This window comes from Oncorhynchus clarkii, chromosome 3, assembly GCF_045791955.1.
Source record: "Oncorhynchus clarkii lewisi isolate Uvic-CL-2024 chromosome 3, UVic_Ocla_1.0, whole genome shotgun sequence".
NCBI classification, from domain to species: Eukaryota; Metazoa; Chordata; class Actinopteri; order Salmoniformes; family Salmonidae; genus Oncorhynchus; species Oncorhynchus clarkii.
In genome coordinates this window covers 67,545,078-67,617,166 of record NC_092149.1, presented here as the reverse complement: position 1 = coordinate 67,617,166, position 72,089 = coordinate 67,545,078, and the positions used below count along the sequence as shown (strand labels likewise).

At 42.3% G+C, this 72,089-nt stretch overlaps 2 protein-coding genes and 1 pseudogene across 14 annotated transcripts in view; 1 reads left to right on the top strand and 2 right to left on the bottom strand.

Annotated features, from left to right (window-relative positions):
* The window catches only part of LOC139402040 (leucine-rich repeat and calponin homology domain-containing protein 1-like), a 119,721-nt gene extending 112,382 nt beyond the window's left edge, over positions 1–7,339 (top strand). For 4 of the 13 annotated variants that reach the window (XM_071146161.1, XM_071146184.1, XM_071146169.1 and 1 more), the window contains one exon: positions 4,157–7,339. In XM_071146161.1, the coding sequence (XP_071002262.1) occupies positions 4,157–4,270 (114 nt within the window). In that variant the 3' untranslated portion in view covers positions 4,271–7,339. Of the gene's footprint in view, positions 1–82; positions 385–1,632; positions 2,147–4,156 lie in introns of those variants that run through there. The other 9 variants (XM_071146143.1, XM_071146105.1, XM_071146113.1 and 6 more) reach the window with 4 other exon arrangements.
* A 247-nt stretch (positions 7,340–7,586) lies between these two features.
* Positions 7,587–13,614, bottom strand: LOC139385894 (S-formylglutathione hydrolase-like; annotated as a pseudogene).
* A 12,805-nt stretch (positions 13,615–26,419) lies between these two features.
* On the bottom strand, positions 26,420–65,807 carry LOC139406086 (5-hydroxytryptamine receptor 2A-like). The gene is made up of 3 exons (XM_071148552.1): positions 64,296–65,807; positions 43,985–44,185; positions 26,420–29,059 (listed from the first exon to the last, which is right to left on the bottom strand). Exons 1-3 carry the CDS (start codon positions 64,777–64,779, stop codon positions 28,236–28,238), a joined length of 1,509 nt encoding a protein of 502 aa, XP_071004653.1. The 5' UTR covers positions 64,780–65,807; the 3' UTR covers positions 26,420–28,235.
* Between the last annotated feature and the right edge of the window lie 6,282 nt (positions 65,808–72,089).

Below are 72,089 nucleotides of genomic sequence, written 5' to 3'. Positions count from 1 at the left end.
GGCTGGTTGCTAGTGCTGGGATGAGACTAGACCATTTGATAAGTCTACAACAAATGTATTTTATACCGTATTACCGTTCTAGGATATGTATTTGATATCGGGACCAAACGACTTTATAATCATCGCCTCAAAACAATCTGCCCAGTCAGAGCACAGAGTTTGATCCCAGAACTGGCACATCTAGCCAATCACCTTCCCATCCTCCTCAACTCCTCCTCCTCTGAGATGCATTGATGACACAAGCATTAAAGCTGCATTAAAGCTTCATCATCATCATCATCGCCGCACTGGACTATGCTGTCATCATCGCTACTCGTAGTGAGTTTGGGCATCCTCTATACTTTAGAACTTTGACCTGGCTCTTGCTTGGTTCTGACCCCAGCTAGTGCCAAAGCCTGCAGAAAAACATGGCAGAAATGTTATAGAATTTACTTGACTGAAAGATGTCCTGTGTGCATGGGATGGTGTGTGTGTGTGTGTGTGTGTGTGTGTGTGTAATATGTGTGTGTGTGTGTGTGTGTGTAATATGTGTGTGTGTGTGTGTAATATGTGTGTGTGTGTGTAATATGTGTGTGTGTGTGTGTGTGTGTGTGTAATATGTGTGTGTGTGCGTGTGTGTGAGAATCAAATTGACCCTGCTGACTCATTACTGTGTTGATTTCTCCTTTAGTAAATAGTCAGTAATTATAACTACTGTCTCTGTCACCCAGTGGTTATACATACAGTGGTAGTGGGACTCTTACCATGATGTAGTAAGCCCTGCTGTGTCAAAACCTCACACTACAAAAACTGCCTTTTGTTCACTGTTTGAGTAGCCTGCTGGGACTGTACAGCAGAATGCACAGCAGTACCAATACCAACAGTGAGACTGTTGGCTGCTTCCTTAGACCTCCTGCTTGCTTGCTGTGGCTAGTCTGGTTCTCCTTGTATAACCTGGCCCTAGCCAGCTTGTGATCCTGCTGCTGATTCTACTGCTGCTTGCTGGCTGAAATGTCGCTGCCTCACTGAAACAGGTACTTTGCGCTGGATTGAAAGCTAATGCTAGCGAATGCAAGCGAAGGTGTAGCTGGCTAACACCACCCGCATCCTCATTGCTCCTAACGCTCCACACCCCAGCATGGCCTGCTTTCTGAAAGAGACAGAGTTCAGTTTTATAAATGTAAGTCACACACTCACCCACACGCTCGCTCTCTCTCTCAAAAAGCAGCCCTACACGTCGCCCTGGTAACCCACGCCTGCGCAGCCCTGCACATAAATACACCTTGACCTCTGTTCCCACCGGTTAACATCCTGCCTTGTTTCTCTCTGTTCTATTTTCCTGCCGGACCACCCTCCCTCTTTCTTCTCTTCCTCTACTCTGCATCTCTACCCCTTATTTGTCTTTTCCTGGCATTCCCTTCCCATTTTCTTCCTTCTTCCTGTGGTATTTTCTGTTTTTCTTCCCTGTCTCATTGTTCTCCTCCACTTCTATCTGACTGGATTTCTCTTCTTCGTGTGCAATATCCGTTGATGTTCCTCTGTGACCCCTTTTCTTTTATCCATCTGTATCATTCTTTCCCCTGTTTGTCATTCTTCTCCTTTCATTCCTTCTTCTCCTTGTATGTTTCCTCCTCTTCCTCCTTGGGCCCTCAGTCTTCCCTCTGCTCAGCTTATGACATCATCCAGTGTCACCTGCGGCCGATCCGGGTCACCGTGTGCGCCCTGGTCGCCATGGAGACCCCCACAGAGGGGCGGGACTCAGACAGACAGGGAGAGGTCCCAAACTCAACCCCTGCCCCCGAGGCTTCTACACAGGTGGCCCAGGCTCCGCCTCCAGCATGGCAGCCGTGGGACCTGATTTGCTCGAGCTTGTTACACATGTTCTGTCTTCTCCTGCTGTTTGTGGCCTATAGCTGGAGTGAGCTGACGTAACACTACCTGTCAATCTCCTGTCAAAGCCCGCCCTCCTCTCAGCCCTGCCCTCCGCATGTGCCAACACTTCTCCTCCCCAATCCTCCTCTTTTTCTTCAACCTCTTGTTTCTGTGCTCTTCTCCTCTGTCTGATTCACACACAAAAGTGTCTCTCATACACAGTTGCATTCATGCACAGATTGCAGATGCGCACCATTAAACTCCAATAAATACCGACTCACAACCTCACACACATGCATTCGTATACTGTCCCCACCAATAACACACATTCCAACTGTGGAAAAGAATCCTGGAGCTTGTACACAAAAGTTACCTGAAGTCTCTCTACAACTCTTTGGCCAATGCGTCAAGTCAAGCCTGTCATGTCAGACTGTTCGTTTTATTAATGCCCTCCGGGGTCACAGACACGTGGTATGGGGTCATACACACTGATTCCCCATGTGGTCATACGGTCTCTTGTTTCCATGCAGCTTGTCTAGTTTGGGTCCAGTCTAGGTAAGCACAGAGCACTAGTAGAGCTCCTCCATCATGCTGGGTCTTGGAGCTTTTTTGTTGCATTTGTCAGTCTCTTCAAGACTCCTCAGATACATTATATCAACTGTATTTACACCTGTATGTCTGTTTGAAGGAAATGGCAACGCTCAGTAGTAATGCCATCCATGAGACAAAGACACAACAAACAGTGTATAGGTTTGGACCTAATAAACACAACACTTATGACGACTGTAAAATGTCACACGGCACACTGTCACTAAATAAAGTTCAATAATCACATCACTACTGCACCTCTCTACCACTCTACCTTACTCTCGTTCTAATATAGTGTATTTACCCTGGGGTAGTTACATGACTACGGTTCAGTATGTATACTCTTGTACTATTCTGTCTATTCTGTCAGGCCATATATTACGTTTCTTATTTTAAAACCCCAAGAGGGTAAATTGGATGGAAGTTTTATTTTACCCAACTTTCTTACTCCCAAGCACCTGGACTGAATACAAGGTGTGGAAAGATCCATCATTTGTAAACATACAAACCATTTGCACATGCAATATTACAGAACGGACTAATCTGGAGGTTTTATGTTGAAGGGCTAGTGAATATGATATGTGTTCAGTAATATGTGAACTGTACAAGAAGCTCATTCCTTTAAATGAGAACTTTGATACTTTGAGGCCAGCAGTGCTGCTACTGTCCATTGATTGATGTATGTCTGTAGTTGAATTTAAAGCAATGAGGGTTAGCTTTCTTTTCTGACTTAATTTAAAAGCCATGGATGTAGTGTCCACAATTTCCCCCAAACTGTCCATCCGTTTCTATCCATATTTTCCTTTTAACTCTGTTAGCTTATTCACTGTTGTCATGTCAACCTTGCCAGCGACTATGTTGGAGTGCAATTGGTTTGCCATTACTGTATACTATTAGTTGGTTGTGTTTTAACTCAGTCAGTGCTGATTTTGATGGACCTTGAGGCTTTTTCTGACTTGTATATCTGATGGTGTAAATGGAACTGGTAATAAATGTACAGTTTGGGGTTATTCTATTCGGTCTCTGTGTTGCTGTTCTCTGAAGGGGGATGATGAATTAAGTGCTGTTTCTTCATATAGGTTATTCAGTATACTTCCACATACACCTGTACTGTCTGTATGTTCACTCATCACCATAGTTGCATTGAGGTGTCTTTTTGATTGACTTGTTTTGTTCTGCCTCGTCGTCTCTCTCTTTCTGTCCCACTCACTATCTCCGCTCCCTCCTCCCCCGACTCTCGCTCCCTCCTCCCCCGACTCTCGCTCCCTCCTCCCCCCACTCTCGCTCCCTCCTCCCCCGACTCTCGCTCCCTCCTCCCCCGACTCTCGCTCCCTCCTCCCCCCACTCTCGCTCCCTCCTCCCCCCACTCTCGCTCCCTCCTCCCCCCACTCTCGCTCCCTCCTCCCCCGACTCTCGCTCCCTCCTCCCCCGACTCTCGCTCCCTCCTCCCCCGACTCTCGCTCCCTCCTCCCCCCACTCTCGCTCCCTCCTCCCCCGACTCTCGCTCCCTCCTCCCCCGACTCTCGCTCCCTCCTCCCCCGACTCTCGCTCCCTCCTCCCCCGACTCTCGCTCCCTCCTCCCCCCACTCTCGCTCCCTCCTCCCCCCACTCTCGCTCCCTCCTCCCCCCACTCTCGCTCCCTCCTCCCCTCACTCTCGCTCCCTCCTCCCCCCACTCTCGCACTCTCTTGCTCTTTCTGTGTGTGGAACCTCGACAGGATAAGCTGTGTTTGCCTCATCACATACTAGAGGAGAAGGGTATGATCAAGGTGAGCGTGACGGTCCAGGCGCTGGTGGATGAGACCTCAACCAAGCAGGCTCTCTTCACGTGAGAGGGAAGGAGACCAACATATAGACAGACACACACCACTTAGTCTGGGGTTCATTTTGTCAAAGTGACGAACATCGTTGCCATTGTACCTCCTGAAATAGCCTTTTCCAAGGGACTGTAGCCTATATCGCAGTCTTCCTTTCGTGATTCTTACAACCATGGTTTGAAGTTATAATGTGATGCATGGGGTGCCCTAAAACTCAGTAGTGGGCTGTACTAATGTGGATATTCGAAGCTGACAGAGGTGTCCACATTGATGGTTTTTAATTCTTACAGGAGTGCCCTGGTTTGTTATGGGAGCCTCCAGTACCCTTGGACACTCCTGTAGCTTGAACCCTGCCTACAACAACTTCTAGCATGCTGCACTTTGTATGATTGACTATGCATTTCATGGGCTGTCAGTTTCTACCCCTCTATTTCTAAGGCCAGGTATTATCACCCTCACTAATTTCAGACTAGACACCTAACACTCCAACATAGCGGTCTCTCTGCTACAGCTTCCCTATTTAAAGATATTTATAATAAATATGGCCACGTGGTTGAGAGTTGTATCCATTGAAAATAATCCCCCAAATATTTTTCTCTAATAGCTAATATATTTTAGGTATAGTTCTGTATACTGTATGTTTTACTTTGAATTTGTCTCTCACCTCGTCTGTAGAGGTTGAAATGTTGTCCTAAGATTGTGGGAACCTGGTGTTTATGAATTGGAATCTGTGGGTATGTAACTCAGGGGAGGCTTACTACACTGTTATGATCCATTCCCTAGACTGCTTATTTGTCAATGGTATTACTTGCGTGTGGTGTGTGTGTGTGTGTGTGTGTGTGACTGCATGCGTGAGAGACAGAAGAAAAGAGTTAGATGGAATGAAAAAGAGTGAATGAATGGGTTTGTATGTCCTAGTACATTCTTTACTGCTAAATAGCCTTGAAGTGTCTGGTGATGCTGACCATGTCAGGTGGTCATGTAGGACCAGCAAAGTAACTGAAATGCATTCACTGATTTAGAGACACTGTTGGCAGCATCTGAAGAGTAGTGCTTGAGTGCCCAATATCCTACTACTACACAAACAGCAGAACACTCCAATATAAGCATACTAGGTGTGTGTGTGAGTGAGCAGTGTTTTTTTTTTTATTGTACAGATATAATGCATTTTCTACAGCTTGGTATCCAAAGCTTAAGCTTAGCAGTAAAATCGAACACAATGTTTCACTGGATAGATTTGACAGTTGCCAAAACAACTAAACAGTTTTTTTTCAGAGCCACTTATGATCTAATGTCTTTAGTATGGTAATATCTTTTTTTATGAGAAGTGGTGATGTGAAGCTGTAATGTGATGATGGTTTGTGCAAGTGGGTTTTGTATTTAGAAAGTATTTATAACTTTATTAATAGTATTTCTTAAATATTTTAGTTAAACTAACAGTCCGTGCAATACATAATCAGCCACACTTCTCAGGCAAAGTGAACAATCTCTTAGAATCAGGATCTGGAGTGATCTTGTTAACATAGCTATAATGCAAAGTAATCATATTTACAACAGTACGACAATTCATGTACAGCTAACTGCCAAAACCGCTTCAATACACTTCATGCGCCTTGGCTGGAACTCTTGGAGGGATGCAATGCCATTCTTCCACAATTTGGTGTTTTGTTGATGGTGGTGGAAAACGTTGTCTCAGTCGCCTCTCCAGGATCTCCCATAAGTGTTCAATTGAGTTGAGATCTGGTGACTGACGCACACACACACACACACACTTAAAATGATGGGCAACTGGGAATTTTTCTACATACATGACCCTAAGCAGGATGAGATGTCTTTAATTGCTTAATTAACTCAGGAATCACACCTGTGTCGAAGCACCTGCTTTCAATATACTTTGTATCCCTCATTTACTCACGTGTTTCATTTATTTGGTCAATTACCTGTATATAATGTCGCTTATATTTAAAATAATTCACAATGCATAAACAAATATTTAAAAAATATGCACATTAATCCTACTTTAATACTCAAAGTAATTGCCTTTCCACTTAGCTAAATATAACTACTAATGGGTAAAAATACCAGTATCCCCTTTTCCCAGTTCTAACGTTTCCTTCAATATTTTTATGATTGACCAGAGCGATGTGGAGACTGAAGGGAAATGTGACAGGGATATTTGTTAAGAGAACGTTGCTGTGTAGTTTGTTTCACTTTTAGTCATTATGGAGGTTTGGGCCATGCGCTGCAAACCTTTTTAGAAACTTAACGAGGGGACTTTACATGAAAAGAGATCATTACTTTACTATTCATTGATTAGTCATTCAATTCTTTTGACCTTTTGGGAGGTTGATGTTTATTGTCATGAATCTTGCCCTGGAGACAGAATTAAGAATTTATGCTAGATGGGCCAGCTGCAAAGTCAAAGTTGGCTATATTGAAAAAAAATAATAGGTTTTTAAATGTATGGTTGGGCATTAGGGTTAGCAGTGTGGTTATGGTTCAAATCTGATATGACTTTGTGGTTGTGCCAGCTAGTGACCACTCTGCAGAGCTGCCTGCAGGGCAAGATTCATTACAATAAATGCCAACCTGCCTTTGGGAGTGGCTGTGTGGCTGCCTACAGGCCTGAAATGATCTGCACTTTAAAAATAAGTATTTATAGTTGTTTGTTTTGGCAACTAACAAATCTGAGCTCCATTTTGATTTAGAAATGTGTGTATGGCATAATATGAAATGAATTTGAACTATATCATTGTGAGAAATGTTATAACCACAGTGTAACTGTTGACTGAGTGTTGAGCAGTTGTTTTCTACCTTTCTCTGTACATAGTCCTGAAAGCTTGTACTCAGTTTTGTACTTATGATTGGGAGGACATTTATTTTAAAGTGATGTTTTTTTTTGTATGTTTGTTTTGCATTTTGATGTACCACATACAATTTTGTACCTTTTGTCAAATTGGTGTATTTGTTGTACAGCAATTTGGATTTGATTGCATGAAACACCCCTTTAACGTCACCGTAACTTCTGTGAATACTGTATATATTTCTCATCACTTTGAGTAAAGACCTTATCTGAAAAAAACAGTCTTATGTTTGGTCTTTAGTCCATGTGTTTTGTATTGGTCTCAGATGTCAGTGTGTGAGCCTAAGGTCATAAGATGGAAACAAATGTAATCAAAAGGAGTAACATTTGTTTTTGTTTTTATCCAGTTGGAGTGACCATGTGGGTGGCAAGCAAGCTCCTCTTAACAAACATCCTGCTCTCACTATTGTCTTTTTCTCAGCTTGACTGAACACAGCAGGTGTGTTCATTTCAGCTCACCAGGCGTATCAGGTTAATGTCAGTTCACCAGGCACCTACGTCTCTCTGTATGGGATAGGTGCATAGTAGCAGGTGCACAGTTGAGAGGAGAAGGCATAGAGGAGAACGCCTGGTTGGGTTCTGGTCCAGCAGTCATGGTCTTAAGCGTTGAGGAACTTGGCATGGTGCTTAATGTGGTCGTTGATGAAGAAGTAGCTATGGTCGTAGCCCTGAAGGCGACACGGACATTACAATAACACTTAATCTGGTACAATACACAATAATTCCAATTCCAAACTAAAGTACAGCATATTAAATTGTTAAATATCAAACAGTTGCTGTAGTTGGCCACTGGGTGGAAGCACTGACCGGCTGCAGCCTGAACACCACAGGGATCTTCTCTGAGCAGGAGGCGATCAGGTTGTCAGGAAGCAAATGACTGGCCGACAGGAACTAGTCATCACTGCCCTGGTCGATCAGGATGTCCAGCTGAGGGCCGGAGTAGGACACTGCAAGCACCGTGACATCATACGCCTGGAGAGCGGGATGATTCCATTTATTGGTCTGGAATTCTATTCCGCCAGCAGGGATCTCTAGTTGGTGTTTAGTGTGAATTGATCCCTTTGATTTCTTCAACCCCCCCCACCCCCATACTATACCTCCCAGGCTTTCTTGTCTTTTCCCAGGTACCCATTGAAGGCCTTCTGGCTGGGGTTGCAGATGGAACACCACAGAAAGAGAGGGAACAAGTGAGGGTGGGAGTGATAAGTGTGTGTGCGATTGGTCGTAAGTGGGCTGGTGTCTGGAGCAACGATGATGATTCCATGCTCAGAAGCTGCCTGCTGACTGCCAGCATTGGTGATGAAGTTCTGCTCCATGCAAGTCAATCCCGGTTAGTACAGACACATTAACATTCTCAGAGTCAAATCCATACAGATACTGTGTGTTTATCTGCAGATGGTAGTTCATCATACATTTATGTTAGTTTGTAGAACTCACCTGAGAACCAGTACAAGACAGGACACTTCCCATTCTCAGTCTTGGGAGGCAGGTAGATCAAAATTAATTTGACACTTGAGCTCAGTGCTGGACAAAGACATGCATTATGTTACATTTATGACTAGTTTTCCACCAAAGGTGGATTCGAAATCAATGGTATATAATATATAAAACGAAATTAATTCAAAAACTGCAGTGTGCTGCATTAATGTATTACAAATGTGGCTATAGTCACGTGAGATTTACCTTCTGGTAGCCACTTGAGTGAGGGTCATAGTTCAGTTACCTTTGACAAGCCCATGTAAGAAAGTGTTACATAATTATTGGAAATCTTTAAAAAATCTTGCTGCAAAAGTTTTGATTAAAATATAACATTGCATTTTTTTTAAACTACTACTAGAATGTTATGCATGCTAAAAATGAAAGTCGCGGCTCATAGTCCACAACTGCATGCAAAATTAGAATAGAAAATTGTTCGAATGTCATTGGACAGCCAGGGCAGAGAACTCGACAATGAAGGGTCCAACCAAGAAGAGGGTCCCAAAAATACACGAGCTAGATACCAGCCACATGAAAACTTCCGGTTTTCGGACTTTGCTTTCAAAATAAAGGTTTGTGATAAAACGAAATAATGATACGAAATAAATATTTTTTTAAGCTTTGCAATCAATGCATGTTAAAATTCTGTAAACACGTTTTTTTTAAATGAACAAATTATAAATACAATGGGTAAAATCTAAACTAAACTACTAAATATAAACTACTTTAAGATAAATAAGGTAAAGCCTATATGGTGGAGCACATTGAGAAATGGTTGGAGCTTAAGTAAATGAATGTCAAGAACATAATATACAATTAATTATTTTGATTATATGAGTCTTGCTTATTTATTGGTGATATTGTTCAAGGATTCAATTTTGAAATGTAATGTTTAAGAAAAGTATTACTGTATTTTTGTTGTATTGCACAAACGAATTGCACTGTACAGGAAAAAATATATGATTGTGTCTATAAAACCAGGGTCCAGTCTACTCACTAGGGTCCCTAGAATACAGATCAGATGTGTTTGAACAAAAAGCTAAATAATAGGAAGTGTTGCAGGACTTTTACTGTGGTCAAACAGCTTAAAATTGGGTGCCTGGACTCTATGTACAAATATAACACTGTATAGGAAAAACGATCATTTGTGCCGATGTAAAAGTGGGGTGGGAAGTACTCAGAATCTATGTATGGTGTTAATTTGAGTGTTGCTGGCCTTTCACTCCGCCCATTACATGGGCCACAATGCAAATCACTCCATATGCATTACATATGGGCTTATATAGAGAGAAATATGATTTGTGCCAATGTAAAAGTGGGTAGGGGAGTACGCAGTAGGCTCAGTACAATCTATATATGGTCTCATTTCACAAGGTTCTGATAAATGGAGTGTTTCTGGACTTTTACTGTGGCTAAACAGCTTAAAATGGGGTGCGTGGACAATACGGTACAAATATAGCACTGTACAGGAGAAACTATTATTTGTGCCGATGTTTCTTTCTCAAGTTTTTCTTTCAGTAATTGCAGTGAATTGATTTAATCAGAATCCAAAAAGTTATTTATTTGTGCGTTGTTCAGATTTTATGTTTCTGAACACTGATGTATCTAGTCCAATGTCACTTCTGTTCTGAGCGTCCAAACATCGGAGGTCGGCGTTGACTATTAATTCCCTGTGCACCTTATATGCGGCAGTATTATGTAATGGCAATGCAAGTTGGTCCATCTCTGGAGCTCGAGATGTCTTTATATACCATCTTCCTCTGAATGTGTGATATCGCCTGAATATGAGACATGGAAATCTAGTGCATTCGCAGTGTCCAGAATAACTATTTTTATCTTGCATGAAGAATGGCTACAGTATCCATTTATTTTAAGATGCGTCTTTTTATATCCGTTTCTGAGCCACTGAAAATTGATATTGAAAATGCACTACCCAGTAAGGATTGGACTCTTTAATCTTTCCTGCAAATAGTATTTTCCACCCCAGTTTATTTGCAATTATTAAAATATTACATCACATGAATATGCTTTTGGGTCACATATTTGCCATGTATTTGGAGATAGGCTGACAGTGACAACTCTAAAAGTGTAGCTGTCCATGGTGCAAATGTCAACATAACATTTCCTATGACCTGTTTTGTATTGTAGGGATTCTAGTGAGTAGACTGGACACACAATTATGGACACACAATCTATTGTTTTCCCTGTACAGTGCTATATTTGTAACATATAGTGTCCAGACAACCCACTTTAAGCTGTTTGACCACAGTAAAAGTCCAGAAACCCATGACATGACACAATATATACATTCTACAGACCCTACAATATTTTTACTGTGGCACTAATAGTTTTTGCTCTATATGTCAATATGATTCCATATTCAGTGATTTGCATTGTGGCTATTTATTTGACCTTGGAACATGTTTTAAAACCCAAATTGACTCAACGTTAATGTGTAGACAATTATAAATGCACGTTTTTGACACGTTTCCACTGATACGTGGGGGACTTTTATTTTGAATGTTTCTGAAATTCCTTGACCCGGAAGTACTTTTTCTTTTTGCGTTGCTGACGATACGCTGATCAATACAGTCAACGCTCTAGGTAGCCAACTTGAACAATAACATCTGCAAAAAGCACCAACTTGAATGCATGCAGCCTCTGGAAAGCGCTAGGTAAACTCACGGGGCAAAAAGTCTTAAAAGGATGCATTCCATTCTATGCAGCTACTGTACATTACAGACAGAACGACAGCCTTTGCTGTCTCTGCCTGGCCGGTTCCCCTCTTTCCACTGGGATTCTCTGCCTCTAACCCTATTACAGGGGCTGAGTCACTGGCTTACTGGGGCTCTCTCATGCTGTCCCTGGAGGGGGTGCGTCACCTGAGTGGGTTGATTCACTGATGTGGTCATCCTGTCTGGGTTGGCGCCCCCCCCCCCCCTTGGGTTGTGCCATGGCGGAGGTCTTTGTGGGCTATACTCAGCCTTGTCTCAGGATGGTAAGTTGGTGGTTGAAGATATCCCTCTAGTGGTGTGGGGGCTGTGCTTTGGCAAAGTGGGTGGGGTTATATCCTTCCTGTTTGGCCCTGTCCGGGGGTGTCCTCGGATGGGGCCACAGTGTCTCCTGACCCCTCCTGTCTCAGCCTCCAGTATTTATGCTGCAGTAGTTTATGTGTCGGGGGGCTAGGGTCAGTTTGTTATATCTGGAGTACTTCTCCTGTCCTATTCGGTGTCCTGTGTGAATTTAAGTGTGCGTTCTCTAATTCTCTCTTTCTCTCTCTCGGAGGACCTGAGCCCTAGGACCATGCCCCAGGACTACCTGACATGATGACTCCTTGCTGTCACCAGTCCACCTGGCCGTGCTGCTGCTCCAGTTTCTTTCAACTGTTCTGCCTTATTATTATTCGACCATGCTGGTCATTTATGAACATTTGAACATCTTGGCCATGTTCTGTTATAATCTCCACCCGGCACAGCCAGAAGAGGACTGGCCATCCCACATATGCTCTCTCTAATTCTCTCTTTCTTTCTCTCTCTCGGAGGACCTGAGCCCTAGGACCATGCCCCAGGAATACCTGACATGATAACTCCTTGCTGTCCCCAGTCCACCTGACTGTGCTGCTGCTCCAGTTTCAACTGTTCTGCCTTATTATTATTCGACCATGCTGGTCATTTATGAACATTTGAACATCTTGACCATGTTCTGTTATAATCTCCACCCGGCACAGCCAGAAGAGGACTGGCCACCCCACATAGCCTGGTTCCTCTCTAGGTTTCTTCCTAGGTTTTGGCCTTTCTAGGGAGTTTTTCCTAGCCACCGTGCTTCTACACCTGCATTGCTTGCTGTTTGGGGTTTTAGGCTGGGTTTCTGTACAGCACTTTGAGATATCAGCTGATGTACGAAGGGCTATATAAATAAATTTGATTTGATTTGATTTGAGAATGTGCAACATCGTATAGGTTTATGTATAGCTGTCGGGCTTATTCTAGCCATTCCTATCCTACAAGCAAGCTGCAATTTTGCATGTTCCCGTAACTTGTACTTTGTGATTATAGCTAGATACATTGCAAATAATGATATATGATGTACACTGACATGCATTGTTTAAATTACGACTGAAGGGAATAACTTCACTTTGGCTACTTCCCCACTGTTTGGGTTCCAGAGTCCAGCGTGTGGTTAACGTAAGACGTCATGAGGACGCATCCCCTTCCATCTCCATTCTACAAGTATATGACGACAAGCCACCGAAGGGTGGCGCTGTAGTCAAAGAAATGTTGAGAGGCCCCTGAGTAAACTGTAAAACTATTGCTGTCTCCCTATTGGAAAAACATAATTTAAAAATGTATGACTTAAAAAAGGAAACAAATAGTAGCATGATCTATTCTCTGTTCATCAGTCTGTCTGTCTGCCTTACTAATTATTATGTATTATTCTTAAAAATATGTCAAATGTGTTTTACTTGTCTGATTCACTTCCTGTAATTAAACCATTCAACTAAAATCATGTACTACCAGATAGCAATTGCTTCCTGGAATAAACAATGCTTACATATCTGCATGTAAAAAATGACATGGTGACATTTTGTGTTAATTTCAAGTTAAATTCACGTTAGTTGACAACTCAATCAAATGTAAATCAAAAGTAGATGTGGAACTGACATCTGTGCCCAGTGGGTCATCTCCCCGAATGCAATCAGGGCTGGCGGTAATACGTTATATTGGTACCTGTATTAACACGCCTCATCCAAAAACAAATTGGAACCTTGGAATAACAAGAAGCTCGCTGGAGCGAGATGACGTTAATCAGCAGAATAATTAGCTCTCTCCAATATAATGATGTGTCTTACAGACCTGAGGTCATTTAAGTTGCTGCAGCATAATCAAAGTGGAAATGCTCATCAGCTCAAAATAAACCTTGCTCGGCTACAGTCTAGTTTGAAGAAGCCCTCAGCCATCTCGCTGTTGTGGATGGTTGAATGATCCTCATTCGCCAGCACTTTTGTTGGTGACACATGCATTCTGTGTAAAAGTGTCAAGTAGCCATTTGGATTGAGGGCCCTTCTCTTGTCAAATAAGGTTCTTTATGATTATGCAGCTGGGCATGTGCTTGTATATGAATCCTTTACAGTGACTTCAGAAAGTATTCACACCCCTTGACTTTTTCCACATTTTGTTGTTACAGCCTGAATTTAAAATGGATAAAATTTAAGATTTTTTGGTTAAAGGGAAATTATTATATTTTCGAAAATTTTACAAATCAATTAAAAATGAAAAGTGGAAATGTCTTTAGTCAATAAGTATTCAAGCCATTTGTTATGGCAAGCATAAATAAGTTCACGAGTAAACATTTGCTTAACACATCACATAAGTTGCAATAATAATGTTTAACAGTGAATTTCAAACACAGATTCAAAGACAAAGTCCAAGGAGGTTTTGCAGTGCTTCGCACAGAAGGGCACTTATTGGTAGATGGGCCAAAAAATAAACAGACATTGAATATCCCTTTGAGCATAGTGAAGTTATTAATTACCCTATGGATGGTGTATCAATACACCCAGTCCTAACTCAGTTGCCGGAGAGGAAGGCCAATGGTGACTTTAAAACAATTACAGATTTGAATGGCTTTAACAGGAGAAAAGTAAGGTTGGATCAACAACATTGTAGTTACTCCACAATACAAACCTAACTGACTGAGTGAAAAGAATCATACGTCCTGTTTTTAACAATGCACTAATGTAATACTGTAAAAAAAAAAATATGGCAAAGCAATACATTTTTTGTCCTGAATACAAAGTGTTGTTATGTTCAGGGCAAATCTAATACAACACATTACTGAGTCCCACTCTCCATATTTTCAAGCAATAGTGGTGGCTGCTCATGTTATGGGTATACTTGTAATTGTTAAGTACTGGAGAGTTTTTTCAGGATAAAAAAGTAAACAGAATGGAGCTAAGCACAGGTAAAATCCCAGAGGAAAACATGGTTCAGTCTGCTTCCCACCAGACACTGGAGAAGAATTCACCTTTCAGCAGGACAATAACCTACTATAAAACCCAAGGCCAAATCTACACTGGAGTTGCTTACCAAGAAGGCAGTGAATGTTCCTGAGTGGCCGAGTTACAGTTTTGACTTAAATCTACTTGAGAATCTATGGCAAAACCTGAAAATGGTTGTCTAGCAATGATCAACAACCAATTTGACAGAGCTTGAAGAATTTTGAAAAGAATAATGGGCAAATGTTGCACAATCCAGGTGTTGGAAAGCTCTTAGAGACTTAGCCAGAAAGACTCACAGCTGTAATTGCTGCAAAAGGTGCTTCTAAAAAGTATTGACTCAGGGGTATGAATACTTAAGTTAATGAGAAATTATTAATATAATTATAAAACATTTATATATATATATATATAGTTAGTTAGTTAGTTAGTTGGGCAAGTGTTGGTCCCATGTTTCATGAGCTGAATAAAAGATCCCAGAATTTTTCCATATGCACAAAAAGCTTATTTCTCTCAAATTTGGTGCAGGAATTTGTTTACATCTCTATTAGTGAACATGTATCCTTTGCCAAGATAATCCATCCACCTGACAGGTGTGGCATATCAAGAAGCTGATTAAACTGCATGATAGTTACACAGGTGCACCTTGTGCTGGGGACAATACAACACCACTCCAAAATGTGCAGTTTTGTCACACAACACAATGCCACAGATGTCTCATGTTTTGAGGGAGCGTGCAATTGGCACGTTTATGTAGTGTAGTCTTACATAATGTATGGAGTCAATATGAGACAAAAAATATGTAAAGATCCATCTCAATATCACGCCTTGTGGATAATACTTAAGATATGAATACATTAACATGTGTGACATGGAATGTCAATGGAATTGTGCAGCCAGAGAAAATAATTAAGGTATGGTCTTATTTTAAAAAGAAAACATCTGTTTTTTACAAGAAACTCATCTATCAGCATTAGAAAGTGAAAGGTTTGGGTGAGCTTGAGATGGATTGGCGTTCTCTTCCACTGACTCCTCAAGATTCAAAGGAGTATCAATTCTCATTAATAAAAAAAGTCCCATTTAAATCTACATAAATTACAACTGACCCAAATGGACGTTTTATAATGATAAAAGGAAACCTGTCACAAGAAAAAGTCACTTTATTGACTTGCTATTGCCGAAATGAAGACATCAACTAAACTATAAGTCATCAACTAAACTATATACTCTTTTCCTAACATGACCTGTGTTGCTCAGCTCGTAGTGCATGGCATTTAGAATGCCAGGGATGGGTGTTCCCCAGTTTCTGTGTTGTTGTGGGTTTGTATGTGTGTGTATTTCAGGAAATGGCTTCCTGGATTCTAAGAAGCTGATTGGTCGGCCCCATTGCAGGGGATACAGCTGTGTCTGCAATTACCAACTCCTTCTCCAGCTTGATAAGAGCCCGTGTTCTTTCCCCATGGAAGAGAGCTTATTTTTATGTCCTGCGTTGATTGTTGTGGTGGTCAGTAAAGGTTTTGTGGATATTATTTTGTAGCCGCTCCTTCTGAGGTATGTGTATGCCAATAGGACTCTGTTTTTTTGGTTATTGAAATTGTTCACTTAAAGTATTAGTAATTATTCTGTTTCATTTGTTCCCAGGGGAGGAAGGGGAACGCACCTTGGTAGTGTTTAAGCAAGAGTCCTGCGGGCATACATAACCCGTAGTACAGTGGTTCTTAACCTGGGTTCGATCGAACCCCAGGGGTTCGGTGAGTCAGTCTCAGGGGTTCGGCGGAGGTCAAGACACACATCCGATTCATATGATTCGTGATGACACGCTCCGCTTGGCCATCATTGGCTGCATGTGATCACGCTACATCGCTTGGCCTATCTGTGCTGCAGGGAATTTGGTGGGCTCAGTAGTCGACTTGTGATGGTACGTCTTGTGATTTCTTTCTTAATATTTTAATCCCTTCATACTTACTATGTCGAGCAAAAAAAGAAAGTGGTCGGACGAATATGTACAATATGGATTCACATGTATAACGGAACGTGATGGGAGTCAGCGTCCTAACTGCATGATTTGCAATGCCAAGTTGAGCAATTCTAGAATAGCACCGGCAAAACTAAGAGAACACTTCCTTAAGCTGCGTGGAGATGGAAAATACAAGAACACAACACTCGCTGAATTCAAGGTGAAGAGAGCCAAATTCGATGAAAAGGCTACTCTGCCTGTTCTCGGCTTTGTACCCATCAACAAACCAATCCTCACAGCATCGTATGAAGTTGCTTACCTGATCGCAAAGCAGGGCAAACCACACACCATTCGTGAAACACTCATAAAACCAGCTGTGTTGAAAATGGTGAATATCATGCTGGGAAAAGAGGCTGAAGTTAAGTTATCCCAAATTCCTCTTTCAAATGACACAATCAGCGACAGAATAGAGGACATGAGCAACGACATCTTGGCTCAAGTAGTTGCAGATCTGATTTCAAGCCTGGCAAAATTCAGCCTTCAACTGGACGAGACCACAGACGTTTCCAATCTAAGCCAGCTTGCTGTATTCGTGCGCTATGTGAAAGACGACGTAATAAAGGACAATTTTTTATTTTGTAAGCCTCTTACAACAACAACTAAGGCAGCCGATGTGAAGAAACTTGTGGATGACTTCTTCAAAGACAACAATCTTTCGTGGGATATGGTTTCTGCAGTTTGTTCGGACGGAGCTCCAGTCATGCTGGGAAGAAAGTCTGGTTTTGGTGCGCTAGTGAAAGCCGATGCACCACACATCATTGTTACGCATTGTATTCTGCACAGGCATGCGTTGGCAACAAAAACCTTGCCTCCAAAACTGGCAGAAGTATTAAAAATTGTAGTGGAATGCGTGAACTATGTGCGAACTAGTGCTCTGCGGCATCGCATCTTCAGTGAGCTGTGTAAAGAAATGGGCTCTGAATTCGAGGTACTTCTGTACCATTCTAACGTTCGGTGGTTATCCCGGGGACAGGTGCTGAATCGTGTTTTTGCCGTGCGTGTGGAATTAGCCCTGTTTTTGCAAGAGCACCAACATTGCCATGCAGATTGCTTCAAAAATTCTGAGTTCATTCTCATTTTAGCGTACATGGCCGATATCTTCGCAGCTCTCAATCATCTCAATCAAAAGATGCAGGGCGGTGGAGTCAACATCATCGAAGCGGAGGAAAACCTGAAGGCTTTTCAAAAAAGGCTACCGTTATGGAAACGACGAACAGGGAACAATAACTTCGCAAACTTTCCCCTGCTGGACGACTGTGTAAGTAAGATCGAAGATGTATCTGGAATCGGAGACATTTCTGTACCCGCGGAACTGAAGCAAGCAATTGCCACGCACTTCGATTTTGATGATTTTGTTCTTTGAACACAGTGATGTTGATGCACGGTTCATTTTGTGCACCAGTCAAATATATACCTGTTTTGAATTTGAAAAAATCATTTTATTTTTCCAATTAAGAAGGGTTCGGTGAATGCGCATATGAAACTGGTGGGGTTCAGTACCTCCAACAAGGTTAAGAACCACTGATTTATGCTGTGAACAGCCCGTTCCATCTCATCCCAAAGATTCTCTGTTGGGTTGAGGTCTGGGGACTGTGCAGGACACTCAAGTAAACTGAACTCACTGTCATGTTCCAGACAATGTTTTTCCACTCCTCAATTGTCCAGTGTTGGTGATCGCATGTCCACTGGAGCCGTTTCTTAATGTTTTTAGCTGATAGGAGTGGAACCCAGTTTGGTCGTCTGCTGCAATAGCCCATCCGTGACAAGGATTGAGGCGTTGTGTGCTCTGAGATGCAGTTGTGCACACCACTATTGTACTGTGCCTTTCTTTCTCTGTTTGTGGCCCGCCTGTTAGCTTGCACGATTCTTGACATTCTTCTTCGACCTGGCACTGACAATCATACCAAATTATACCATAAAAGTCACTTAGGTCAATCATTTTGCCCCATCAACTGAATGCCTCGATGCCAGTCTGCCTGCTTTATATAGCAAGCCACGGCCACATGACTCACTGTCAGTAGGATCGATACCTTTTCGTGAACAGGGTGGTGTACCTAATAAACTTGCTGGTGAGTGTAATTGTAGATAATGAAGTATGCCCTACTGTTGTGTGGGAAGCTCTTAAAGCCTATATGAGAGGTTGTATCATCTCTTACTCTTCACATAATAAAATGAAGACCAAAAAAGAGTTTGAAATAATAGAACAGAAAATCCATGACTGTTCTATTATTTCACAGTTGACACCCATCAACAGTTGAACACTTTGAAGCTGGAATATAACATAATAAACACCTGCTCAGCAGAGACTACTGCCCTGGAATCCAAACGACAATATGTTGTGTTGTGCAAGGTGAAAGTGCTGGAAAATGCTGGCTTTGCAAATTTAGAAAGAGGAGGAGGAAAGTACTATCCATAGCATTAAAACCCCCAGATAGTACCATAACAATGGACTTTTCTGAAATTAGCTGTATTTAAAACATTCAATCAAAAACTGTATCAATCTGGAAACAAAAGTTCAAAGAAAGATATAGACAATTTCTTTAATAGTCTACAAAATGGGAAATGTCCTGGTAATGATGGATTCCCAGTGGAATTTTACAGACACTTTCATCCCAAATGACTAAGCCTATGTTACTTATGCTCACAGCAGCTCTAGTGGAAAATGAACTCCCCCAGTCACTGTGTTTGGCTACAATCACCCTACTTAAAAAGAAAGAAAGAACAATTGGACAAATATCTGATCCATTTAAGTTATCAAAAAGGACAAGACAGGGATTCCCTGTGTCCAGTTATTGATTTGCTTTAGCCACAGAACCCCTAGCATCAATAATCAGAACATAAGGCTCAATCCGGGGAATAGAGATTGGCGGAGAACAACATGTAATATCATTCTATCCAGATTACATTTTACCGTATTTATCTGAACCAGAACATTGCCTGTCATTTATTTGGCAACTGTTGGACACATATGGTGCTGTATCAGGATTCAAAGTGAAATCATGCCCGTTTCTAATTGACCTTTCAAGCTTGGGAAGTAGATTTAAGTGGAAATGGACAAAGACATGTTAAATACCTGGGTGTATTGATACAATGCAAATTGGAGGAGGCCTATAAAATCAATGACTTTCCTTTAATGGATAAGATTGAATCTGATGTTCAGAGATGGAGAACTCTCCCTATTCCTATGTTAGGTAGGGTCAAGATAATCCAAATAATGTCATTCATATATTACTAAGTGTGATTCTAAGCCTTACCATTTTCAATCCCATCCAACTTCTTTTAAGAAAATAAATGGCCTACTCTCCAACTTTATTTGGAATGGATAGACCTTGAGTCAAATTGAATGTTTGACACTTACCCTATAAAGCTGGAGGTCTTGGACTACCTCATTTGAAAATGTATTACTGAGCCTCACAAATGCATAGAAAAAATACTGAAAGAAGCTGCAATGCCAAAGAAGTTGATTGCCAAGTTCCATCAAGGGTTGAATTCATCTCTATAACGAAAATATGGGAAACATATCTTTTTTTAGGGGGTAGATCAGATTTAATATTGCAGATAGATTGTAGTTTCCATCAATGTAATTGTCTGCATTATTTCCAATCCCCCATATAATAAAACAATTATGATAATTATACAGTGCATTCGGTTAAAGTATTCAGACCCCTGGACTTTTTCCACATTTTGTTATGTTATAGCCTTATTCTAAATTATTTTTTTCTCTCATCAATCTACAAACAATACCCCATAATGACAAAGTGAAAACAGGTTTTTAGACCCTTTGCAATGAGACTCGAAATTGAGCTCAGGTCCATCCTGTTTCCATTGATCATCCTTTCTACAACTTGAAGTCCACCTGTGGTGAATTCAATTGCTTAGACATGATTTGTAAAGGCACACACCTTTCTATTTAAGGTCCCACAACTGACAGTGCAATTCAGAGCGAAAACCAAGCCATGAGGTCGAAGGAATTGTCTGAAGAGCTCCGAGACAGGATTGTGTTGAGATCTGTGGAAGTGTACCAAAAAATGTCAGCAGCATTGAAGGTGGCCAAGAACACAGTTGCCCACATAATTCTTAAATGGAAGAAGTTTGGAACCACCGACACTCTTCCTAGAGCTGGCCGCCCAGCCAAACTGAGCAATCAGAGGAGAAGGGCCTTGACCAGGGAGGTGACAAAGAACCCGATGGTCACTCTGACAGAGCTCCAGAGTTCCTCTGTAGGTGGGAGAACCTTCCAAAAAGACAACCATCGCTGGAGCACTCAGACAGGCCTTTATGGTAGAGTTGCCAGACAGAAGCCACTCCTCAGTAAAAGAAACATGACAGCCCACTTGGAGTTTGCCAAAAGGCACCTAAAGGACTGTCATACCATGAGAAACAAGATTCTCTGGTCTGATGAAACCAAGATTGAACTCTTTGGCCTGAATGCCAAGCGTCACATCTGGGGGAAACCTGGCACCAACCATACGGTGAAGCATGGTGGTGGCAGCATCATGCTGTGGGGATGTTTTTCAGCAGCAGGGACCGGGAGACTAGTCAGGATCAAGGGAACGATGAACGGAGCAAAGTACAGAGAGATCCTTGATGAAAACCTGCTCTAGAGCACTCAGGACCTCAGACTGTGGTGAAGGTTCACTTTCCAACAGGACAACGACACTAAGCACACAGCCAAGACAATACAGGGGTGGCTTCGGGACAAGTCTCTGAATGTCCTTGAGTGGCCCAGCCAAATGCTGGACTTGAACCCGATCGAACATCTCTGGAGAGACCTGAAAATAGCTGTGCAGCGATGCTCCCCATCCAACCTGACAGAGCTTGAGAGGATCTGCAAAGAAGAATGGGAGAAGCTCCCCAAATACAGGTGTGCCAAGCTTGAAGAGAAGACTCGAGGCTGTAATCGCTGCTAAAGGTGCTTCAACAAAGTTCAATTGAAGAGGCTTTATTGGCATGGGAAACATATGTTAACATTGCCAAAGCAAGTGAAGTAGATAATATACAAAAGTGAAATAAACAATAAAAATGAACAGCAAGCATTACACTCACCGAAGTTCTGAGTAAAGGATCTGAAAGTATTGAGTAAAGGGTCTGAATACTTATGTAAATGTGGTATTTACATTGTTTTTTTAATACTTTTGCAAACATTTCTAGAAACCTGTTTTCTTTGTCGTTATGGATAGTGTGTAGATTGATGAGGGGGGTAAACAATTTCCTACATTTTAGAAAAAGGCTGTAACATAACAAAAAGTCAAGGGGTCTGACATTTTCCGAATGCAGTACCAGTCAAATGTTTGGACACACCTACTCATTCATGGGTTTTTCTGTATTTTTTACTATTTTCTACATTGTAGAATAATAGTGAAGTCATCAAAACTATTAAATAACACAGATGGAATCATGTAATAACCAAAAAAAGTGTTAAACAAATCAAAATATATTTTATATTTGAGATTCTTCAATGTAGCCACCATTTGCCTTGATGACAGCTTTGCACACACTTTTTAAAAACTTTTCTTTTCACAAATGTGTTTACATCCCTCTTAGTGAGAATTTCTCATTTGCCAAGACAATCCATCCACCTGACAGGTGTGGCATATCAACAACACAATGCCACAGATGTCTCATGTTTTGAGGGAGTGTGCAATTGGCATGCTGACTGCAGGAATGTCCACCAGAGTTGTTGCCTTAGAATTTAATGTTCATTTCTCTACCATAAGCTGCAGATGGCAGACAGAGTGTATGGCGTCGTGTGGGAAAGTGGTGAGCTGATGTTAATGTTGTGACCAGAGAGCCCCATGGTGGCGGTGGGGTTGTGTTATGGGCAGGCATAAGCTACGGACAACGAATACAATTGCATTTTATTGATGACAATTTGAATGCACAGAGATACAGTACATGACGAGATCCTGAGGCCAATTGTTGTGCCATTCATCCGCCGCCATCACCTCATGTTTCAGCATGATAATGCACGGCCCCATGTCACAAGGATCTTTAAACAATTCCTGGAAGCTGAAATTTCCCAGTTCGTCCATGGTCTGCATACTCACCAGACATGTCACCCATTGAGCATATATGAGATGCTCTGGATCAACGTGCACGACAGCATGTTCCAGTTCCCGCCAATATCCAGCAACTTCGCACAGCCATTGAAGAGGAGTGGGACAACATTCCACAGGGCACAATTAACAGCCTGATAAATTCTATGTGAAGGAGATGTCACACTGCATGAGTCAAATGGTGATACTGACTGGTTTTCTGATCCACACCCCTACCTTTTTTTTTGCGACCAGCGTGCATTTCTGTGACCAACAGATGCATTTCTGTTTTCCCAGTCATGTGAAATCCATACATTAGGGCCTAAATGTATTATTTAAATTGACTGATTTCCTTATATGAACCTTAACTTAGCAAAATCTTTGAAATTGTTGCATGTTGCATTTATATTTTTATTCAGTATAGTTTATGTAAATTTGTGCGATTTAAGAACTCTGAAAAAACATCCAAATGAATCACAGATTTCTTGAGTTATCTTCGATTAATACAGACTAATTTGAGGAAGTGTATAGTGGCTTCGGCTTCTCAAGAGGGACAAACAGTACTATTGCCTCTTTATTCTCGTTTTTCAAGCAAAGGTCTTTTTAAGGGAGTATACGAAGCACAGATGTTCACTTTGCCTAGCTGAGTTTTGCTAGGAGAAAACCAAACCTAGCATGCAGGTGACATTAGGACTCGCTACTCAGTGGTTGTGTTGTCTGTTTGGTTCAGTTGGTGTAGCCTTTGATGGACCAATATGGGCCGAGAGTAAATCTTTACTGTTTTCCTTCTCTTTGAACCATGTGTGAACAAAGTGATGCTCCTCTTCTAACTGTTGAGCGTTGAAGACAGAGTGAAACACACTTGCCTGATTAAAGGTTTGTGTTAAATTACCTACCTGACAAAGACGCCAATGACCTCATAAATGGATTGTGGTTTATGTGTGAGTGTGTGCCTGCGTGCGCGCGCGTGTGTGTCCCGAGTTATATGTGTCTGCTAACTCGCACGCACTCCCTTGAAGATGTAACCATACAATCAAACTGCCCACTGCTAACAATGATTTCATTGGTTGTTGCCACATTGAGATGTACCGTGTGCCTCATAATCAAATACCACCACATTCCACCTCATGATGTAGGACTGCCGGTCGATGACTGCCATAGGCCAGAGAGTGAAGTCGGAATTGTTCTTATTATGACAGCCGTGGAACTCAAGATATGTGCAATATGTGAAGTGGATATGGAGAGTACCAAGTGACTGAAATTCCTACCAATACTGCAAATGGCACAACTACGAATTTGGTCTGAATTGTTTTGGTTTTTTAAGCTGTTTCAAATTCCACTCTGTTTTTCAGTTATATCTCATTGCTGAGATCGAACATTGCCCATTGAGGTGTATTAAAATGCATATTGATATTTTTTCATCATAAAATCCATACTGATATTAATACCTACTCCAAGCACTTCAATATGACTTTCTTTTTCATTTGTCTTATGGCGAAAGATTAAAAGGAATCAATTAAACTGCTCTGCTGCTGTGAAAATCCAAGCCAAATACACAACAACAAAAAAGAAGAAAAACAGCTTGAATGAGATGAATTAGAGATTAAAGCCCTTGATAGAAACAGTATCTGTGAGAACATTTTCAAAGGCTTATTGAAGTAAAGGATAAACACCTCAGCCTGGTTACAAACCCATCACCTGTCCACCATTATGATTGACACTAGGGTCACAGTAGCCAGCACTCTGACAGCATCTCTCACTCTCTCTCTCATTCTTCCCTCCATCCCACTGACTGTCTTGTTTTCCCGTTTTCAGTTGCTCTAGGTCTCTTACGCTCCTTTCTCCTCATTCTTAATCAGTACCACTCTAGACTGACACAAGCTCAGTCCCTAAAAGAAACCATGGAGACTGGAATAGGAGCCTACCATACCCTTTCTCCTCTCTCCTTCCCTCTCTCCTCACATTTCTGATTAATCCATCCTTCTCCCCACCCAGCTACTGAAGGAATTCCCAAATAATACTTTAATTAATGAGACTTAAATTAAACCCCTGTACCCCCTTCTTTTACTCCTCTTAACATTACCTTAGGTGGCCGTGTCATGATGTAAGACAGGAAGGACCATCTGGCCCCTGTCTCCAGGCTGGGAATTGCCTTTGTTGTTTTTCATGTTTATGTTATGTAGTTATGTTAGGCTTCAACTTGTTTTAATTGGGCTTTTTTTATTATTTCCCTGTGAGAATATCCTCATGATCCCATGACATTAGCTTTTTTATTCCTGGCTAATTACCCATTTCTATGTCTGTTGATGGATCACCCAAGTATGATTTTAAATGGTGAAGAAGTTATAATGATCAGGGCTGATGGCTTTGTGAATCATTTAGTGGAAGTTGGGTAATTTCAATAAAGAGGGATTGGGGAGCATGACAGCTGGGTTTAGAGATGGGTAATGATGACAGTGAATGGTGTATGTGTGTGTGTGTAAAACAAGTTTTATCCCCTGAGATTTGGGGGATAAAACTCCTAAAAGAGATGTTCATTTTTACGTGACGAAAATGAACATTGCCCACACACTTAGACACTTTGCTTCTCCTTGGTCTGCAGTTTAAAAAAAAAACAGGTCTGCTTTGACCTGTCAGACGTACACACTAAAATGACCCCCACACACTCATAAAGGCTTACATTTCTATTTTACTTTAATCGGAAAAAAACAAATTCTCATTTGGGTCAAGAAAAAAAATAGACTCCATAAAATACACAGATCTCTCTCCGTCGGAGTTTAAGTGGTCACCCAGGCAACATCAACATTGTCTATGTTTCAAAAAGAAGCATCAGTTCAATGCTTGAGTAGGGTTGAGATCAGAGGAACTGGTGGTAGAGTGGCGATGGTGGGTTCCCTATGAAAAAGAGGGAGGGGTTATAACAGATCACATCAACCATAGGTACAACAACTCTTAGTGCAAATGAGTCCCACACCTTTAAAAGGAAGGTCCTTTAGCCCCCTGAACTATGCCTAGGAATCTGTCAACAAATACACTACCATTCAAAAGTTTGGTGTCACTTAAAAATGTCCTTGTTTTTTAAAGAAAAGCTAACTTTTTGTCCATTAAAATGACATCAAATTGATCAGAAATACAGTGCAGACATTGTTAATGTTGTAAATGACTATTGTAGCTGGAAACGGCTGATTTTTTAAATGGAATATCTATATAGGCGTACAGAGGCCCATTATCAGCAACCATCACTCCTGTGTTCCAATGACACATTGTGTTAGCTAATCCAAGTCTATCATTTTAAAAAGCTAATTGATCATTGAAAACCCTTTTGCAATTATATTAGCACATCTGAAAACGATTGTTCTGATTAAAGAAGCAATAAAACTGGCCATCTTTAGACGAGTTGAGTACCTGGAGATCAGCATTTGTGGGTTCGATTACAGGCTTTTAATGGACAAAAAGTTAGCTTTTCTTTCAAAAACAAGGACATTTCCAAGTGACCCCAAACTTTTGAATGGTAGTGTACATCTTCATTAGCCTACATCCCACCTATACACATTTCTGTATCTTTATACTGCATGAAGGAAACACAAGAAAATACAAAAATTAGCTCCGCATCTTCGGGTAACGACAACAAAAATACACACATTTATTTACGGATGGGCACAATGTATTTACACAAATATATATTTGTATATGGTGTATGAAACAGTTCCTTACAAACGTATTCACCCCCTTGACATTTTTCCTATTTTGTTGCATTACAACCTGTAATTTAAATTGATTTTTATTTATTTTATTTATTTGGATTTCATGTAATGGACATACACAAAATAGCCAAATTGGTGTAGTGAAATTTAAAAAACAACAATTTATCAGAAAAGTGGTGCGTATATTTGTATTCACCCCCTTTGCTTTGTAACCCGTAAATAAGATCTGGTGCAACCAATTACCTTCAGAAGTCACATAATTAGTTAGATTGTACACAGGTGGACTTTATTTAAGTGCCACATGATCTGAGTATACTTCCACCTTTTCTGAAAGGCCCCAGAATCTGCAACACCACTAGGCAAAGGGCACCACCAAGCAAGCAGCACCATGAAGACCAAGGAGCTCTCCAAACATGTCAGGGACAAAGTTGTGGAGAAGTACAGATCAGGGTTGGGTTATAAAAAAACATACAAAACTTTGAGCATCTCACAGAGCACCATTAAATCCATTATTAAAAAATGGAAAGAATATGGCACCACAACAAACCTGCCAAGAGAGGGCCGCCCACCAAAACTCATGGACCAGGCAAGGAGGGCATTAATCAAAGAGGCAACAAAGAGACCAAAGATATCCCTGAAGGAACTGGAAAGCTCCACAGCGGAGATTGGAGAATCTGTCCATAGGACCACTTTAAGCCGTACACTCCATAGAGCTGGGCTTTATGGACGTGTGACCAGAAAAAAGCCATTGCTTAAAGAGAAAAATAAGCAGACGCATTTGGTGTTCGCCAAAAGGCATATGGGAGACTCCCCAAACATATGGAAGAAGGTACTCCACTTAGATGAGACTAAAATTGAGCTTTTTGGCCATCAAGGAAAACACTATGTCTGGCACAAACCCAACACCTCTCATCACCCCGAGAATACCATCCCCAAAGTGAAGCATGGTGGTGGCAGCATCATGCTGTAGGTATGTTTTTCATCGGCAGGGACTGGGAAACTGGTCAGAATTGAAGGAATGATGGATGGCGCTAAATACAGGGAAATTATTGAGGGAAAACTGTTTCAGTCTTCAAGAGACAAAAATCCCAGTGGCTAGATGTGCCAAGCTTATAGAGACATACCCCAATAGACTTGCAGCTGTAATTGCTGCAAAAGGTGGCTCTACAAAGTATTGACTTTGGGGGGGGGGGGGGGTTATGCACGCTCAAGTTTTCCGTTTTTCTGTCTTACTACTTGTTTGTTTCACAATAAAAATATTTTGCATCTTCAAAATGGTAGGCATGTTGTGTAAATTAAATGATACAATCCCCCCCAAAATCTATTTAAATTCCAGGTTATAAGGCAACAAAATAGGAAAAATGCCAAGAGGGTGAATACTTTCGCAAGCCACTGTAGCTTAGGTACTAGTCTGTTTAGTTAATAATCCACTCCTTGATGTGTCATTGTGAAACATCTTTGACACACAAGGAGTGGAATGTTAGCTAAACAGTCTGGTATCCAGGCTATGTGTATGAACATTTTGGGGAAATGTATCCCCTCGTGGCCCCTGGCTATTGCTGATAATTTTGCTTTAGCTCAGTTGTTCTCTTCTGGTGTAACTAGTTTAAGTGTTTGTGAGGCAGGTTGTGTCTTTTCCTCTCTCTGTACTCCCTGCTTCCTACAGTTTATCACTGTATTTGCGCGTGGACAGATTTTGACGGGAGTGGACCCTCTCTCTTCACATATTCCTCTCTGGCATGAGTCTCACCACAGAGCTACTGAACACATTCCAGCACAGGAACCTCCGTTCCCAAGGTTTCCTTCCGGAAACAAGGCGAGATCGTGATCAAAACACAGCACATCTCACTAGGATTATGGGAGATTCAGTCCTCACAGGCTCACAACCTCTCACACAGCTGATGCTCTCATCTTGGTCCCTGGGTGCCTTGTCGTTGTCTGAGCTTGATTTGGTCCTCCACCACTGTGGGCCCCATTCCTGAGGGACCCTATTTCCTCCAGGGGCAGGTGGGTGGAGTTGTAGGCCAGTGGAGGGATGGTATTAACCAACATGAGCTGCAGAGGCTTCCTCTCCGGGCTGTACTGGCAGCGTACGTAGCGGGAGAAGGCTGCACGGTACGTTTTGTTGAACAGAGTGTATACCAGAGGGTTGACGGCTGAGGAGAGGTATCCCACCCACACGAACACGTTCAGCAGCCCCCCCATCACCCACGGGTCACAGTTCATGGGGTTGCACACCACTGCCAGCACATTGGTGATGAAGAAGGGACACCACATGACCACGAACAAGAAGAAGACCACACCCAGGACCTTGGTGGCCTTCTGCTCATTGCTGATTGACTGCATGGTACGACGCCCGTACCGCGGGTCCACCCCAGCCCCGCCAACCCCTCCTCCCACCCCTCTCATGTCACGGCTGAGCGAACGCCTGAAGAAGAGCTTCTCTGAGGAGAGCGAGGACTGTGGGAAGAATCCCAGGGTCAGGGTGGCACTCCACTTGGGCCTGGGCACCAACTGGTCCAGGCAGAGTGTAGCCTCATTCTGCAGGGCGCTGATGGTGAGGAAGTAGGTGACCACCATGATGGTGAGGGGGACGAAGAAGGCCACGAAGGAGCCTACCAGGACGAAACTGTCATCTGTCAGCAGGCAGCTGCCATCTTTAAATACCTTTGTGTGGTCCCGCAGGCCTAGGACAGGGATGGGCATGGAGATACCTACAGAGAGACACAGAGAGAAGTTATTTTGGTGTGAGGTTTGTGTGTTTGTGTGTGTTCCATTTCTTGAGATTTCAAAGTAATTTTCTACAGCTCGTCTCTGCCTAAACCAGAGCACTGTGGCGCTTCAATATTTTACCAGTAATATCAAAAAGTAAAGAAAGTCAACAATCATAGTCAACCTGTTGCTCATTCCAACCGTAAATCAAGCCACCAGGGCAGGATCCTCTTGCATTATTAATGTAATAGCCCTCATATCGCCACTGTCTGCCCACCAGGACATATAAACCCTACAATTTCCCCTCACAGATTCAGTCAGCACTATTATCATTAGCGTCCAATAACTGGATTTTGGGAGAGAGAGGGACAGATGCATCTGGAGCCATTCACTATGGCTTTCATCCCCACAGCAACACAGTTTGATGCAGGGACCCTAATGCCCTCAGGGAGGAGGTGCAACTGGCCTGACACTGACTGACATTTTGGGGTTCAGAGCAGGAAATAGACAGGGAATTAAGATCCCATCACTTTAGGCACGGGTAACATATTCAATGATTTATAACCTCCCATTTGCAAGTATACTGAACAAAAATATAAACACAACATGCCCCCGTTTCAAAGATTTTACATGAGTTACAGTTCATATGAGGAAATCAGTCAATTGAAAGTTAATTAACATTCCACTCCTGGACATGTCATTATGAAACTTTTTTGGCCCAGTTAATTCCTTCGCATCCTGATCCGAAAGAAATGAAATAGTCCCTCGTTTTATTACACGTTCATGACTTTAATTGGAAGAAGGATGAGTACTTCCTCTTTCTAGCTTCATTATTGTATATTCTATTCCTCTTATGTTAATATGTATGTATATAAATATTAAAAACTCTGCATCGTTAGGAAGGGCTCGTAAGCAAGCATTTCAGAGTAAAGTCTACCACCGTTGTATTTGGCACATGTGACAAATACAATTTTATTTGATTTTCTGACAAGGCCACAGTCAGCATTTTATTGTCATATTTAGGAGGCCAAAAATCCATCAAAATGCTTGTATACCCAGAATTCAGAAATAATCAAAAGATAAGTTTTGTCTGCGTTTCTCTTCACCCTGATGATCTCCTCCCACTTGGCACACACTGGTTAAATCAATGTTGTTTCCACGTCATTTCAATGAAATTACTTGGAACCAACAAGAATAGATGTTGAATTGACGTCTGTCCAGTGGGCCCCCTCTAAAAATATACAGTGCATTTGGAAATGTATTCAGACCCCTTCCCCTTTTCCACATTTTGTTATGTTAAAGCCTTATTCTAAACTGCATTCAATCGTTTTTTCCCCTCATCAATCTACACACAATACCCCATATTGACAAATCAGAAACAGTTTTTTGCAAATGTGTTAGAAATAACTATTCAGAACTATTCAGACCCTTTACTCAGTACTTTGTTTAAGCACCTTTGGCAGTGATCACTGTCACAACTTCAGCCGAAGTCGGTTCCTCTCCTTGTTCGGGCGGCGCTCGGTGGTCAGCCTTCTAAGTCTTCTAAGCCATCGCTGATCCACTTTTCATTTTCCATTTGTTTTTTCTTTGTTTCTACACACCTGATTTTCATTCCCCTAATTATTGTTCATGTATTTAACCCTCTGTTTCCCCCATGGTGTTGTGCGGGATTGTTTTATGTCATGTTCGGTATGTTGGTGACTGGTTATTTCGACGGGTGCTGTTTCTTGCCCGTGCGTAGAAGTTGATGTTCGTGTGTTTTGTGTTTGGGCAAGTCTATTGTTTTACCTTGCACCATTCATTATTCTGAGTAAAGTTACATTGCTCCCAATTCTCTGCTCTCCTGTGCCTGACTGCATACACCAGCTACACCCACCATTCTGACAATTCCAGCCTAGAGTCTTCTTGGGTATGACGCAAAAAGCTTGGCACACTTCGGGAGTTTCTCCCATTCTTCTCTGCAGATCTTCTCAAGTTCTGACAGGTTGGTTGGGGAGCGTCGCTGCACAGCTATTTTCAGATCTCTCCAGAGATGTTCGATTGGGTTCAAGTTCAGGCTCTGGCTGGCCACTCAAACTCCAAGTGGGCTGTCATGTGCCTTTTACTGAGGAGTGGCTTACGTCTGGCACTCTACCATAAAGGTCTGATTGGTGGAGTGCAGCAGAGATGGTTGTCCTTCTGAAAAACTCTCCCATCTCCACAGAGGAACTCTGGAGAGCTCTGTCAGAGTGACCATCAGGTTCTTGGTCACCTCCCTGACCAAGGCCCTTCTCCCCCGATTGCTCAGTTTGGCCAGATGGCCAGCTCTAGGAAGTGTCTTGGAGGTTCCAAACTTATTCTATCTAAGAATGATGGAGGCCACTGTGTTCTTGGGGACCTTCAATGCTGCGGAAATGTTTTGCTATCCTTTCCCAGATCTGTGCCTCGACACAATCCTGTCTTGGAGCTCTACAGACAATTCCTTCGAGTAATGGCTTGGTTTTTGCTCTGACATGCATTGTCAACTGTGGGACCTTATATAAACAGGTGTGTGAGTTTCCAAATCATGTCTAATCTATTGAATTTACCACAAGTGGACTCCAATGAAGTTGTAGAAATATCTCCAGGATGATACATTTGCGAAAGATTCTAAAAACCTATTTTTGCTTTGTCATTATGGGCTATTATGTGTGTAGATTGATGAGGAAAAAAACATATTTAATCCATTTTAGAATAAAACTGTAACGTAACAAAATGTGGAAAAAGGGAAGGGGTCTGAATACTTTCCGAATGCACTATTCAGAAGGGGATTGAGACTAAAAGGAGAAAGAAAGGTGGAGTTTTTCTTCGAGTTGATCTTTTCTTAACCAGGTTGTAAATCTATCATTTTTGGTCTGGCTTTGTTGAAATCCAGGGCATGTTAAAAAGATGAACCAAGACAAACTTGAAATGCAGAAAAGCAATCGCGTCAAGAGACATCTTCTTGTGTGGGTTGGGATGTGGAAGCAGTTGACATATAGTCAAGACAATCTTCTGCTATCCAGATGGCCATGGAACCCTGAATCAATCATATGACTCAAGTCCAACATTTCATCATGTAATCCATTGTTTATATTCCTTCTCCTCTGTTGCTATCCACCCCCATCATGTGTCTTTACTCCATTCCTCCCTAGTATTACAGGTTGTTTGGACTAGCTTCCCGTTGCCCTGGGTCTTCAGTGGCTTCTGTAGAGCAGTGCAGCAGCACACCCGGCACAGCAGTTGGAGACAGACCAAAACACATACCTGATCCAGACATCTCAACCATCTCTGCCATGTTTCCACACTAACAAGTCCACACCAGAACCACAGACACAAAGAGCTCCGGGTTGGAGACCACACTAGACACAAAACATGAGCTTAACCCCAGGAAGAGGAAATGTTAAACTGACCTTAGGTCAGTATCTCTGCTCTGTAGGAGCAATTTATTACTACTCCAATAAACACAGCTTAGCTAATTATTTCTCCATATTTGCAAAAAATCTTTCAGTGGCAGTTACATTTTCATGGAACTGCTGATGCCAATACGTACATTTTTACGGCGATGGTTATTGCGTGTTTCTTTGTTCGAGGAAACTATAGCTCAGTGTGTCTGAAGGGAGAAAAATAGCCCCGGGGGATGCTTTCAGTCTCTGTCTGTCAGACCAACATTGAGGCACAATACATGACAGAGATACAGGAAGCTGTAGGAACCTCCTTAATGATTCAACAGGAAAGAAAATAACTGCTGGTTTCAAAGACCAAATAGTTCTATTTTTTAATTGAGCTTGGCAGACTTACAAAAGTTATCTTGTTTGATATGAAAAATTAATAAAGTCCTGGTCATGGCAAAGGAACATTCCTTGGTCATGGCAGGGTGAGGTGGGTGTGCGTGTGTACAGGATGAGGTGTGTGTACGTGTATGAGGTGTGTGTTCTGTGTATGTGTGGGGTTTTGTAAGGTCTTCAGGGATGTCTCTCTGTGGTAGCATTTTTGTGCAATAGGCTGGGCAGTAGCAGCACTATTCAGGGTTTGTTTAACAGCATACATCATCTCAGTTCTGTGTAACATCAGCTACACTTCAGCTTCTCTCTCTCTCTGCCATGTGCAGATAAACGAGAGGAGAGGGGGATGAGACCTAACATGTAGATAAGCAGCAGTGACATACAAAATCTTATTTAATTTGCAGGCGGCAGCGTATCATATTCTAGCGCTCCGCTTGGGACCAGGAACCTGTGGAATGGTGAGTCATATCGGTAGTTCATTTCTCCCTACATTGTGTGTTGTCTCTCTCTGCTTCCCTGGTTCTGTGACATTGTCCCTCCCTGCCTCCCTGGGTCTCTACACAGCATGACTGGATCATTAGTGGTGGTATTGAACCATTGGAAAGGAGCCACACAAGTCATTGACTACAGCTCAGCGTTCAACACCATAGTGCCCTCCAAGCGCATCATTAAGCTAAGGACCCTGGGACTGACCACCTCCCTCTGCAACTGGATCCTGGACTTCCTGACTAGACACCCGCATGTGGTGAGGTTAGGCAACAACACATCCCCCACGCTGACCCTCAAAACAGGGGCCCCTCAAGGGTGTGTGCTTAGTCCCCTCCTGTACTCCCTGTTCATCCACAGGGAGGAAGCCAGAAATCTGGCAGTGTGGTGCCAGGACAACAACCTCTCCCTCAGCAAAGGAGCTGATCATGGACAACAGGAAACAGAGTGCCGAGCACTCATATCAACGGGGCTGAAGTTTAGTGTGTGTTCTACATCACTAAGGACCTATCATGTTCCAAACACACCAATAGTCATGAAGAGGGCATGACAATGCCTCTTACCCCTCAGCAGGCTGAAAATATTTGGTATGGGCCCTCAGATCCTCAAAAGCTCTACACCTGCACCCTTGAGAGCATATTGCCTGGCTGCAACACCACTTGGTATGGCAAATGCTTGGCATCTAACCGCAAGGCACTACATAGGCTAGTGACTATGGCCCAGAACATCACTGGGACCGAGCTACCTGCCATCCAAGACCTCTATACCTCTAAAAATGGTCAGACTCTAGCCACCCAAGTCATAGACTGCTCTCTCTGCTACTGCACGGCAAGTGATACCGATGCACCAAGTCTGTAACCAACAGGATGCTGAACATTTTCTACCTCCAAGCCCTAAGACTGCTAAATAGTTAGTTAAATAGTTCATCAAATACAGTGCATTCAGAAAGTATTCCGACCACATTACTTTTTCCACATTTTGTTGTTATACAGCCTGTCACGTGTGCTCCCTCTCCGGCCTCTAGGTCACCAGGCTGCTCGTTAGGGCGCACACCTGTCACCAGCGTTATGCGCATAATGACACTCACCTGGACTCCATCACCTCCTTGATTACCTGCCCTTTATATGTCACTCCCTTTGGTTTCTTCCCCAGTCGTCATTGTTGCTGTTTCATGTCAGTGCCCTGTTTCTGTTTCTTGTTTTTTTTTTATTTCTTAATTAAATGTATTCACTCCCTGAACTTGCTTCCCGACTCTCAGCGCACATCGTTACAGAATGACGACTCAACAAAAGGAAGCATTGGGGAGTGTTTTTTTGTGTTGGGGTGATGTCGGGTCCGGGTGTTGGAGCCAGAGCTACCTGGGAGGCCTCAGCCAGTATGTAGGCTCCATGCCTAAGCTGATTGAACAGGTTCCCGTGCCTCAACCGAGGCAACTGGGGAGGTCTCTGCCAGCTCATCAGGCTCTCATTCCTCAGCCGGTTCATCTGGTTTCTGTGCCTCAGCGGAGGCGACCAGTCCGCTACGGATCCACGGGATCGACCCTGTGGTTGGCGTCCTGCGGCTGGAGCCGAACGCGCCGGGGAGGGAGTACTGTCACGTATGCACTTTCTCCGGCGCTCTAGGTCGTCATGCTCCTGCACCTCAGCCGGATCGACAGGTTCCCGCACCTTAGCAGAGGTGACCGGTCCGCTCCTGATCCCCAGGATCATCATCTTGGTCGGCGTCCTGCAGCTGGAGCTGCACGTCAGGGAGGGGAGGGGGTACTGTCAAGAGGGAGAGGGTACCGTGCTCCCTCCCCGGCCTCTAGGTCACCAGGCTGCACGTTAGTGTTTAACATGATTTTTGAATGACTACCTTATCTCTGTACCCCACACATACAAATATCTGTAAGGTCCCTCAGTCGAGCAGGGAATTCACAGATTCAACCACAAAGACCAGGGAGACTTTCCAATGCCCTGCAATGAAGGGCACCTATTGATAGATATGTTAAAAAAAACAATGAATATCCCTGTTGAGCATGGTGAAGTTATTAATTACATTTTTGGATGGTGTATCAATACATCCAGTCACTACAAAGATACAGTCGTTTTTCCTGACTCAGTTGCCGCTCAGGGATTTCACCATGAGGCCAACGGTGACTTTAAAACCATTACAGAGTTGAATGGCTGTGATAGGAGAAAACTTAGGCTGGATCAACAGCATTGTAGTTATTCTACAATACTAATGCTAATACTAGTGAAAAGAACAAAGCCTGTACATAATAAATTATTCCAAAACATGCATTCTGTTTGAAACAAGGCACTAAAGTAATTCTGAAAAAAATTGTCAAAGCAATTAACTTTTTGCCCTTATTACAAATTGGGGCAAATCCAATACAACATATTACTAAGTACCACTCTTCATATTTTCAAGCATAGTGGTGGCTGCATCATGTTAGGGGTATGCTTGTAATCATGAAGGACTGGGGAGTTTTCAGGATAAAACATTTATGGAATGGAGATTATGCAAGGAGAGAAAAAGTTTTCATGGGCACACACATCTAAAATAATGTATTCGATTACAAATACGAATGCTTCTAGCCGAAAGAGTCACCTTACCTTGATACTTAAAACCTAAATCAATACTGACATTAACATGGTCCTTCAATAATTATGAATAATACTTGTTGGATGTGCATTTGTTGTTGAGCTGTTTAATTACACTGTGGTGCTTCACCACACATTATAATCTGATCCAGGAAGGAATTTTTGGGATTTGATAGTCAAATGACAACTGCTGTTGTGATAGTGCATGTGATGCAACCACACTGGAAAAAACATGTTTTGCGAGGAATGTCCAGAATATTTTGTACCATTCGTTACATGAAACCTGGATCCACATGGATCTAATATCCCAAGCAAATTGAAGTTCATCATCTGTTGTAGTCTGCTTGATTTCAGTAGCGGTGTATGGGTAACAAAAAAAAGCCATTACAACCTACACTGTATGTGTTGCGATAATTGCTTTGTTTGCTGTTAATTCATATGCCTTGTGACCGTGATAGGCCTAAAGGCCGAAACAATAAGAAGACAGTAGTAGAATAAATTCAACCACACCTTTTTTTAAGACAAAACCAGATAGCAACCTCTGTCCGTTAAAGTCTACGACGCATATTGCATTTAACAGACAGTTACATGACCTACAGCATTGTTAAGCAAGTACAGTTGAAGTCGAAGTTTACATACACCTTAGCCAAATACATTTAAACTCAGTTTTTCAAAATTCCTGACATTTTAATCCTAGTAAAAATTCCCTGTCTTAGGTCAGTTAGGATCACCACTTTATTTTATGAAATGTCAGAATAATAGTGGAGAGAATTATTTATTTCAGCTTTTCTTTCTTTCATTACATTCCCAGTGGGTCAGAAGTTAACATACACTCAATTAGTATTTGGTAGCATTACCTTTAAATGGTTTAACTTGGGTCAAACGTTTCGGGTAGCCTTCCACAAGCTTTCCCCAAGAAGTTGGGTGAATTTTGTCCCATTCCTCCTGACAGAGCTGGTGTAATTGAGTCAGGTTTGTAGGCCTCCTTGCTCGCACACTCTTTTACAGTTCTGCCCACAAATGTTCTATAAGATTGAGGTCAGAGCTTTGTGATGGCCACTCCAATACCTTGACTTTGTTGTTCTTAAGCCATTTTGCAACAACTGTGGAAGTATGCTTGGGGTCATTGTCCATTTGGAAGACCCATTTGCGACCACGCTTTAACTTCCTGACTGATGTCTTAAGATGTTGCTTCAATATATCCACATAATTTTCCTCATGATGCCATCTATTTTGTGAAGTGCACCAGTCTCTCCTGCAGCAAAGCACCCCCACAACATAATGCTGCCACCCGCGTGCTTCACGGTTGGGATGGTGTTCTTCGGCTTTCAAGCCTCCCCCTTTTTCCTCCAAACATAATGATGGTCATTATGGCCAAACAGTTATATTTTTTGTTTCATCAGACGAGAGGACATTTCTCCAAAAAGTACAATCTTTGTCCCCAGGTGCAGTTGCAAACCGTAGTCGGGCTTTTTTTATGGCGGTTTTGGAGCAGTGGCTTCTTCCTTGATGGGCGGCCTTTCAGGTTATGTTGATATAGGACTCATTTTACTGTGGATATAAATACTTTTGTACCTGATTCCTCCAGGATCTTCACAAGGTCCTTTGCTGTTGTTCTGGGATGGATTTGCACTTTCCACCCTAAAGTACGTTCATCTCTAGGAGGCAGAATGGGTCTCCTTCCTGAGCGGTATGACGGCTGCATGGTCCCATGGTGTTTATACTTGCGTACTATTGTTTGTACAGATGAACGTGGTGCCTTCAGGCGTTTGGAAATTGCTCCCAAGGATGAACCAGACTTGTGGAGGTCTACAATTTTTTTCTGAGGTCTTGGCTGATTTCTTTTGATTTTCCCATCATGTCAAGCAAAGAGGCATTGAAAGTAGGCCTTGAAATGCATCCACAGAAACATCTCCAATTGACTCAAATGATGTCAATTTGCCCATCAGAAGCTTCTAACGCCATGACATAATTTTCTGCAATTTTCCAAGCTGTTTAAAGGCACAGTCAACTTAGTGTATGTAAACTTCTGACCCACTGGAATTGTGATACAGTGAATTCTAAGTGAAAAAATCTGTCTGTAATCAATTGTTGGAAAAATTACTTGTGTCATGCACAAAGTAGATGTCCTAACCGACTTCCCAAAACTATATTTTGTAAACAAGACATTTGCGGAGATGTTGAAAAACTAGTTTTAATGACTCCTAAGTGCATGTAAACTTCCGACTTCAACTGTACATGTTTCCGACATTTTCAGACCACTAAAAATCTATTGATTTAGAACCACAAAGAAAACAGGAGCTGCCTCCACTATTCCAGCAACTTTAACATTTCAACATCATCAAATCAACCCTGCTTAGTCTAATATAGTGACAAAAAAAACAACAATTTAATTCAATCAACATAAGCTAAATTTCATGTTGAAGAAACGGTCTATCATTCTGTCATACAGTACATGCTTTTATTTTTTGTTGTCCTAGGCTACCTGGCTAAAATGCTTGCTCGCTAGCCTAACTTCCATTAATTGGCAATATTAGCTGGTTAATATTAGCCTTCTACATCTAGCTACTGTACATAATAAACTTCCATCCTCTCAGGCCAGGGGCACAACTTAATGGTTGGATCAGAATCGTCGTTATAATCATTGGCCAGTGTGGAGAAGGAATTAAAACCACAAGTCCAAATCACTATCTCCATCCATAGCTAATTTAGGAAAGGACCAATTTTAGTTAGCTAGCTAGCAACCGGTGGACAACACAACGAGATGAAACAGTTCAAGTTGTTTCTGTTAATGACATATTCTCTCAAAGCGATTTGATAGGAGAGACGTTTTCTTTTTTTTTCCCCCGCCAAGACCATTCACGGTTGAGCTCGCTCAGTTTAGCTCAACGCTGATTGGCAAATTTGTATTCTTTTTTTTTAATCAAAGGAGGCCAAATGCTTGCTGGCTTCCCTTGCATTCAATGCTACAATGTCATACTCATTTGGACCAGATAGTTCAGATAGATGGTGTACACATTGAGAGGCAGTGTGGCGCTGTTTCTCTCACTCAGATGCTTTCTCCTGTGAGATACATTCAGCCTCTTGCGAATTGAAGGAAAATTATGAAACACAGAGAGACGAAAGATAAATTAGATGTTTTTTTTGTTGCTAATTTTGGGGGGGAAGCCTGGCTTCCCTTGGCGTCCATTAATACACTTCACTGCTTGATTTACAGTTAACAGAAAAAGTATCAAGATCAGAAATTCAAGTACTGCAATACAGTACTAGTCAAAAGTTGACACACCGACTTATTCAATGTTTTTTCTTTATTTGGACTATTTTCGACATTGTAGAACAATAGGGAAGACATCAACAGTACATTTTCTAATCGACCTGGCCCGGGTATCCTGGAAGGATATTGACCTCATCCCGTCAGTAGAGGATGCCTGGATGTTATTTAAAAGTGCTTTCCTCACCATCTAAAATAAGCATCCCCCTTTCAAAAAATGTTGATCTAAGAACAGATACAGCCATTTGTTCACTCCAGACTTGACTGCCCATTTGACCAGCACAAAAACACCCTGTGGCGTACTGCACTAGCTTCGAATAGTCCCCACAATATGCAACTTTTCAGGGAAGTCAGGAACCAATGTACACAGTCAGTTAGGAAAGCAAATTCTAGAATTTTCAAACAGAAATTAGCATCTTGCAGCACTAATTCCAAAAAGTTTTGAGACACTAAAGTCCATGGAGAATAAGAGTACCTCCTCCCAGCTGTTATGTTTTGCCTGCCATATGAGTTCTGTTATACTCACAGACATCATTCAAACAGTTTTAGAAACTTCAGAGTGTTTTCTATCCAAATCTACTAATAATTTGCATATCTTAGCTTCTGGGCCTGAGTAGTAGGCAGTTTACTCTGGGCACCTTATTCATCCAATCTACTCAATACTGCCCCCCCAGCCATAAGAAGTTAAGCATCTCCAATCCAAGTTAAATCTAGAATGGGCTTACCATTTCGCAACAAAGCCTCCTTCACTCATGCTGCCAAACAAACCCTCGTAAAACTGACTGTCCTATTGATCCTTGACTTCGGCGATGTCATTTACAAAATAGCCTCCAACGCTCTACTCAGCAAATTGGATGCAGTCTATCACAGTGCCATCCGTTTTGTCACCAAAGCCCCATATACTACCCACCACTGCGACCTGTATGCTCTCATTGGCTGGTCCTCGCTACATATTTGTCACCAAACCCACTGGCTCCAGGTCATCTATAAGTCTTGGCTAGGTAAAAAGCTCCACCTTATCTCAGCTCACTGGTCACCATAGCAACACCTACCCGTAGCACGCCCTCCAGCAGGTAATATTTCACTGGTCACCCCCAAAGCCAACACCTCCTTTGGCTGCCTCTCTTTCCAGTTCTCTGCTGCCAATGACTGGAACGAATTGCAAAAATCTATCTCTGAAGTTGGAGACTTACATCTCCCTCACTAACTTTAATCGTCAGCTGTCAGAGCAGCTTACCAATTGCTGCACCTGTACATAGCCCATCTGTAAATAGCCCATCCAACCAACCAACTACCTACCTCATCCCCATATTTTTTTTTTTTTTCTGCTCTTTTGCACACCAGTGTTTCTGCCTGCACATATATCACTCCAGTGTAAACTGCTAAATTGTAATTACTTCGCCGCTTGGGGCCTATTTATTGAATTACCTCCTAACTTCATTTGCACACACTGTATACAGATTTTCTGTTGTGTTATTGACTGTACGATTGTTTATCCCATGTGTAACTCTGTTGTTTTTGTTGCACTGCTTTGCTTTATCTTGGCCTGTTCGCAGTTGTAAATGAGAACTTGTTCTCAACTAGCCTATTTGGTTAAATAAAGGTGAAATAAAAAATAAATATGGATTCTTGTAGTAAACAAAAAAGTGATACACAAATCAAAATGTATTTATATTTGAGATTCTTAAAAGTAGCCACCCTTTGCCTTGATGACAGCTTTGCACACTCTTGGCATTCTCTCGACCAACTTCATGTGGAATGTTTTTCCAACAGTCTTGAAGGAGTTCCCACATATGCTGAGCACTTGTTGGCTGCATCCCAAACCATCTCAATTGGGTGGAGGTGGGGTGATTGTGGAGGCCAGGTCATCTGATGCAGCTCTCCATCACTCTCCTTCTTGGTCAAATAGCCCTTACACGGCCTGGAGGTGTGTTTTGGGTCATTATCCTGTTTAAAAACAAATGATAGTCCCACTAAGGGCAAACCAGATGGGATGGCGTATCACTGCAGAAGGCTGTGGTAGCCACGCTGGTTAAGTGTGCCTTGAATTCTAAATAAATCACCTGCAGTGTCACCAGCAAAGCACCGCCACACCATCACACTTTCTCTTCCATGCTTCATGTAACCGATGTGAAATGGTTAGCTAGTTAGCAGTGTGCGCGATAATAGCGTTTCAATCGGTGACGTCACTCGCTCTGAGACCTTAAAGTAGTTGTTCCCCTTGCTCTGCAAGGTCTGGGGATTTGTGGAGCGATGGGTAACAATGCTTTGAGGGTGACTGTTGTCTGTGTGCAGAGGGTCCCTGGTTCGAGCCCAGGTACGGGTGAGGAGAGGGACGGAAGCTATACTGTTACATTGATGCTGTTGACCCGGATCACTGGTTGCTGCAGAAAAGGAGGGGGTGAGTGAAACCGATGTGAAATGGCTAGCTAGTTAGCAGGGTGCGCGCTAATAGCGTTTCAATTGGTGACGTCACTCGCTCTGAGACCTTGACGTAGTTGTTCCCCTTGCTCTGCAAGGGCCATGGCTTTTGTGGCACGATGGGTAACAATGCTTCGTGGATGTCAGTTGTTGATGTGTGCAGAGGGTTCCTGGTTCGAGCCCAGGAACGGAAGCTATACTGTTACACACACATGCAGAGATCATCCGTTCACCTACTTTGCCTCTCAAAAAGACACGGCGGTTGCAAACAAAAATCTCAAATTTGTACTCAGACCAAAGGACTGATTTCCACTGGTCTAATGTTTATTGCTCATGTTTCTTGGCTCAAGCAAGCATTTTCTTATTACTGGTGTCCTTTAGTAGTGATTTCTTTGCAGCAATTCAACCATGAAGGCCTGATTCACGCAGTCTCCTCTGAACAGTTGATGTTGAGATGTGTCTGGTAACTCTAATGAACTTATGCTCTGCAGCAGAGGTAATTATGGGTCTTCCCTTCCTGTAGTCTTCCTTTCCTGTAGTGGTCCTCATGAGAGACAGTTTCATCATAACTCTTGATGGTTTTTGCGACTGCACTTGAAGAAACTTTCAAAGTTCTTGAAATTTTCCGCATTGACGGACCTTCATGACTTAGTCTTTGCTTATTTGCGATGTTCTTGCCATAATAAAGCTGGTTGAGAGAATGCCAAGAGTGTGCAAATCTGTCATCAAGGCAAAGGGTGGCTACTTTGAAGAATCTTAAATCTAAAATATATTTTTTGTTTAATACTTTTTTGGTTACTATATGATTCCATATGTGTTATTTCATAGTTGTAATGTCTTCAAAATGTAGAAAATAGTCAAAATAAAGAAAAACCGGGGCCTCCCGGGTGGCGCAGTGGTTAAGGGCGCTGTACTGCAGCGCCAGCTGTGCCATCAGAGTCCTGGGTTCGCGCCCAGGCTCTGTTGTAACCGGCCGCGACCGGGAGGTCCGTGGGGCGACGCACAATTGGCCTAGCGTCGCCCGGGTTAGGGAGGGCTTGGTCGGTAGGGGTGTCCTTGTCTCATCGCGCACCAGCGACTCCTGTGGCGGGCTGGGCGCAGTGTACGCTAGCCAAGGTGGCCAGGTGCACGGTGTTTCCTCCGGCGCATTGGTGCGGCTGGCTTCCGGGTTGGATGTGCGGCTTGGTTGGTTGTGTATCGGAGGACGCATGACTTTCAACCTTCGTCTCTCCCGAGCCCGTATGGGAGTTGTAGCGATGAGACAAGATAGTAGCTACTACAACAATTACGAAATTGGGGAGAAAAAGGGGTAAAATAAAAAAAATAAAAATAAAAATAAAGAAAAACCCTGGAATGAGTCGGTGTGTCCAAACTTCTGGTACTGTAGGCCTACCTTGAAAATCTGACATTTCCTCAATTTGGTGCATTAAAAGTCCTTGTAAAAATTGTAGCCAATTCATAAGTTATTAATTTTTTTTATCCGTTTTCATGAGAGATTTGGCCTCTTTCGTTTGTTTCCGCAGCTTCAATTGAAGGGTGTTGAGTAACTCTGTCGCGTTAAAACCAGGTGCGGTTATTATGACGACAGCATCCAACGTTGGCTTCAACTTGGCTTTCCATACAAATCCTTCCATTACAAAAGGAACCAGTTTTTTTTGGTCGCTTTCTCATTATAAAACAGTGATGTTGAGATTCATGCTCCCACTATTCATGGCTGCGTCGGCCATGTAGGCTACAGAAAAATCGTCACGCATGCATCCAATTTATTTTGTCAGGCAATGTCCCATATATTCTCACATATTTTAGAATGTAATAATAATTAGAAAATCAATGCATTGGCAAGGCCAACATTTTTTTAATTATTCTTAGTGCTAATGCCCTCCCTACTTGTTGGCCTTTTTGGCCTAAATGCATTATTCTTAAAGTGGTAATGGGGGATGTTATATATTAGGGCTATATGTACAATTATGTAAATGATACAGTTGTATAACACTGAGGTCAGTGAAAATAACAATTAAGTACTTGGAAAAGTCCCTGGAAGTCCTTGAATTTGACTTGCCAATGTCTTAATGAACCCTGCTTAAAGGATTATAGTCCTCGTCCTATGTTGTTGTATAGCTGGAGTTATGGGCCAATTTGCATATATTCACACTTAGTCCTCTAAGTGCACATGTGGAACTGCACGAAAATCCTTTTTATTTTTGTTTCAAACCATTTTGAAATGTTGATCCCCATGTCACACATTGGCCCCATTATTTATAGAAAGACCCACATGCTCTCTCTCCTTCTCCCTCTTCCTCACTCTCTCTATCTCTTTCCCTCTCTCTAAAGTAAGAGGGCATCATATACTTGTGCAGGCTTGTCTTCCTTCCAGTCTCTTACCCACAGAGATGGTCCAGACAGCCATGATCTTGAGGCGAGCCTTGGTTCGGGAGTTGAAGCGGCTGTGGTGGAGGGGGTTTCTGATGGCGATGTAGCGGTCCAGAGAGATGGCACACAGGTGCATGATGGAGGCTGTGGAGAACAGCACATCCAGGTAGATCCAGATAGGGCACAGGTCCGAGGGCAGGGGCCACCAGTGGTCTGTAGGGGGGACACAGGGAAAACTCAATGAACTCTGGGAAATAGTTTTTTTGCGGATGTACTTTTTTTTTACAGAGGAAATTAAACACCAATTACAGCAACCCTGTCTTGTAATGGGGATACCAGTTACAAGATATATGTGAGACTTTCAGCACCTACCACATTTATTTTTATGGAATTGGTGTTGGTTGTAAAATGCATTTGCAGAGACAGTGGAGTTTTTATAAGAGTTGTTGGGTAGTAATAGCAACTAAAAAGCTTCTTATGAGGTGACCAAAACACATAAAATAGAATTATTCAGATGCGTGGAACACCTCCAAACCCTCTAAAACATAGCTTGTGTGTGTGTGTTTTAAAGTAAGTCTGAGGTTCACAAACACAGTGCAAAGCAGCCTTTCTCAAAATGTACAAGGCAGTTTAGAGAAGCCCCTGTGCCCTATCTTTTGAGAAACTGTAGCTACATCCCCCATACAGACACAACTAAATACAACCTCCAAATGAAAAGAGTACACAGTAAAAGTACAGAATAAAGACCAGGCATTAGAATGTGATAATAAGCTGGAGATAGGGAATCTCACTGTTGGCAAGCACAGTCAGATGTGGTAGTTACACTGTTTCTCTATTCTCCAATTTATCCTCCTCTATTTCACTTTCTCTCTTTTGGGAGGTCACAGACTCCTCTCTCCTGAAGGAGAGCCTTACGTAAAGCATGTTTATTTGGACTGATTGTCACGGACTGACAGCCCTATGTCTCTCTCTTTCTCTTCCTTCCTCTCTATCTCTCTGTCTCTCCCTCTCTCTCTGTCAGCCCACTTCATCACTCTTTCTCACTCCTCTCTTTCCTCTCCCATGGAGGTGGAAAAGGATTAGACCTCCAGCAATGCTAATGCCTCTTTCTACATCTTTTTATCAGCAACTCTCTCTCTCACCTCTCTCTCCATCTCTTACCTCTCTCTCACCCCTCTGAAGTGGGAAGTAGACCTCAAGCTGTCCCAGCATGCACTTCTCTATCGTATTTGATATTTTGGTCTGCGCATCTGAGTGCCATAATGGATGGAGGGAAGAGAAAGAGAGGTAAGAGTGAAGATAAAGGGAAGGGGGATGAAAATGGACCCAGTCTATGTTTGCAGATTAGGATCTTATAATGATGATGATGTGCCTCCTGTGGTCTGTATAGTCTAGTACATTCCCTAAACGATTTTGCCATGAACTTTCATGATCGGGGTGAAATCCTATGAACTTGGGCTAGGACCAGTACGTTGGGCGGGTCAAGGACGCACCGATGATGGCTGTTCTGTTCTCCAGACCCCTGTCGGATATCCTGATATGTTGGTTGTGCATCTTGTGCTACAATGTGATTTGGCAAGGACTGCTGCCAATAGCCGATGAGCACTCAGCATGTGAGACCAAAACAATGATAGCGAAGAGGAAAACAACAACAACGCGCAAGTTGTGGACCGAGTTGATGGAAGACAGATGGTTGAGCTGTGGAGAGAAATCCAGTGCTCTGGATTTTGCTCATTTAGACCATTTGGTTGGTCCTTAAGTGAAATCTCGACCCACAAGGGGCACAGGGGCGTGCAAATGGCCCCATTATTATTTTATACAACTCTATATTCTGCACCTCTGTCTCTTTTTTGATGTTTCTACACATAACAATGTGCACACTAATAAAACAGCTTACTGTTTGCATGTCAAAAAAAATTCCCTACGAAAACGTAGGAAAGCAAGGCAGGATCAACTAGGGAATCATGGTGTAATGCGAGCACACGCATGCTGGGGTTGATGATGGATGGAATGAAAGATTTGGGAAAATGTGAGCAAGTTAAGATTTTAGAAGTCGTGTAGTGTATGACCAGCAGAGCCTGCCTGATTTGGCTCCATCCCACCCTGTAGGATTTAGCCTAAATGAGTCTTTCTGACCTGCAGCCATGATGCTGGTCTAAGGCTAGGCAGAGCAGCCACAGTGAATTACCCTTCAACGCCTTTTGAAAAGAAGTCTGCTGAAAAGGGACCTATTTTCACTCCTTTCAGAAAACTCTTGACACTGTAGCATTTCACAGCTCCGGCAGAGAAGTGCACACGCTGGTATGAACACCCTAAGAAAGAGGACAAGTCGGGTTAAGTTATTCTTTTTTTCGCTTGTCCGCCTGCTGTACCCAGTGGGGTAAAAACGGGAAACAAAACAATATTGACTGACGGAAGCAGAAGAGAGCCCAGAGGCAGGGAATCCAGGGAAGCAGCCTTTATCCACAGAGGGAGGCTGTATATTTTCATACAGATATTGGCAGGGGCATCAATCTGGGCACTGGAGATAAATGAAAGAGCTTTTCTCCTCAAACTCGCTGACAGCTTCAGGCTTTCTTGCCTTCCCCCTGACCAAAGCTGGATTTGTGTTTCCTACCAAACAAAGAGCAGGGTGGATGGAGAGAGGGGGAGAAGAGTGGTAGAGAAAGGGAAAGAGGACGAGTAAAAGATAAAGTGAGAGGAGAGGGGCATAGATGGAGAGAAAACAAAGAGATGGAGAGCTAGAGACCTGCATGACCACAAATTGTATATACACCAAGTTTTTCATCAACGACTCAGACATAAAGAGTCGCTCCAGAGACCGCTAAAGGATTTGTTCAATTATGTGGACCCACCCAGCATAGAGAAATGTGAACAGGGTTTTTGTCTCTAACCCGATCTTATATACTTCCTCAAGGCTGCCATACTCTATGTCAGTGGTGAATTGTAAATAGTGTATTTCTAATGTGTTTCTCTGTAATCTCTCTGTCTCTCACTTTCTATCCTTCTCCTCCTCCTCTCTCTCTCTCTCTACCTCTACCGCTCTACATCAAAGACATTCTAAAAGGTGCTCGTCACAGTCATTACCATAAAGAATGAGTCTGACTTTATAAACCCTAAATCTCTCCACGAACACGTGAAATAAACTAATTGAAAGCCCACAGAACTCTATTCCACCAGGGTCAGTACAATGGGGTAAAAATCTTGACACAATGACAGGTTATTCCAACATAATGTATGTGTTCTGACAAAACCAATCCTGTATATTAGCTGGAAGATTGTGATTCTTATTCAGAACAGCAGGAGGCCTGCTCCTTTTGAGAAGATTACATTCACAGTTATTACATTCTGTTCAGAACCTAGAAACACACCGTCAGACCATGTGACTGTGTGTATGATGTTGAAACAGCCAGGAAATGTGTTCGTAATAAAAATGCAGCGCTTCTATTCATCTTCAGGTGTGTCTTTAGAAGAAGAGATGGAGATAATTGGAGATGAGAGAGAGGGTGAATACGGAAAGCTCTGAGATAGAAGAGAGTAGAAGGCAATTTTCTGATCATCAATTTGCTGAACAGTACAGCCCAAACAAACATGTCACATGGGGGTGAGAGGTGAAGAGCAGAGTGACTAACCAGCCGGGTAACCCGCAGACGTCTGGCGGCGTTTTTATGAGATCCTATGCGACCTTATATTTTCTGTGGGCCGAATCCAAACTTGAGATGCGTGGGCGTAACTTAAACCCTTTGTAAATGATGCATGGAAACTGAAATTCAATTAAAATCACTGTAACCTCGCATATTTGATGAAAATGAGATCTGATGGGGCAAAAAATCTAACCATCTCTTCCCGCTTGCACTCTGTAACAGACATGTCTTATGATCTTCACCAATGACCTTACACAGCTAGTTAAAGGACCAACCAGGGTGACTTGTTGCTCTAAAACACAGATTGATTTGGTGTTCAGTAATAAACCAGAGAGAGTGACTAAATCATTCAATATGGTTACTGGGCTGTCTGATCATAATCTGACACTTATAGCCAGAAAGCTGTCTAAGAGCAGGTTTAACCTCTCTACTGTTAGAAAGCCGGATCAACTAAGAATACCTAGGAGTGAATTAAACTATTTTGAAAACGCAATTAAGGGAATTAAATGGAATGATCTCTTGTCCTATATAGACGTGGAAGCTGATAGTCAGGTTTTTCTATCCACAATCCAGACTACAATAAATGGTTTCCTAAAGAAAATCAAATCCAAACCTGGCCAAAAGAGCACTCTTCCTTGGCTAAATGGAGAAATCTGGAAATTGATGAAAGAACGAAATTATGCTCTAAAAATAGCCCTAAGATCCAAATTAGAGCATGACAGACGTAGGTTTACCATGTTGAGAAATAAGGTGATGAAAGAAATCAGACAAGCCAAGGCAAACTTTTTTATTAACATAGTTGGTGACGCAAAGGAAAATTCTAAATTGATCTGGGATAATCTAAAAAAAGTTAACAGGGAAAGACCATAGTAACACTGCAAAAAGACTAAATCATGGTGAATAATAATCTAACACAGGATACTGTCAAAATAGCAATAGCCTTCAATTCGTACTTTATTGATTCTGTCAGGGTACTGACACAGAACCCCTCCACTGGTTTCTTGGGCTCAGTGCTAGTGAATGACGCTCAACCTGTCTTCATCATAAGGGAGGTTTCTGAGTCAAAGGTGAACAAGGTGATTAGCTCACTAAAGTCACTCATTGGCCCCATTACTAAGGTCACCAACACATCTATTGGTCTCGGGGTGTTTCCAAGGGTATGGAAGCCGGCCATAATAATGGCCATCTTTAAAACAGGCGACCCTGCTGACGTGAATAACTACAGGCCCATTAGTATACTACCTGTGGTGTCAAAGGTTGTTGAAAAGTGTGTAGCAGAACAACTGATTGCCCACCTCAACAACAGCCCCTTCATATTACACTCCATGCAGTTTGGCTTCAGAGCGAAACACTCCACAGAAATGGCCAACTGCTTTCTTCTGGAAAAGTCCAAGATGGACAAAGGGGGCGTTTTTTGGGCTGTGTTTCTGGACCTAAGGAAGGCTTTTGATACTGTTAACCATGAGATTCTCATCACAAAATTGTCCAAGTTAAACTTTTCCCCTGATGCCTTGAGATGGATGAAATCATACCTTGAAGGCAGTACTCAGTGTGTCAGAGTGAGCAATGAACTGTCGCCCACTCTTAGCTATGACGTGGCGTGCCCCAAGGGTCAATACTGGGGCCTCTCCTGTTCAGCCTGTACATTAATGATCTGCCTTCTGTCTGTACTGGGTCTGAAGTTCAAATGTATACAGATGATACAGTGATATATGTGCATGGAAAGAGCAAACAACAAGCTGCACAAGAACTCACTACTGTAATGGTCAGGTTACAAAGTGGCTCAGTGACTCGTGTTTGCATCTCAATGTGAAAAAAACAGTTTGCATGTTCTTCACAAAGAGGGCAACAAATGCTACTGAGCCAGATGTATATGTGTCAGGGGAGAAGCTCCAGGTGGTATCTGATTTTAAGTACTTTGGCATCATACTTGATTCCAACCTCTCTTTTAAAAAGCATGTGATAAAGGTTATTCAAATAACCAAATTCAACCTAGCTAATTTCCGATTTATACGAAATTGTTTGACTACAGAGGTAGCAAAACTGTACTTCAAATCTATGATACTCCCCCACTTAACATACTGCTTGACTAATTTGGCCCAAGCTTGCTGTACAACATTAAAACCTATTCAGTCTGTCTACAAACAGTCTCTCACAGTGCTTGATAGGAAGCCCAATAGTCATCATCACTGTTACATCCTCGGAAAGCATGAGCTCCTGAGTTGGGAAAATCTTGTGCAATACACCGACACATGTCTTGTATTCAAAATCCTAAATGGCCTGGCTCCCCCTCCACTCAATATTTTTGTTAAACAGAAAACCCAAACATATGGCAGCAGATCCACAAGGTCTGCCATGAGAGGTAACTATATAGTTCCCTTAAGGAAAAGCACCGTTAGTAAATCAGCTTTCTCTGTGAGAGCTTCCCATGTCTGGAATACACTGCCATCAGACACACATACATAACTGCACCACATATCACACTTTCACAAAATGCATGAAGACATGGCTAAAGGTCAATCAGATTTGTGAACATAATCCTTAGCTGTGTATTGCCGCTTTCCATGTTGTCTGTTGTCTGTGGCTTGTGAGGTGTGGAAACACTTTGTTGCTTTTATACATTTTGTCTTGCTGCTTTTTTGTTCTATGCTGCTCTGTCTGTATGCTACATCTTGCTTGTCCTATGTTGCTCTGTGTGTGCTCACTGCTTAATGATTGTCTATATTGTAATTGTTTTTAATAACCTGCCCAGGGACTGCGGTTGAAAGTTAGCCGGCTGGCTAAAACCGGCACTTTTACTGAAACGTTGATTAATGTGCACTGTCCCTGTAAAAATAAAAAATAAACTCAAACTCAATTTAGGCCAGTTAAGGGACAGATCAACATTTACTGGGGGCAGGGGTGGTCTAAAACAGGGGAGTGTTGTCAACTTATTTTATATATATATATATATATATTTTGCTTTGGGGATGGTTGTGCCTTTTTTCTTATTGAAGGCCAGCATCCCGGAGTCAACTCTTCGGTGTTGATGCTGAGACTGGTCTTTTGCCAGTACTATTTAATGAAGCTGCCAGTTGAGAACTTGTGAGGCGTCTGTTTCTCAAACTAGACACTCTAATGTACTTGTCCTCTTGCTCAGTTGTGCACTGGTGCCTCCCACTCCTCTTTCTATTTTGGTTAGAGCCAATTTGCGCTGTTCTGTGAAGGGAGTAGTACACAACGTTGTACGAGATTTTCAGTTTCTTGGCAATTTCTCACATGGAATAGCCTTCATTTCTCAGAACAAGAATAGACTGACGAGTTTGAGCCTGTAATCGAACCCACAAATGCTGATGCACCAGATACTCAACTAGTCTAAAGAAGGCCAGTTTTATTGCTTCTTTAATCAGAAAAAAACTTTTTCAACTCTACTAACATAATTTCAAAAGGTTTTTCTAATGATCAGTTAGCCTTTTAAAATGATACATTTGGATTAGCTAACACAATGTGCCATTGGAACATGAGTGATGGTTGCTGATAATGGGCCTCTGTACGCCAATGTAGATATTCCATAAAAAATCAGCCGTTTCCAGCTACAATATTCATTAACAACATTAACAATGTCTACACTGTATTTCTGATCAATTTGATGTTATTTTAATGGACAAAAAGTTCACTTTTCTTTCAAACACAAGGGCATTTCTAAGTGACCTCAAACTTTTGAACGGCAGTGTTTATTTATTAAAATGTTAATATCATACAGTGGACACAGGCCTATAGGCCTTTGCATGCAATACCCTGATATATTTAGTGCTCAAATCTGGGACAACTGAACCGTGAGGTGGACAATTATTGTTTTAGGAAAGTAGCCGAAAAACCAATACAAGTGCTACACATCGAAACACAATGAATAATGTTTTTGTAATTTGTTATAGGTTGTTTTTAAGGCAACGTAAATGTGGCTCACTTGGCCAATATACCTTGTTTATTGATGGTGCTGGCTGCATATGGGTGTCCGGTGTCCGGTAAATGTCTCAAATGTCTGGTGCATTAAAATCTTCCCTGTCATGTTGTCTGGTGCTACATTTTCCTGAAGGAAACTCTGAAATGGCATAGTTTTTATGAAGAATATTCGCTTGAAAATCTGTCGCCAATAGGATGGAAACCTAGCTAGTCAAGTGTCATTTTGATTATGCCTGCGTATCATGGTTCACCAGCAGCCCCACACATCTAAAGAATAAGCTTCAAACCAAACAAGCTTGTAAGAATTGTACTTAAACTTCCCCCTCATACTCATCTGGAGGTTGAGCATTTTTCGTCTCTATCTCTGTAATCAAATCAAATTGTATTTGTTACATGTTCCAAATACAACAAGTAGACCTTACAGTGAAATGCTTACTTTCAAGCCCTTAACCAACAACACAGTTTTCAGAAAAATACCACCCCCCCCAAAAAAAGAAATAAAAGTAACAAAGATCAACAGTAAAATAACAATAGCGAGGCTATATAGAGGGGTTACCGGCACCGAGTCGATGTGAGGGGGCACCGGTTAGTTGAGGTAATTGAGGTAATATGTACATGTAGGTAGAGTTATTACAGTGACATTGCCGTAGATAATATTAGAGGGTAGCAGCAGCGTAAAAGAGAGGGGGGCAATGCAAATAGTCTGGGTAGCCATTTGATTAGATGTTCAGGAGTCTTACGGCTTGGGGGTAGAAATAGTTTAGAAGCCTCTTGGACCTAGACTTGACACTCCCGTACTGCTTGCCATGCGGTGATGTGTCTGTATCTAGGTGCAGTGCATTCGGAAAGTACTCAGACCATTTGACCTTTTCAACATTTTGTTACGTTACAGCCTTATTCTAAAATGTATATATATAAAGAAAACTCCTCATCAATCTGTACATACAATACCCCATAATGACAAAGCAAAAACTGTTTTTAGAATGAAAAAAAAAATATCTAAAATCAAAAACAGAAATATCTTATTTACATAAGTATTCAGAACCTTTGCTATGTGTCACGATCGTTAAGGAGTGGACCAAAGCGCGGCGTGGTCATAATTTATTTAAATGTGAACCAGCAACAAAACAATAAAGAGAAACAAACAAATGAACGTACAGCCTTGTAGGGCTCAAAAGCAACAATACAAAAACAAGATCCCACAAACAACAAGTGGAAAAAGGCTGCCTAAGTATAATCCCCAACCAGAGACAATGATAGACAGCTGCCTCTGATTGGGAACCATACCCGGCCAACAAAGAAATAGAAAACATAGAATGCACATAGAAATAATAAACTAGAACACCACCCCAGTCACACCCTGACCTACTCCACCATAGAAAATAAAGGCTTTCTATGGTCAGGACGTGACACTATGAGACTCCAAATTGAGCTTAGGTATCTTGTTTCTATTGGTCATCCTTGAGAATTTTCACGAGTCCACATGTGGTAAATTAAATTGATTGAACATGATTTGGAAAGGCACACACCTGTCTTTATAAGGTCCTGCAGTTGACAGTGCATGTCAGAGCAAAATCCAAGCCATGTGGTCAAAAGAATTGTCAGTAGAGCTCAGAGACAGGATTGTGTCAAGGCACAGATCTGGGGAAGGGTACCAAAACATTTCTGCAGCATTGAAGGTCCCCAAGAACACAGTAGCCTCCATCATTCTTAAATGGAAGAAGTTTGGAACCACCAAGAATTTTCCTAGAGCTGGCCACTCAGCCAAACTGGGCAATCAGAAGAGAAGGGCCTTGGTCAGGGAGGTGACCGAGAACTCGATGGTCACTCTGACAGAGCTCCAGAGTTCCTCTGTGGAGATAGGAGAACCTTTCAGAAGGACAACCATCTCTGCAGCACTCCACCAATCAGGCCTTTATTGTAGAGTGGCCAGACAGAAGCCACTCCTCAGTAAAAGGCACATGACAGCCCTCTTGGAGTTTGACAAAAGGCACCTAAAGGACTCTCATACAATGAGAAACAAGATTCTCAGTCTGATGAAACAGACTGACATTTTTGGCCTGAATGCCAAGCGTCACGTCTGGAGGAAACCTGGCACTATCCCACTATCCCGGTGAAGCATGGTTATGGCAGAATCATGCTTTGGGGGATCTTTTTCAGCGGCAGGGACTGGGAGACGAGTCAGGATCGAGGGAAAGATGAACGGAGAAAAATACAGAGAGATCCTTGAAGAAAACTTGCTCCAGAGCACTCTGGGGCGAATGTTCACATTCCAACACGACATCGACCCTAAGCACACAGCCAAGACAACGCAGGTGTGGCTTCGGGACAAGTCTCTTAATATTCTTGAGTGGCCCAGCCAAAGCCAGGACTTGAACCCGACCATAAATCTCTGGAGAGGCTTGAAAATAGCTGTGCAATGGATCTGCAGAGAAGAATGAGAGAAACTCCCTAAACACAGGTGTGCCAAGCTTGTAGCGTCATACCCAAGAAGCCACAAGGCTGTAATTGCTGCCAAAGGTGCTTCAACAAAGTACTGAGTAAAGCGTCTGAATACTTATGGAAATGTGATATTTCAGTTTTTTATATGTAATACATTTGCAAAAAATTCTAAAAACCTGTTTTTGCTCTGTCATTGTGGGGTGTTGTGTGTAGATTGATGAGGGAAAAAAGAACGTAACGTAAGAAAATGTGGTAGTCAAGGGGTCTGAATACCTTCCAAATGCACTGTATCATCTCATCAGCTGTTAACTTTTGTCTTGTGAAAAAGTTGCTGCATTATACCCTATGGGGTTCAGTAATAATAGGCCTAATAAATGCAGTATGAATGAACGTCTAATTTACACATGTCCATCTGTCCTCACTCGTCCCTTCTGCAGATTCATTATTATGGCTAGTACTATCGGCTTTCGGGGTCACCTATTTATTTCATTGTTAAGATTATTATTTTTTAATTGCAGCTGCAGAATTTTTAAACAAGCATATCCTTAGAATACCGTTGCTTTAAGTCAGTGTGCATGTGGGCACACGCTGGGCACAGACGTAAGTTCAGCGTTTCATTTGAATTTAGTTGAGTTTTCAACTAATGTGAATTCAAACAAAATAACCTTAAGTTGATTACTTTTTGCAAATCCAATCACTTTTGCACATTTATTCAATATTTTGGGGGGTTGAAATGACATGTAACCAACATTGATACAAACAGTTTTTACCCATTTTGAAGCAACTATGCCCAATGTGAAGCACCATTCCCAGAAAGTTGTGGGAAGGTTGTATGCAAAATAACCACAGAACAACAACGCACTCAACAAGCTCTAAGAAACATATGGTTCTCAGAACGTTATGTGCTAGCTGGGTAATCGCTTCAGGAAAAAAGTTTGGAAAAGCAATTATCCTACTAAGGCTCTTGTAAGTTTGTTTCTGTATATTCTGTTTATGTCTCTCTTGTTGTCTTTCTCGATTTAATTGTTTAATTTCAAATGCTTTATTGGCATGAATGCAAGATACAATTTTGTTGTTGAATTTAAACAAATCTAACTTGGTTATAGAGTTATATGAATGTTGTAGAATGTACTAGAGTGACTGAGAGTCACATATATCATTTCATAGCCCTGTGGCCACTGACCTTGACACAAACACAAAGCAACAAAACACGATAACCAATGAGAAAATCTAGGAAAGAATACAGTGGATAGGAGCAGACAGTTGAGGTGTAACGGCAGATTGCAGGGATCGGACCAAAACGCAGCGTGGTAAGTGTCCATATCGTTAATTATAAAACATAAACTGAACACTAGGAAATACAAAACAATAAATGTGAACAATAACGAAAACCAAACCCGAAACAGTCCCGTGTGGTGACAAACACAGACACGAAAACAAACACCCACAAACCAACAGTGAAACCCAGGTTACCTAAATATGGTTCTCAATCAGGGACAACTATAAACAGCTGCCTCTGATTGAGAACCATATCAGGCCAAACACAGAAATAGAAAAAACATAGACTGCCCACCCCAACTCACGCCCTGACCATACTAAATAAAGACAAAACAAAGGAAAATAAAGGTCAGAACGTGACAGGAGGTAGTCGTCTCTTTCTGTCTGTCCATGTATGTCTCTCGCTCTGTCTCTCAATGTGTCTATTGCTCTGTCTCTCCTTCTGTCTCTAATTCACTCATTTCCTCTGAGACCTTTGACTTTTGCTGCAGTTTGGTGTTTCAGGTAACATCAGTAGTCATCCTGGGTATTCAGACTGGGCTTGAATCCCAGTTCATTTGGAAACATCAGATTAGCTTCACCACAACACCTGTAGTTACAATCTATACCCTCACACATGTCAGAGAAATGTCAAAATAGAAGGAAAGACACCAGTCTTTCTACATTATTTACACATTCTACAATACCACATAATATTCAGAGAATGAAGCTGACACGTACAGTCCATCTACTGTGTGCCATACTATTTATGTCATAAAGTGTTCTGCATTCATTTTCACCCAACCAAAGACAATTTCTCAGTCATCAGTAACTGATGTCAGATTCATAGTTTGGATAACTGAGATTTCTTAACGATGACTCAGAGTACAATGCAGTATATGTCACACTTGCACACCTCACACAGTGAGGCCAATAGTTACAACGCTTGAGTCAATGGATGAGAGTCATGGCAACTAGCCATTTGGATTTAAACTGGGGTTCATCATCACCCTGGTAACAGCATTTATGTATGACGTGTTCCCAAATTGTCTATCACCGTGGATACAGTGTTCATTACTGATATCCTGTATTATTCTGGGGTTCAATAGCAGTATTTTTTGTGTTTGATACCAGGTTCTTAAAAGCCAATACTGACTGTGTGTGTGTGTGTGTGTGTGTGTGTGTGTGTGTGTGTGTGTGTGTGTGTGTGTGTGCGTGTGCGGTGCATGCATGCATGTGTACAATCTGTCATGGTTGATGCCCCCATTCCTGGTCTTGACGTTGGTGTAATAGGGTTTTATAACTAGTTAGAGGAGGACTGGAAGCAGTCAAAGACTCCAAAAATAAACACAGAGCCGTATAAATAAATACATCCACCAACCCACTACCTCTGCCTCTATCTGCAGCATTTACACAGTAAAGCGCTGGTGGGCTCCACTAGGTAGAATTTGAAACACGGGGCCTGTACCAATAATACAGACGCATAAACAGTGGATCAGAAACAAACTATCAAATATCCATGACTATGACATCATGTACCAAAGAACCCCAAATGAGGGTAGTTATGTAGCTCAAATAACGGTGGGAGGATAAGCAAGAAAAGATGTTCGCCTCTCTTGATCTCTCCATTTCTCTTTCTCGGGTCTGTTTTTTAAATCCTTTCTCAAACTGCCCCTGTATCAAACACCTATACACTCAGTCAGCCTCCTCTTCTCTCTGTCTCTTTCTTTCTCGCCCTTTCTCTCTCTCGCTCTCTCTTGTCCCTCTCTAGTCCCGTTTATACCTGGGGCTAACATATGTCTGTTGTCCTGATCTTGTCTACATTCTAATTTTGCCCACATTTCCCAAAATGTGTTTACGCGTGGTATTACAATGTGTCTGTTATCTGTCCACTGTGTCTGCATTGTGAACAGGTTTCCTGGTCCCTTATGCAAATTATTTCACAGCTATTCTTTCAAAATAATATTTATTTATTTATTGTAAGACACATTGATGTTCTCAGTCAATGGTACCACCTGCCAATGATTTTAGAGGGCAAAATAATGATGATTTAAATAGTTTCTCTATCCCAATATGTCGACACTTGTAAGATATCCTGACACAATGTGTGTCTGACTATAGTCTGATCACAATCAGATCACAATGTGTCTTTTGATTGTCTACACCTTTCTAAAAATGTGGGCATATTCAGAATGTGGACAAGATCAGGACAAAGGATGCACGTTAAAACCAGGTATAAACAGGGCTTCTGTCTCTTCCCTCTGTCTCTCTCTCTCTCTCGTTCAGATGTTTCTCTCCCAGTCCCTCCCTTGATTGAAGCATCAGGAACTTTATCATTCCCATCTCTTGTCTTTCGCCCTAGAAACCAATTTGTTTATTTTCCTCCTCTTGTATCTCTCCGTCTGTGATTTACCTGAGGGGTATACTACAAAGCAGCATCGATGAGTTAGCCAGCTGACTTTGATAAACAACCAGACACGTACATACTGTATGTGTTTTTGGTTGTTAAGTAGACCATGCCCATTTGAAGTTTATATCTTTAAAACATATATATTTAGGCAAGTTAACAGGCTAACTCCTTGATCCTGCATTGTTGTATACCTCTATTTTGCCCTGCGAACACATCTGGTTCTCTGAGAGCAGATAATGACAAGGCTTTGTTTTGTGTTTGGTTGTGTCTGAGAGGAAGCTGCTGAGACTCAGTCTTTCCTTCATTTTTTTGTCCTTTAGCAGACACTCTTATCCAGAGCGACTTAAAGGAGCAATTAAGTGCCTTGCTCAAGGGTACATCAACAGATTTTTCACCTAGTCAGCTTTGGGATTCAAACCAGTGACATTTCGGTTACTGGCCCAACGATCTTAACCGCTAGGCTACCTGCCACCCTAATTCTCATGCTGGCTGCTTTTTTGAAACTTGTTTTGCTGCTGCTGGCTTGACCTGAAATTTCCCCCGTGTCTGGCTAAACGTCTGAGCACAAACCAAGTTTTCTCCCTAACCACAAAACCACTCATCTCTCGCTCTCGCTCTCGCTCTCTCTCTCTCTCTCTCTCTCTCTCTCTCTCTCTCTCTCTCTCTCTCTCTCTCTCTCTCTCTCTCTCTCTCTCTCTCTCTCTCTCTCTCTCTCTCTCTCTCTCTCTCTCTCTCTCTCTCTCTCTCTCTCGTCCATCACCCAGGGGATTAGGTCTATTTTTACCAAGGGGGTAATCTTCTTCTATAAAGACAGTCTAAAGAGCGAGGGTCAAAGGATTTTACGGGGTTATATGAAACACATTTCCCCTTAGTTAAGCATTAGTCATAACCCACTGGGCAAAAAATGGTTGAATCAACGTTGTTTCCACGTAATTTCATCCCCAGAAAATCTATGCGATGACATTGAATCAACATGGAAAACTAATTGGATTTTTTTAACTAAATTTTACCTAAATTAAATGTTTTGATTTCACATGAAAATCAACTTAAAGTCAAACAAAACTAAACGGTGAACTGATATGTGCCCAGTAGGAAGACAATGATTCATTCTCTATGTCATGATCTAGACAACACCAAGAAACTAGAGCACACTTACTGCATCGGCAACAGAATATGGCATACCTGCCTGTCAAAAATTTCTGTCTTCAAAAACACAAACTCTGAAAAGAGGTCTCTGTTTTTCTCTGTCATACACCCCTCTAAGAGCGAAACAGTGCATGAGCGGAAGCAAAACAAAGCAAAGGAAAGGAGAGCGATTAAAACCATGAAAGTGGTGGAGGTGGGAGACACACACCAGGTATCAGGATCCTGACATAACCGAGAAGAGAGAGACAAATCAATAAAGAGATTAAATCATTTCCTTATTTCCAGAGGGCAGTAGAGCTAAATGAGTGGCGAGGCTGAAGAAAGGTGCTGTCTTCCTAACAGTCCCACAGGACAGGACTGGAGGGTCTGGCTAACCTCCATTAAGACCATAACAGAGTACTCTGTTCTCATGAACATCCAGACGTCGCCTTTGGTGACTACTCAGCCCAGTTAAAAGTGTCTATAAAACAGAGTGATTGATTATAACTCAGTGGACCATGAAGGCCTTAATCTCGCAAGCCGTCTAAGAATGGCTGTCAGGTGAGACTACTCATGTTCATCTTCTACCTTACCTTGAATCAGAGCCCTGTGGTGCTGTAATCTGGTGTCACATCACCGAAAGGCAGACAATTAATAAACCCTCACATAATCTATGGCAATGGCAAGCTAATAAATTATTGGTTGACTCTGGACACTGTTCAAAGGGTAAAACCTCATTTATATGCATTCATAAGAATCAAGACGTCTAATCCCCAACAGCATGTAGTAGACAGACAGGCCTAAAATACAGTTGTTGTTCTCTCTGTAATGAAAAGATTCTCTGTTTGCTCAGTCTTTTCATGTGCCAGATGAATCCAATCCACTGTGGGCAATTTAGCAACAAAGTAGCAACACAAGAAAATAATGACAAAGTATCTGAAGAGTTTCTGTTGGCATCCCAACGTTTAATGAGTTCTTTTGTCTGCTTATTAAAGGGGAACATCTAATAAGCAGCAGAGGTCGTACTTTTCACAGAAGCACACTTCCTTCAGACTCATTTACTACACTCCTCATTTTCATGCAAATGAGGTCTCTACTTAGGGCTTAAAGCTCCTTATAAAAGCAGACTTGTGACATTTACACATTTAGAAAGGCACGGAGAGGGACTTAGGAAACAACAGACTGTCTAACTCCAATCCCTGGAGAAGCTGGGAAAGAGAGAGAGAGATCTATTCAGAGAGAGTCAGCACTCTATTCAGAGAGAGTCCTCTCCACTCCATGTTTCAGGTGAAAAAAAATGTTGGTGACATTCATTACTTGCACAAAGCATTGTGGGTATGTGGTATGTTCACCAGACCAGATGGGGGTGGAGGCTTCTAGTAAGGGGGCCATAAATCAAAATACAAAGCCATATAGGCAAATATCTGACAGCTTCCATAGTATGACTGTACATGTCTATCCAGCTTCCAGAGTAAAGATCTCTCTAAGGCCTCTAATAGCCTGAATTCTTTCGGAGCATTCTACACAATGTCGGAACCGTTCCACAGTTGCTGCAGATTGGACGGCGGTACATAGGTGCTTCCGAGTGGCGCAGTGGTCTAAGACACTGTATTTCAGTGCTAGCGGCATCAATTCCAGGCTGTAACACAACCAGCTGTGATTGGGAGTCCCATAAGGCAGTGCACAATTGTCCCAGCGTCTTCCGGGTTAGGGTTTGGCCGGGGTAGGCAGTCATTGTAAATAAGAATTTGTTCTTAAATGACTTGCCAAGTTAAATAAAGGGGGAAAAAATTATTCAACATTCATGCTGTGAACATGTCAAATATGTTCTATTGGGTTGAGGTCTGGGGACTGTGCAGGCCAATCAAGTAAACTGAACTCGCTGTCAGCTTCCAGGTGATGGTTTTCCACTCATCAATTGTCCAGTGTTGGTGACCGCGTGCCCACTGGAGCCGCTTCTTCTTGTTTTTGAACTGATAGTAGTGGAACCCTGCGTGGTCATCTGCTGCAATATAGCCAATCTGTGATAAGGATCAACAAGTTGCGCATTCCGAGATGCCTTTCTGCACACCATTGTTGTTCTGTTTGTGGACCGCCTGTGAACTTACAAGATTCTTAAAAGTTCTTCTTCGACCTTTCTCATCAACTAGCTATTTTCGCCCACAGGACTACCGCTGACTGGATGTTTTTTGTTTGTCGCACCTTTCTCGGCAAACCCTAGAGACTGTTGTGCGTGAAAAGCCCAGGAGGGCGGATGTTGCTGAGATACTGGATCCGGTGCCCCTGGCACCAGCGCTCATACTGTACCCTGCTCAAAGTTGCTCAGGTCACTTGTTATGGCCATGCTAACGTTCAATAGAACAGTAACAAGATGCCTGTCTGTCTACTTTATATAACAAGCCACAGCCATGTGACTCACTGCCTGTAGGAGCGATACATTTTTGTGAACAGGTTGGTGTCGGTAATAAACTAGCCGGTGTATATAACATATAAATATAACCAAAATATCAACACATTGCAAAACCACAACCACAAAATGTATTGAATTAAAATTCTCCAAATATTTATCTGCTTCGTATTGAACCACTTGTGAAAAACCAAACAGCTGGAGTTTCCACGCATGACTTAATCATTCTAACAATTTTAATAATAATGTTAAACAACCAACTAATTCTGTACAACACAACAAGAATGTCAGCTCCAGCATACATTGATAATAATATGATTTTGGGAGATTGTTAGACTTCAGTGCAGCTTTCGATATCATTGATCATAACACATTGCTGAAAAAACATGTTAGATAGAACACAGAGGGTTTTATTTCATGGAAGCATCTCTAATGAAAATTCGTTTGAGTGTGGTGTAACACAGGGCATCTGGCTCGGCCCATTATTGTTTCTGTTTTTACTAATGACCTTCCACTGACCTTGAATAAAGCCTGTGTTTCCATGTATGCTGACGACTCAACAGTATACACGTCGGCTGCAACAGTAAAATAAATAACTGACACCTTTAACCTCTTATACAAATTCAGAAAACATGTAAGTATTTTACATAGGTTTAAAGATGAACTTCTTGTGAATCCAAACACGGTGTCAGATTTCAAAAATAATTTACGGCGAAAGCATACCGTACGAATATGTGAGAACATCGCCCAGCAGACAAATCATTACAAACAGTAACCAGCCAAGTAGAAGAGTTACACAAGTCAGAAATAGAGATATATTTAATCACTTACCTTTGATGATCTTCACATGGTTACACTCAGAAGACATTAATTTACTCAATAAATGTTTGTTTTGTTCGATAAAGTCTCTTTATATACAAAAACCGCCATTTTGTTTGTGCGTTTTCTTCAGTAATCCACAGGCTCAAATGCAGTCACAACAGGCAGACAAAAAATCCAAATTGTATCCGTAAAGTTCATAGAAACATGTCAAACGATGTTTATATTCAATCCTCAGGTAGTTTTTAGCCTAAGTAATCGATAATATTTCAACCGGACAATAACGTCGTCAATATAAAAGGTAAACAAGAAAGGCACTCTCTCGGTGGCGCGTATGAAAAATCTCTGTGACACTGCAGGGTCCACTCAGAATACAAGCCTAAAACAATTTCTAAAGACTGTTGACATCTAGTGGAAGGCATAGGAGCTGCAATTTGAGTCCTAAGTCAATGGATACTGTAATGGCATTGAATAAAAAATTACAAAACCAAAAGAAAAACTACTTCCTGGATGGATTTTTCTCAGGTTTTCGCCTGCCAAATCAGTTCTGTTATACTCAGACACTATTTTAACAGTTTTTTAAAATCCAAATCTACCAATTATATGCATATCCAATCTTCTGGGCCTGAGTAGCAGGCAGTTTAATTTGGGCACGCTTTTCATCCAAAATTCCGAATGCTGTCCCCTAGTCAGTAACTAGAAATAGGCTGGTGCTAAATATCTCAAAAACTAAAAGCATTATTTTTGGGACAAATCACTCAATCAAACCTAAACCTCATCTGGATCTATTATTGAATAATGTGGCGATTGAGCAAGTTGAGGAGTCTAAACTGCTGGCTGTTACCCTAGATAGCAAGCTATCATAGTCAAAACATATAGACTCAATGGTTACTAAAATAGGAAAGAGGTCTACTTTCTTGACATCTCAGTCAACCAAACAGTTTTTTTTAGGCAAGAAAAACATAAGCAAATTGCAGTTTGTCCAGAAGAGAGCAGCATGCATTGCATTTAGATGTACACGGAAGGTGAATGTCAATGACATGCATTTCAATCTCTCCTGGTTCAAAGTTGAGGAGAGATTTACTGCATCACTGTTGGTCTTTGTGCGAGGTGTTGACGGTGTCTGTTCAAGCAGTTGGCACACAGTTCGGACACTCATCGGCATCAAACAACACGTGCAACCAGAAGTCTCTTCACAGTCCCCAGGTCCAGAACAGAGGCTGGGAAGCAAACAGTATTAAATAGAGCCATGACCAAATGGATCTCTCTGCCACCCCAGGTAACTCAAGCTAGTAATAAAACCAGATTCAATAACCAGATAAAAGAACACCTCGTGGCACAACAGGGACTGTGAAGAGACACACAGACATTGTTTCCTGTTTGGACCCCAGAAAGAGAAGCGCCTACCTCGGCAGCAGCTAATTTGGGATCCTAATAAATATGAAATAAATACTACTATAAATAAATGAAGAGTTTAATTCCAAAACACTGTATATCCATTTTCAGAAATGTAGGTAAATTAGCTTTTATTGTTTAAATAAATTATGAAAGAGATTGGTGTGTTTTTTTCACTATCTAATCATTGTATGGGGTTGTTCAATGACAGACATATTTATTTAAAATCTATCACTTGATGGTTATATTTCAGAGACAAATAATAGGGTATTTTTTTTCAAAATGCTATATGCCTCACTCAGAGAAATAAGTAGTACTGCTATGTTTTACACAGTCAAATGTAACAAATAATTACATTTTTAATAAAGAACTGTACACATGATACATTTGTGACATCAATATTTAATAAAAAAAGATATAATAACTCAATACACTAATAGGAGATCTGTATGTAAAACATTTACATTTGACATTTTAGTCATCTAGCAGATGCTCTCATCTAGAGCGACTTACAGTACCTGCATTCTTCTTAAGATAGATAGGTGAGACAACCAAATCCTGTACAGTCAAATATACAGGATACGACCATTCCATTCCAGATAAGCAATGGATATATAGCATTTTGTTAAAAAAAACACATTTTCATAAAAATCTAAATCTATGAATACAAAATCTGAGAACAGTAACGTAAATGTCAAATATACAAAACACACTCTTGTTGATAGACTTTGTAAGTATTATGATTCATTCTCTGTTTTCTGTTTTTTTTTGTACGTCTTTACTGTGCTGTGTCTGAGTCTGTACGTGTGCAAGCCAAAGACAAATGTAAATGTTTAACCAAACAATTAGACAATAAAGTTTTGAACTTGAGCTGGAACTCACCATAGAGAATTGTCACCATGGAGATGGGCATGACCAGGATGCCCAGCAGCATGTCGGCGAAAGCCAGCGACATCAGGAAGTAGTTGGTGGCGTTCTGGAGCTTCTTCTCCAGAGACACTGCGATGATGACCAGGATGTTACCCGTCACTGTAACGGCGATGACCGCCAGGATCAGCAAAGCAGCCCAGTTCTTATCCACTGCTTTCATCCCCTTCACACACTGCGATGATGCCAGAATCCTTGCTTCATCACTGTAAACCTTGCCGCTATGCGTCCAGTTGCCTGGCGGAAAGTCATGCACATTGCCGCCATCATTCCCATTACACCCATTTGAAAAATTCCTGCTTTCATTTCCCAGAAGTCTCTCTGGACCATTAGGCCAAGGGTCAGGTTCGGGGTCAAAGGACGGAAGCGTTATGGCTCTGACGGCAGAAGAGATCAACTCCGATACGTTCCCATGCAGGTTCATTATGTCAGTCGCCATACACCTCCAGCACGTCCCTTACAATGGCACACTAACTCTTACAAGTCTGTTACGTGGTGAGAGAGGAGCAGAGAGGGATAGGTCTGGTCCTTAAGAGTCTCCACATGCTCAGAGCTCAAAGTCAACCCTCATAACGTCTGTCAGTGTTAAACTACATGTGGGATTAAGTCAGAGAAGGCTGTCCATGGGTACAGACTTCACCTCGGTTAATTCTTGAAGTAGTCGTAGCTAATGACGGACGGAAACGGAGAGCAACAATAACTTAGCAAAACCCCCCCGAACAATAGAGAGCTCTATGACTTTCGCTCTGTTCCAAGTATTCCAAACCGGAGGGCAAATACCCTAAGCACGATATCTCACATTCAATCCTTTTCTCAGGTCCACATTATTACCTGTTGATCAAAGAGGTTGAATCCATTTGAAATCAGGAAAGTATAATGATAAGAATGTGCTCAACTCCAGTGTGCCAGTTTGGACAGAAGGTATCCACACTGTCAGAAGGCAGCGATCGCTCGGTTTAAACCTGACATTGTCATTTCAATGGAGAAGATGAGACAGGAGGTATGTGTTTGTCAGAAAATTCGCAGGTGTCTCTGCTGCGCTCGCTAGGAACTGCACCTGTGTGTGTCAGTGCTATGGAGATGGATCAACAGCATAATGAGTGACGACAGGTGTCACAGACACTCTTCCTCCCTTTCTTACTGTCACACACACACTTCCAGCCAGGTCCGCCCTCTGTGCTGCGAAGGTGGTGAGTTTCGCCGGATGTGATGGATGGAAAATGGTGGTTTGGGAAAAACAGTCACACTGAAAACATTCCTCTACCTTTATTCCGTTTCTCCTTTTTTTCTTCCATATTCCTTCAGCCCTTTAGTCCAGCCTCTACAGAGCCCATATCGTTTTGATTCCTCTTTGACAAAAGACAGGGTCTTCAGGTCCCCTGATTATTAGGAAGTCCCCTACAGCTCTACACCTCACCTCAGCCACCAGTCACTGAGCACTACTCCACTGTGTGCCGTTTCTTCTCCCTCACACACACACTCACATGCGCTCTCTCTCTCTCTCTCTTGCTCTCTCTCTCTCTCTCTCCCTGCCTCTTGTTCGCTCTCCCTGCCTCTCTCTCTCTCTCCCTGCCTCTTGTTCGCTCTCCCTACCTCACTCTCTCTCTCTCCCTGCCTCTCGCTCTCCCTGCCTCACTCTCTCTGTTCTGCTCCCCTCTCCACGCATCTCTCTCTCTCTTCCTGGTTCAATCACTCTCTCTCGGTCTCCCTCTCTTTCTCTCTCTCTCTGTCACTCTCACACAGGGCAGGCTTTCTGTACTGTATTTCAGGCAGCTCTCCCTCCTTGCACATTCCAGGGTAGGTCTTCAGTTTACACACAGTAGCTTTAGGAGTTGTTCTGTGAGAGCTCATAAAGGTATTGCTTCGCAGTGAGAAATCAGTTGAATCCAGGCAGCATAGTGTGCATACAGGGGTCTTTCTCAGCAGTGTCTGTGCCAAGTACCACAGAGCAAGAGAGCACCCTGTTGTGCCCACCGAAGGACCACCTCATTCCTCCCACTCTTGGGTCTCTCACATACTGTAACGGACGTCGAAATGGGTAGACCAAGGCGCAGCATGATTTGGGTTCATCATAATTTATTTGAATGTGAACCAGCAACAAAAACAATAAAGAGAAACAAACAAACGAACGTGCAGCCTTATAGGGCTTAAAAGCAACAATACAAAAACAAGATCCCCACAAACAACAGGTGGGAAAAGGCTACCTAAATATGATCCCCAATCAGAGACAGCGATAGACAGCTGCCTCTGATTGGGAACCATACCAGGCCAACATAGAAATACAAAAACTAGACTACACATGTAAATAATAAACTAGAACACCCCCCAGTCCACCATAGAAAATAAAGGCTTTCTGTTGTCAGGACTTGACACATACTCGCTCAAACAGAAACATGTAGGAAGACAAAGTACAAGCACACACACACACATTACATATTTAGATACATACTCAAGCATACATGAACTCAGCAAAAAAATAAATGTCCCTTTTTCAGAACCCTGTCTTTCAAGGATGATTTGTAAAAAATTAAAATGTCTTCGCAGATCTTCATTGTAAAGGGTTTAAACACTGTTTTCCGGCGCCGACAGAGATGGCCACCTCGCTTCGCGTTCCTAGGAAACTATGCAGTATTTTGTTTTTTACGTGTTATTTATTACATTGGTATCCCAGGTAATCTTAGGTTTTATTACATACAGTCGGGAGGAACTACTGGATATAAGAGCAACGTCAACTCACCATCATTACGACCAGGAATACGACTTTCCCGAAGCGGATCCTGTGTCTTGCCCACCACCCAGGACAATGGATCGGATCCCAGCCGGCGATCCAATACAGCGACGCCGTAAAAGGGGCAGACGAAGCGGTCTTCTGGTCAGGCTCCGGAGACGGGCACATCGCACACCGCTCCCGAGAACACTACTCGCCAATGTCCAGTCTCTTGACAACAAGGTTAATGAAATCCAAGCAAGGGTAGCATTCCAGAGAGACATCAGAGACTGTAACGTTCTTCGCTTCACGGAAACATGGCTCACTCGAGACACGCTATCGGAGTCGGTACAGCCAGCTGGTTTCTTCACGCATCGCGCCGACAGAAACAAACATAAAACAAACATAAGAAGACGGGCGGGGGTGTATGCCTTATGACTAACGAGACGTGGTGTGATCATAACAACATACAGGAACTCAAGTCCTTCTGTTCACCTGACTTAGAATTCCTCACAAACAAATGTCGACCGCATTATCTACCAAGATAATTCTCTTCGATTATAATCACAGCTGCATATATTCCCCCCCAAGCAGACACATTGATGGCCCTGAACAAACTTTATTTGACTCTATGTAAACTGGAAACCACATATCCTGGGGCTGCATTCATTGTAGCTGGGGATTTTAACAAGGCTAATCTGAAAACAAAACTCCCTAAATTCTATCAGCATATCGATTGTGCTACCAGGGCTGGTAAAACCCTGATCATTGTTATTCTAACTTCCGCGATGCATATAAGGCCCTCCCCCGCCCTCCTTTCAGAAAAGCTGACCACGACTCCATTTTGTTGCTTCCAGCCTATAGACAGAAACTAAAACAGGAAGCTCCCGCTCTCAGGTCTGTTCAACGCTGGTCCGACCAATCTGATTCCACGCTTCAAGATTGCTTCGATCACGTGGATTTGGATATGTTCTGCATTGCGTCAAACAACAACATTGACGAATACGCTGATAAGGTGAGCGAGTTCATTAGCAAGTGCTTTGGAGATGTCGTACCCACAGCAACTATTAAAACATTCCCAAACCAGAAACCGTGGATTGATGACAGCATTCGTGCGAAACTGAAAGCGCGAACCACTGCTTTTAACCAGGGCAAGGTGACCGGAAACATGACCGAATACAAACAGTGTAGCTATTCCCTCCGCAAAGCAATCAAACAAGCTAAGCGTCAGTATAGAGACAAAGTAGAGTCGCAATTCAACGGCTCAGACACAAGAGATATGTGGCAGGGTCTACAGTCAATCACGGATTACAAAAAGAAAATCAGCCCTGTCGCGGACCAGGATGTCTTGCTCCCAGACGGACTAAACAACTTCTTTGCTCACCTTTGAGGACAATACAGTTCCACTGACACGGCCCGCTACCAAAACCTGCGGACTCTCCTTCACTGCAGCCAACGTGAGTAAAACATTTAAACGTGTTAACCCTCACAGGCTGCAGGCCCAGATGGCATCCCCAGCCACATCCTCAGAGCATGCGCAGACCAGCTGGCTGGTGTGTTTACGGACATATTCAATCAATCATTATCCCAGTCTGCTGGTCCCACATGCTTCAAGAGGGCCACCATTGTTCCTGTTCCCAAGAAAGCTAAGGTAACTGAGCTAAACGACTACCGTCCCATAGCACTCACTTCCGTCATCATGAAGTGCTTTGAGAGACTAGTCAAGGACCATATCACCTCCACCCTACCTGACACCCTAGACCCACTCCAATTTGCTTACTGCCCCAATATGTCCACAGACGACGCAATCGTAACCACACTGCACACGGCCCTAACCCATCTGGACAAGAGGAATACCTATGTGAGAATGCTGTTCATCGACTACAGCGCAGGATTTAACACCATAGTACCCTCCAAACTCGTCATCAAGCTCGAGACCCTGGGTCTCGATCCCGCCCTGTGCAACTGGGTCCTGGACTTCCTGATGGGCCGCCCCCAGGTGGTGAGGGTAGGTAACAGCATCTCCACCCCGCTGATCCTCAACACTGGGGCCCCACAAGGGTGCATTCTGAGCTCTCTCCTGTACTCCCTGTTCACCTACCACTGCGTGGCCACGCACGCCTCCAACTCAATCATCAAGTTTGCAGACGACCCTACAGTGGTATGCTTGATTACCAACAACGACAAGACGGCCTACAGGGAGGAGGTGAGGGCCCTCGGAGTGTGGTGTCAGGAAAATAACCTCACACTCAATGTCAACAAAACCAAGGAGATGATCGTGGACTTCAGGAAACAGCAGAGGGAGCACCCCCCTATCCACATCGGCGGGATAGTAGTGGAGAGGGTAGAAAGTTTTAAGTTCCTCGGCGTACACATCACGGACAGACTGAATTGGTCCATCCACACAGACAGCGTGGTGAAGAAGGCACAGCAGCGCCTCTTCAACCTCAGGAGGCTGAAGAAATTTGGCTTGTCACCAAAAGCACTCACAAACTTTTACAGATGCACAATCGAGAGCATCCTGTTGGGCTGTATCACCGCCTGGTAAGGCAGCTGCTCCGCCCACAACCATAAGGCTCTCCAGAGGGTAGTGAGGTCTGCACAACGCATCACCGGGGGCAAACTACCTGCCCTCCAGGACACCTACACCACCCGATGTCACAGGAAGGCCATAAAGATCATCAAGGACAACAACCACCAGGGACCGAGAGACTGAAAAACAGCTTCTATCTCAAGGCCATCAGACTGTTAAACAGCCACCACTAACATTGAGTGGCTGCTGCCATACATGTTAAAAATGTATCACTAGCCACTTTAACTTGTGGGTGACAGGGGGGCAGTATTGAGTAGCTTGGATGAATAAGGTGCCCAGAGTAAACTGCCTGCTACTCTGTCCCAGATGATAATATATGCATATCATTAGTAATGTTGGATGTAAAACACTCTGAAGTTTCCAAAACTGTTTGAATGATGTCTGTGAGTATAACAGAACTCATATGGCAGGCGAAAACCTGAGACAAATCTAACCAGGAAGTGGGAAATCTGAGGTTTGTAGTTTCATTTAAGTGATTGCCTATCCAATATGCTGTGTCTATGGGGCCAGATTGCACTTCCCAAGGCATCCAGCAGATGTCAACAGTCTTTAGAAAGTTGTTTGAGGCTTCTATTGTGGAAGGGTGTCGAATAGGAGCTTTTTCAACAAGTGGACTAGGCTGTGGCCAATCAGTTGTTTACTGCGCGGTCACACGGGCGTGCCGTTCCTTCTTTTTCCTCTGTAATGAATATGCTATTGTCCGGTTGGAATATTATTGAAGATTTATTATAAAATGACCCTAAGGATTGATTGTAAACATCGTTTGACATGTTTCTACAAACTGTAATGGAACTCTTTTGACTTTTTGTCTGGATTTTGCGCTCACGCATTGTGCCTTTGGAATAGTGAACTAAACGCGAACAAAACGGAGGCATTTGGACATGAATATTGACGTAATCGAACAAAACAAACATTTCTTGTGGAAGTGGGTAGAGTGCATTCATAGGAAGATCAGCAAAGGTAAGTGAAGATTTATAATGCTATTTATGACTTTTGTTGACTCCACAATTTGGCGGGTAACTGTATGGCTTGCATTTGTGGCTGAACTCTATTCTCAGATTATTGAACATTGTGCTTTTGCCGTAAAGCTTTTTTGAAATTTGACACAGCGGTTGCATTAAGAACAAGTTTATCTTTAATTCTAAGTAAAACATGTATCTTTCATCAAAGTTTATGATGAGTATTTCTGTTATTTGATGTGGCTCTCTGCAATTTCTCCGGATGTTTTGGAGGCATTTTTGAACATGACGCCAATGTAAACTGAGGTTTTTAGATATAAATATGAACTTGATCGAACAAAACATGCATATATTGTGTAACATTGAGTCCTGGGAGAGTCATCTGATGAAGATCGTCAAAGGTTAGTGATTCATTTTATCTATATTTCTGCTTTTTGTGACACCTCTCTTTGGTTGGAAAATGTCTGAATGCTTTCTGTGACTAGTTGCTGACCTAACCTATGTTCTGCTTTCACCGAAAAGCCTTTTTGAAATTGGACACTGTGGTTGGATTAACGAGAAGTGTGTCTTTAAAATGGTGTAAAATACTTGTATGGTTGAGGAATTTTAATTATGAGATTTCTGTTGTTTTGAATTTGGCGCCCTGCAATTTCACTGGCTGTTGGCGAGGTGGGACGCTAGCGTCCCGAACGATCCCAGAGAGGTTTTAAACAATGCCACTTAATATAATGTTTACATACCCTACATTACTCATCTCATATGTACAGTGCCTTGCGAAAGTATTCGGCCCCCTTGAACTTTGCGACCTTTTGCCACATTTCAGGCTTCAAACATAAAGATATAAAACTGTATTTTTATGTGAAGAATCAACAACAAGTGGGACACAATCATGAAGTGGAACGACATTTATTGGATATTTCAAACTTTTTTAACAAATCAAAAACTGAAAAATTGGGCGTGCAAAATTATTCAGCCCCTTTACTTTCAGTGCAGCAAACTCTCTCCAGAAGTTCAGTGAGGATCTCTGAATGATCCAATGTTGACCTAAATGACTAATGATGATAAATACAATCCACCTGTGTGTAATCAAGTCTCCGTATAAATGCACCTGCACTGTGATAGTCTCAGAGGTCCGTCAAAAGCGCAGAGAGCATCATGAAGAACAAGGAACACACCAGGCAGGTCCGAGATACTGTTGTGAAGAAGTTTAAAGCCGGATTTGGATACAAAAAGATTTCCCAAGCTTTAAACATCCCAAGGAGCACTGTGCAAGCGATAATATTGAAATGGAAGGAGTATCAGACCACTGCAAATCTACCAAGACCTGGCCGTCCCTCTAAACTTTCAGCTCATACAAGGAGAAGACTGATCAGAGATGCAGCCAAGAGGCCCATGATCACTCTGGATGAACTGCAGAGATCTACAGCTGAGGTGGGAGACTCTGTCCATAGGACAACAATAAGTAATATATTGCACAAATCTGGCCTTTA

Coding starts and splice junctions, on each gene's coding strand:
- LOC139406086 (XM_071148552.1), bottom strand. CDS start 64,779: ATGGCGACTGACATAATGAACCTGCATGGGAACGTATCGGAGTTGATC. Junction 44,186..64,295: donor CATGGTGACAATTCTCTATG/GTGAGTTCCAGC, acceptor TCCCCCCTACAG/ACCACTGGTGGCCCCTGCCC. Junction 29,060..43,984: donor TGTCTGGACCATCTCTGTGG/GTAAGAGACTGG, acceptor GTCTCTCTGTAG/GTATCTCCATGCCCATCCCT.